Raw genomic sequence first — 71,775 nt, forward strand, 5'->3', positions numbered from 1 at the left:
GTAGTATTTTGTTTACCCTAGGTCCCTGGCCTATCTAGTCTCTGCTTCATAGTAACCCAAGTAGCATGGGCCATGGGCTCTGTCTTATGGAATGGGTCTTAAGTCAGATCAGCTGTTGGCTGCTCACTCCCACAAGCTTTGTGCCCCCATTACCCTAGCCTATCTTACATTTGTAGATCAAAGGGTTTGTGGCTGGATTGGTGTTTTCGTTTTTTCCCTTCGGCAGCACACAGAGTATCTTCCTGTATCTAAGACTCTGGAACACAGGGGTGAAGGCTCCCTGTAGATACCTGCTCCATGTCTCTATGTTCCATGAGCTGTATAGATGTTGCCTTTAGCCACGTGGTCTTGCTGTGTCAGTCTGTGGAGAGCAACTTATCATCGTGACAACAGCTTGGTCTGTCTGGAGATTCCCATAGGGTCCCTTTGGCCAACAACTCAATTAGATGTAACCCAATTCTAGTACTGGAAGCTTCCTTTGGTCAAGAGATGGCCGGTTGGGACTCTATCTTCCCCATTATTTTGGCAATTCACTTAGATTGCCTTCATATATGTGTATATTTTAGGAGATCTCTACTGTACTACAATTCATGCTAACCCTGAAAGGCCCCTAACTTTAGAGGTTTCTCCTGTATTCCCTCTCACAGTGTTCTTCCCTCCCCCTCCCTGCTTGATCCTCCCATGCCCCCCTCCATCCATTCACAATTATCATTCTATCTCCATTTCCTAATGAGATCTATCTGTTCCCTTTGGTCCCTTACATCATACCTACTCTCTGTGGTCCTATGGATTGTAGCTTGATTATCATTGACTTAACAGCTAATATCCACATATACACAAATACATAGTGTATTTGTCTTTGTGGCTCTGGGATACCTCACTCAGGATCTTTTTTTTTTTTTTTTTTTTTTTTTTGAGTTCCATCCATTTGCCTGCAAATTTCATGATATATCTATATCTACATATATCTATATAATCTGTATCTATCTATCTATATCTATGTCTATGTCTATGTCCATGTCCATGTCCATATCTATCTATCTATCTATCTATCTCAATGGCTGAGTTACACTTCATTGTGCAAATGTACCCTCTTTTCCTTATCCATTCTTCCAGAGACACCTAGGTTGTTTCCTTGGCTATTATGAACAGACAGCAATGAATGTTATACAAGTGCTTTGTGGGTGGATGAACTGTCTTTGAGTATACACCCAAGAGTGATATAGATGAAACTCAAGGTAGATTGATTCCCACCTTTCCGAGATTCCCATAGTGGGTACACTGATTCTCATAGTGGGTACACTGATTCCCATAGTGGGTACACTGATTCCCATAGTGGGTACACTGATTCCCATAGTGGGTACACTGATTCCCATAGTGGGTACACTGATTGCCATAGTGGGTACACTGATTCCCATAGTGGGTACACTGATTCTCATAGTGGGTACACTGATTGCCATAGTGGGTACACTGATTCTCATAGGGGGTACACTGATTCCCATAGTGGGTACACTGATTCCCATAGTGGGTACACTGATTCTCATAGTGGGTACACTTTTTTTTATTCGAAATATTTTTTATTTACATTTCAAATGATTTCCCCTTTTCTGGACCCCCAATCTCCCGAAAGTCCCATCAGCCCCCATCCCTCCCCCTGTTTTCCCACCCAACCCTTCCCACTTCCCTGTTCTGGTTTTGCCCTATACTGCTTCACTGAGTCTTTCTTGAACAAGGGGCCACTTCTCCATTCTTGTACCTCATTTGATGTGTGGATTATGTTTTGGGAATTCCAGTTTTCTAGGTTAACACCCACTTATTAGTGAGTGCATACCATGATTTATCTTTTGAGTCTGGGTTACCTCACTTAGTATGATGTTCTCCAGCTCCATCCATTTGCCTAAGAATTTCATGAATTCATTGTTTCTAATGGCTGAATAGTACTCCATTATGTATATATACCACAATTTTTGTATCCACTCTTCTGTTGAGGGATATCTGGGTTATTTCCAGCTTCTGACAATTATAAATAGGGCTGCTATGAACATAGTGGAACATGTATCCTTATAACATGCTGGGGAATCTTCTGGGTATATGCCCAGGAGTGGTATAGCAGGATCTTCTGGAAGTGAGGTGCCCAGTTTTCGGAGGAACCGCCAGATTGATTTCCAGAGTGGTTGTACCAATTTGCAACCCCACCAGCAGTGGAGGAGTGTTCCTCTTTCTCCACATCCTCGCCAACATCTGCTGTCTCCTGAATTTTTAATCTTAGCCATTCTGACTGGTGTAAGGTGAAATCTCAGGGTTGTTTTGATTTGCATTTCCCTAATGACTAATGAAGCTGAGCATTTTTTAAGATGCTTCTCCACCATCTGAAGTTCTTCAGGTGAAAATTCTTTGTTTAACTCTGTACTGCATTTCTTAATGGGGTTATTTGGTTTTCTGGAGTCTAACTTCTTGAGTTCTTTATATATATTGGATATTAGCCCTCTCTCTGATGTAGGGTTGGTGAAGATCTTTTCCCAATTTGTTGGTTGCTGATTTGCCCTTTTGATGGTGTCCTTTGCCTTACAGAAACTTTGTAATTTTATGAGGTCCCATTTGTCAATTCTTGATCTTAGAGCATAAGCTATTGGTGTTCTGTTCAGGAACTTTCCCCCTGTACCGATATCCTCAAGGGTCTTCCCCAGTTTCTTTTCTATTAGCTTCAGAGTGTCTGGCTTTATGTGGAGGTCCTTGATCCATTTGGAGTTGAGCTTAGTACAAGGAGACAAGGATAGATCAATTCCCATTCTTCTGCATGCTGACTTCCAGTTGACCCAGCACCATTTGTTGAAAAGGCTATCTTTTTTCCATTGGATGTTTTCTGCCCCTTTGTCGAGGATCAAGTAGCCATAGGTGTGTGGGTTCATTTTTGGATCTTCAATCCTGTTCCATTGATCTGCCTGCCTGTCACTGTACCAATACCATGCAGTTTTTAAAACTATTGCTCTGTAGTATTGCTTGAGGTCAGGGATACTGATACCCCCAGAATTTCTTTTATTGTTGAGAATAGTTTTAGCTATCCTGGGTTTTTTTGTTATTCCAGATGAATTTGAGGATTGCTCTTTCTAACTCTGTGAAGAATTGAGTTGGGATTTTGATGGGTATTGCGTTGAATCTGTATATTGCTTTTGGCAAAATGGCCATTTTAACTATATTAATCCTGCCGATCCATGAGCATGGGAGGTTTTTCCATTTTTTGAGGTCTTCTTCCATTTCCTTCTTCAGACTTGAAGTTCTTGTCATACAGATCTTTCACATGTTTGGTAAGAGTCACCCCAAGGTACTTTATACTGTTTGTGGCTATTGTGAAGGGGGTCATTTCCCTAATTTCTTTAGTGGGTACACTTATTCTCATAGTGGGTACACTAATTCTCATAGTGGCTGTGTGAGTGTGCACTCCACCAGCAACGGATGCGTGTTCCTCTTGTTTCACATCCTCACCAGCATGAGCTGTCAGTTTTGTTGATCTTAGCCTTGCTGACAGGTGTAAGATAAAATCTCAGAGCAATTTTGATTTGCATTTCCCTGATTCCTAGGGATGTTAAAGATCCCTTTAAGTGTTTCTCAGCCATTTGGGTTTCCTCTATTGTGAATTTAGATCTGTGTTCCATTTTTAAAAAAAAAATAAATTTGTTTTATTTGTTTTCTTGATATCTAGTTTCTTGAGTTCTTGATCTATTTTGAATGTTAGTTCTCTATCGGATGTGTAGCTGGTAAACATCTTCTCCCCATTCTGCAGGCTGCAACTTTGTCTGGTTATCCTCTGCTATGCAGAAGCTTCTCAGTTCCATGAGGTCTCATTTATTAGTTGTTGATCTTAGTGCCTGTGCTAACGGTGTTCTGTTCAGAAAGACTTTCCCGTCCCAATGAGTTCACGACTATTTGTCCTTTCTCTTAGTTTCAGGCTCGGTATATCTGGTTTTGTGTCGGGCTCTTTGATCTATTTGGGGTTGAGTTTTATGCAGATAATCGTGGATCTATTTGGATTCTTCTACATGCAGCCACCCAGTTTGACCAGCACTATTTGTTAAAGATACTGTCTTTTCCCCCCAATGTGTATTTCTGGCCTCTTCATCAAAAATCAGGGGTCCATGGATGTGAGGATTTATATCTGGATCTTCATTTTAATCCCTTTGATCAATGTATCTGTTTTTATGTCAATACCGTATGATGATACCTCAAACAGTTCTTTTATTATTTAGGATTGGTTTAGCTGTCCTGGTGTGTGTGTGTGTGTGTGTGTGTGTGTGTGTGTGTGTGTATTTCCATAAGAAGCTCAAAACTGTCCTTTCAAGATCTGTGAAGAATTGTGTTGGAATTTTGATAGGGATTGCATTGAATGTGTACATTGCTTTGGTAGGATGGCCATTTTTACTATGTTAATCCTACTGATCCATGAGCATGGGAGATCTTTCCATCTTTCCAATTTTTTTCTCAATTGCTTTCTTCAAAGACTTCATATTTTTTATTATGTAAACCTTGCTTGGTTAGAGATACCTCAGGATATTTTGTATTATTTGAGGCTATTGTGAAAGGAACTATTTCCCTTATTTCTTTCTTCACCTGTTTTTCATTTGTGTATAGGAGGGCTACTTATTTTTGTGAATTAATTTTATATCCAGTATTTTGCTGAAAGTTTTTTTTATCAGCTGTAGGAGTTTCCTGGTGGATTTTTTTGGGCTGCTTGTATATGCTATCATATCATCTACAGATAAAGATGCTTTGAGTTCTTCCTTTCCAGTTCATTTCCCTTTGACCTTTTTCAGTCTTATTGCCCTAGCTAGAACTTCAAGTACTATGTCAGACAGATATGAAGAGAGTGGACAGCCTTGTCTCATTCCTAATTTTAGTGGAAATGCTTTGAATTTCTTTCCATTGAAGTTGATGTTGGCTGTGGGCTTGCTGTAAATCATCTTTATCACGTTGAGGAATGTCCATTGTATCTCTAGTCTCGTGTAGACTTTTATCATGAAAGGTTGTTGTTGGATTTTGTCAAGGCCCTTTCTGCATCTAATGAGATTATCTTGTGGGTTTTTTCTCCCCTTCAGTTTATTTATATGGTTTTGATTTCCATATGTTGAACCACTCCTGGGTCTCTGGGATGAAGCCTACTGGATCATGGTGGATGATCTTTTTGATGTGTGTTTGAATTCGGTTTGCAAGTATGTTATTAAGAGCTTTTTTGCATCTATGTTCATGAGAGAAATTTGTCTGTAATTGTCTTTCTTTGTTGGATCTTTATATGGTTTTGGTGTCAAGAGTAACTGTTGCCTTAGAAAATAAATTAGGCAATGTTCCTTCTTTTCTATTTTTTTTTTTGGAATAATTTGAAGAGTATTGGCATTAACTCTTCTTTGAAAGTCTGGTAGGATTCTGTGCTAAAACTCTCTGTCCCTGGGTTTTCATCCAGTAAAGAGTTGTTCAGTTTTCATGAGTTTATAAATTTTCTATTGTTTTTATTGTTGTTAATATCCAGCTTTAATCTGTGGTGGTCAGATAGAATGCAGGGTATTATTTTGATTTTCTTGTACCTGTTGAGATTTCCTTTGTGTCTGAGTATGCAGTTAGTTTGGAGAAAGTTCCTTGAGCTGTTGAGCGATTAAATTCTTTTGTGTTTGGATAAAATATTCTGTAAACATCTCTTAGGCCCATTTGGTTTGTAACATCAGTTAGCAACAGCATTTCTGTTTAGTTTTTGTTTTGATGACCTGTCTATTGGCAAGGGTAGGGTACTGAAGTCTCCCACTATCAATGTATGAGAATCAATATATGATTTTAGCTGTAGTAGTGTTTCTTTTAAAAAGTGTGTGCCCTTGTGTTTGGGGCATAGATGTTAAGAGTTGAAATGTCCTCTCAGTGTATTTTTCTTCTGATGAGTTTGCAGTGTTTCTTCTGACTGGTTTTGGTTTAAAGTTTATTTTGTCAGATATTGGCTTATTTATAAGATAAATGGCTACACCGGCTTGTTTTTTAGGTCCTTTGCTTGAAATATCTTTTTATAACCCTTTACACTGAGGTGATATTTATCATTGTTATTAAGGTATGTTTCTTGGATACAGCAGAAGGATGGATCCTGTTTTCCCATTCATTTTGTTAGTCTGTATTTTTTATTGGGGAATTGAGACCCTTGATGTTGAGAGACACCAATGACCAAAGATTGTTGATTCCTGTTATTTCACAGTTGTTGTTGGTGGTGGTGGTGGTGCTGTGTGTGGTGTGTGTGTGTGTGTGTGTGTGTGTGTGTGTCCTTTTTTCTTTTTACTTTGCTAGCCTGGGATTATTTTTTTTTCCTGAGTTTTCTCTGATGTAGTAAACCTCTTTAGGTTAGAGTTTACCTTTTAGCACCTTCTGTAGAGATGGATTTGTAGACAGATAAAGCTTAATTTTACTATTTTTATTATTGAATGTTTTATTTCCTCCATCTATGGTTATTCAAAGTCTGGACTGGCATCTGTGGTCTCTTAGAGTCTGCATCACATATGCCTGGTCTTTAGAGTCTCCATTTGGAAGGCAAGTGTAATTCTAATACGTTTGTCTCTATGTTACTTGGTATTTCCCCCTTACCGTTTATATTGAGGTATCCCTTGTATTCCTGGTCTCTCTGCAATTTATATCATAAAGGGGGAGGTGGATTTTTCAAAGGATTTTTTTTTGTGTGTGTCTAATGAGATGATCATGTGGTTTTTGTCATTCAACCTGCCTATATGGTGGTTTATACACTTATAATATGTTTATACGGTAATTACATTTATGGATTTTCATATGTTGAACCATCCTGGATGAAGCCTACTTAATCATGGTAGATGATCTTTTTGATGTGTTCTTGGATTCAGCTAGCAAGTATTTGTCTATAATTTTCTTTCTTTGTTGAATATGTGGTTTAGGCATCAGAGTAATTGTAGCTTGTAAAAAAAGTATCAGGCAATGTTTCTTTTGTTTCTTATTTTGTGCAATAATTTGGGAGTATTAGTTAACTTTTCTGTGACGATCTGGTAGAATTCTGTGCTGAATCCATGGTCCTGGGATGTTTTTGGTTGGGAGACTTTTAATTACTGCTTTATTTCACGTGGTGTTATGGATCTCTTTATATTTTTTATCTGGCCTTTGAAACTGTAAGCAAGCCCCAATTAAATGTGTTTTTAAAAAAAATTTTATTGTTTGCATGGATATGTTTGCTTGAATGTGTCTGTATACCTGATATCCACAGAAGCCAGAGATCCCCTGAGATTGGAGGGGAGCCTCCACATGGGTGCTAGGAATTGATCCTTGGTCCTCTGGTTCTCTGGGAGAGCAATCAGTGCTCTTAACCACTGAGCCATCTCTCCAAGTAAATGCTTTCTTTTTATAAGAGTTGCCTTGGCCATGGTGTTTTTTCCATGAGATCCATGGACAGTGAGTAGGATAGGCATTGGTACCAGGGACTATAGTATTCACTGTGACAGACCTGTTCCTGAGGTTTTTTTGAAGGAATAAGGAAGACTTTGAGACTACAAAAGCAATTGGACACTGAGCAGGGCTTAATGGGCCATTGAAGTAGGCACTTGGAAGACAGTGAAGAGGGTGATTTGAACTGTGGGGACCCAGCTTACGAGTCAAAAACACAGAGGTGCGGCAGGATATTTGATCACACTGTGAACCCCAAGATTGTGTTATTTACTGTAAGAAAAAAGGCATTTCTAGTTGTGGTGTGGCTCACCCTTAAAACATACCTTTAATCTCTCTAGCTGGAACATGGACCTATCCTTAGTATACACCTTTAATCCTAAAGTTAGTTTGCAGAAGGAAGCACCCAAACTGACAGATCAGAGAAAGGTTTGTCAGAATAGGATATGCCCAACTTTCATGATAAGAGAGAGGAAAAAGAAGCTACTTAAGAGAGAGCAGCACAGAGGGGGGGAAAAGAGGAAGAAGGAGGCAGTTTTACCAGGAGAGTTTTACAGAGGCGGGTTGGAGAGAACGAGCTAGACACACGTGAGGACAGACAATGAGAAGGACCCAGAAAAATACAACAGATTGCCAGAGTTAGTTTGAGGCCAAGGAGAACAATGAGAGAGAGAGAGAGAGAGAGAGAGAGAGAGAGAGAGAGAGAGAGAGAGAGAGAGAGAGAGAGAGAAAGTGAGAGAGAGAAAGTGAGAGAGAGAAAGTGAGAGAGAGAAAGTGAGAGAATCAGTTAGTGCAGAAAGGAGTTTGATTCAGAACAGCTGAGCTGAACCAGCCAGAGCTCAGAAAGAACAAGAAAGGGTGAACTTTTCCAGAAATAAGTCTCAGAGGCTAAAAACGTTCTAGGCCTACATAAGATTGTATGGAAGCTAGAAGCTTCCAGGACTAGGCCGAGGGCAGCAGACAGGCAGAGGGCAGCAGACAGGCAGTAAGCCTCAGAGGTGACAATTACATCAGGCGAATAAAAGTTACTATTACACAGAGGTAAACCCCATCAACCTGGAAGACACTGAGTGGAGAATTTCAGGTGCTGAAGACAAGGCAGAAGAAATGGATGCCTTGGTCAAAGAAAATGTTAAACAAACAAACAAACAAAAAATAAAGAAAGAAAAGAAAAAGAAAAAAATTGTCACAGGAAATTCAAGAAATCAGGGACATCATGAAAAGATCGAATTTATGACTAATAGGTGTCTTATTTACAGACAAGAATCTGTGGCTTAGAGAGATTGGATGCTGTTGCTATTTGAGACTTGGAGTTGCTGACTTCTGACATTCCCAAATCTATTAGCTCACCTGGCCTGGGGCCCAGGCATTTTCCAGACACAGGAGCTAAAATGAGGAAAGTCCTGTCAAACCAGGAAGTTTGTCACCTCACACGCCTTGCACGCCACTTACACCACACACGTTTCACACACTACACACACCTCACACACCACACACACCTCACATAGCACACACACCACACATACCTCACACATACCTCACACATATCTCATACACACCTCACACACCACACACACCTCACATACCACACACACCTCACACCCCACACACCCCACACATACCACATATACCTCATACACCTCACACAACACACACACCTCACATACCTCACATACCACACACACCACACACCTCACGCATACCTCATACATACCTTACACACCACACACACCTCACACACCTCACATACCATACACACCTCACACACCTCACACACCACACACACCACACACACCTCACACACCTCATATACCACACACACCACACACACCACACACCTCACCCATACCTCACACATACCTTACACACCACACACATACCTCACATATACCTCACACACCACACACACCTCACAAATTTCACACACCTCACACACCACACACACCACACACATACACCTGTTTGGCCCAGAGAATGAACTCTGCCGCTCTAGCTACAGATGACTTGAACTGTGGCATGTTGTACCCCAGGGGCATTCCTAGTTACCGCCCAGAGCTACATACCTATAGGTTACAGTATTCAGAGGGATTCTCTTTCTGTGAGTTTGGGAGTTTTCTTTGTGAAGTCTCACATCCTGTGTAGAGCCTCATGCGAAAACAAACTCCTTTGCTCTGTACAGCTTCCAGGCTAATGTGTTACACACACACACACACACACACACACACACACACACACACACAGCAACCACGACTCATGAGCATTGTAAGTTAGCTTTTCTTGAGTCTAGGCTGTAAAAGAACATTTCAAAGTGTCATAAACTCACTGACAACGGATGCATCCGCAGACTTCCCTGGCACTACAGTTGATCCCTTGATAGGCTCAGCGAGTCCCACCTCAAATGTTTCTTTCATATCTGGACAAAGAAGGTAGGGCATTTTGTGGGCCACAGAATCATTTGGGGTGAGGGGTGTTGTGTGTTTGGAAAACCAGCTTTCTCCTCCCATAGATCCTGAAAATTGCTACAAATTCAGGGGTGAAGAACTTCAGAGGTGAAGAGATTCAAACCCCACAGAGAAAGTTCAAAGAACTTTTCAGAAGGAAACAAGAAAGTTGACCCACTAGTAACAGCTATTCTGGGGTCAGAAGTACTGATGTCAAAACAATTCGGCAGCAGGGAACAGTGGGCCTACCTTTCGTCCCAGCACTCAGAAGGGAGCTTGAGATTGGAGGGTCTAGAATTCGTACCTGGGGCCATTTGGTGAGATTTTAGTCTCAAAACAAAATCAAATAAAATAATTAAGCAATCCATCCAACCCCTCTCCTATTCTTCCAAAACAGGAACAAAGCCCCCACAACTTAGTTTACTTTAACAAAAAAGTCTCTTATATCAGTAGCAAAGCCAGAAAAATTGCTTTAAAATAGTCTACCAATATTTAAAAACAATGGAGAGAGAGAGAGAGAGAGAGAGAGAGAGAGACAGAGAGAGAGAGAGAGAGACAGAGAGAGAGAAACGGATCCATTCACTGTCTTGCAGCTACTTTACAAATGAACATGAAAACGTTTCTCCGGTTCTGAGAATGTATGTCAATAATAGAAAACTTGGAAATGACTCAGAATTTCATCACCTGGGGGTGGACGTTTATCAGGAAAACACAGGGACCAGAGTGTAGTGTGCTTCATTTTGAATTTGATTTAAGCTCACCTCATGCGTAGTTGTGAGGGCCACAGCTGGGCCTTTTGTTTTGTTAAAGACATAATTGTTTTACCTTATGTGTTTGAATGTTTTTTCCACATGTATGAATCACAACATTGTGTGTGCCTGACACCCACGGAGAGAAGATGTTAGGTCTCCTGGAACTGGAGTTACAGACAGTGGTGAGCGGCCGTGTGGCGCTGGGAACCAAACCCAGGTTTCCTAGGAGAACAACAACTATTTTTAACTGCAGAGCCATGCCAGTTAGAGCTTGCTTCATTTACTATAAGGCTCTGCCAGTCTACATAACCAAACTCTTAGTGTTGGGACATTGACTGTTGTACTGGCTGCTTTTGGGTCAACTTGACACAAGCTGGAGTTATCACAGAGAAAGGAGCCTCCCTTAAGGAAATGCCTCCATGAGATCTAGCTGTGGAGCATTTTCTCAATTAGAGATCAAGTGGGGAGGGCCCAGCCCACTGTGGGTGGTGCCATCTCTGGGCTGGTAGTCTTTGGTTCTATAAGAGAGCAGGCTGAGCAAGCCAGGGGAAGCAAGCCAGTAAGAAACATCCCTCCATGGCCTCTGCATCAGCTCCTGCTTCCTGACCTGCTTGAGTTCCTGTCCTGACTTCCTTTGGTGATGAACTGCAACATGGAAGTGTAAGCTCAATAAACCCTTTCCTCCCCAACTTGCTTCTTGGTCATGATGTTTGTGCAGGAATAGAAACCCTGACGAAGACAACTGTGTTTCTAGTTTTGCTTTGTAAATGGTACTGCACTTAACCTCAAGGTAGATATACCCAGTACATGTCTCTCGGGATATTCTCTGGATGACTTGGGACTTTGCTTGTGACAGTCAAAGGCTTCATGTGTCACCCACAGGACAGCAAGATTTGTAAGGAATTTGGAACTAAGAGGTCATAGAGCCAGGACATGTAAAGACTTCCTGGTTTTGGCCCCAGTAGAACCCTTCAGACTCATTTGGAGTGTGTGTGTGTATGTGTGTGTGTTGGGTGGTGGGGCACACTGACCTATGTTCTTGTAGGGTGGGGGAGAGGTGATGGTGTAAAAAGCGTTATGGCGTTCCTGTGATACTCATAAACTCAAGGACATTGAGGCGCCGGAAGCTGCAAGTAGCCTTGCTCTAGGCAGCGTGTGGTAGTAGGTCCCGGCCTTTCCAAATAAGAACCTATGGAGGTTGTTCTGCTAGACCTGGAGTTCATTCTTTTCAATGCAACTGTCTCTATCAAATCAAGGAATTCCCAGGGCTTGCCATCAGCTCCAGGGTGACAGAAATTGGGATAGTCGGTAGGACCGAGCATTTGTAAATGCAGCGCGCCCCCTAGTGGGAGTTTTCTGATTTTCCAATGGCCTGAGTGTGGCGGCGATCCCGGGTAGGAAAGAAGTCGGAGGCCCACACATATCTTTCTGGGAACCCAGAGGCAGGTTCTAGCCCTCCCAAACTGCCCCTTATTGTACGCCTCTGACCCCATCGCACCGTGCTCTAGGTCTCGCCTTGATCTTCTGTGAAATGAAGGTCATGAGGCCATCGTGATTGGGTCCTGGAGAGTAGCGGGGCTGAAATAGTGCTCCCCTCTCTACTCAGCCCGGGAGCTCAGGGCCGCTGGAGTAGGCAGTCAGATCCCAGAGAGCATTGGGTTCTTACCCTGCCATGGCGTTCAGTAAAGTCTGGGGACTCAAAGTGGGCCTTCAACCTTTATGACAGACACTTGTCACTCAGGGTGACTAGGACCCCAGCAGAGAGGGCCAGAATGGCCAAAGAAGTCAGACCCTGGAGGAGGGTCGGGGATTGGGGAGCCAGGGGATTGGAGGGAGAGTGCTCTTTGGAAAAGAAGGTAGAGAAAGACCTTACAGAAGACAGATTTAGAGCAGAGGCCTCATCCAAACAGGTAGGAACACTGAGTTGGAAGAGATGACATCCACAGGAACAGCAAAATGCAGGCTACCTCCCCTATTGTCAATTCTGGAAATAGATGCCAACCTTCATGCGGGTCCCCTAACAACTGGGTCAAGGACTGTCCCTGAGCCTGCCTGCCTGCCTGCCTGCCTGTGGATCCTACGTCCCTAAATGGAAGACCTTGTCTGGCCTCAGTGGAAGAGGACCCGTCTAGTTCCACAATGACTTGATGTGCTGGGGCTGGGGATTGGGGACGTTGTGTTAATGGGGAAGGGGGGTTGACACCCAGAAGGGGACTTCCCCTTCTCAAAAGAAAGGGGGAAGGTGGGATGGGGGAGGGGTACTGTGAGGAGAAGTGAGCTGATATTGGGTTGTAAAGTGAATAAATGAATTTTTAAAACTGCCAACCTCACAACTACCACGGGGAGTTATCTAGTCAAGTAAAACCAATAAAAAAAAAGGGTAAATTTCACTAAGGATGGTGAGCGCTGTGGCGTTGTAACTTACTTGGTCGTAGTTCTATCTCCTGCTCCCTGCACCTTGGAGCCCTGCATCTAAGAGCATCACTATTGGGAACAGCACCCTCAGCCATGGGAAGAGTAGCCCAGAAGCCGTGGATCTCCACAGCCTGTTCCCAGGTGACTTGCTGAGCTATCTGGTGGGTTCTCCAGACAACTTCTGGCCTTGTTCATTTGACTTGACTTGGAAAAACTGGAGAACAGTCTCTCCCCTTCTGGGCTTGTTAGAAACCACCCCCACCAGCTGTTTAACAGGAAAGGTGTCTTCACCAGAGCTAGGGAAGTGCTGACCAAACCTTCAGAAAGGGCAAATGGAGAGAGCATTTCTGCAGAGGGGTTTGAAAAGCACCGGCATAGTCTTTGGAACTGAGATGCCCCTGTGTGCGGAGGGCTGTGTGTCTTATCTGCCCAGGAAAAGAACCTGCCTCCTTGCTCATTACAAATGGTGTTGCAGCTCCCCTTCCCAAAACAGCAGCCCGACTGCTGCGTGTACTGGAGATGTGGCCTAAGGCATGCACAGAGCATTGTGGGGGTGGGGAGGATGAGCGGACAGAAGGCTGAATTGGATCTCGCTCACTCTCTGTCACTATTAGACGATTTCTTTTGGAAAGACTAGACCTTTTGGTTCTGTGTGCACAGGCACACTGAATGCAGGTGCCCTCCAAGGCCAGAAGAGGGCGTTGGATGCCCTACCGCTGGAGATGCAGATAAGCTGTCCAACGGGGATCCTGGGAACTGACCTCAGGTCTTCTGCTTAACCAATGAGCCGTTTATCTAGCCCCACAATCCACTTTCATGGTGACTCACCAGTTCCCTTGCTCTCTGAGTTCCTCTAATGAGGAACGGTAGCAGTTGTAGACATGTATGCACGTCTGTGTGTGCGACTGTGTGTGCATTTGCATGCATGCAGGCGTATGTTTCATAGGAGCTCTTTCAGCTCTAGAAAAGGAAGAATTTCAAGATGTCTTTATTTAGATATATTAAAAAAAAAACCAGGTCCAGTACATCTCATGCACCAGAATGACTAACAGATAGCCATTATCCTTACAGCAATGACTACAAAAGGAAATAAAGACTTACAGGAATTGTTCATCTAACTAAGAAACCTGAATTAAAAAAAACATTGTTAGCCTAAATAGCAAACTGCTTATTACGCAACAAACCTTATTCTATGTTTGTGAGAATTAGAGACTTATAAGTATCATTAGTAAAAAAAAAATTAAGAGAAACTAATTATTGATTAGACACACGTCAGTGCTATCTACAGTCCCCTTCAGAGAGGCCTTGTTGGGGGAGGGGGTCCACAAAGGAGGGTGAGCTGAAGGCACGGTTCTGCCTCGCCTGGACCACTTTGTGTCCATATGCCCCTTCCTCCAGCTGTCGATGGAAAGTTACTCAACTCCCTCCAAGGGAGAGAGATGCAGAGATGCCCCTGCTCCTGGAAAGGGTGGGGGTCTTGCATTCTGCAAGGTGTGACTGGGATGGGGTTCATTCCCTGAGATGTGACAACTAGGCAAAAGGCAAGTTTTGTGGTGGCTCTGCGAGGTTGTTACATTTGCTTTGGGACGCTGGCCGGGCTGGCAGAGCCTCCGAGAGATAAGCAGACAGCAAGAGAAAGGGAAGGGAGAGTGACCAGGCGAGGCAGTTGCCTCCCACAGGCAACCCGGGCAGGGCTGAGTGTCAGAGGAGCTTCTTAGCTCTTCTGGGATCTTTCTGGTGAGTGGGTTGGAGGCTATCCTTGCTCTGTGACCTGTCACCTATGGTCTCCACACTCCTTCCTGCGTGAATTCACAGTTGCTTCAAATGCGACAAGCCATTTCCCTGAAGGCGATGGAATGGGGCATTGCTCAGTGAAGCCGTAAATGGGGCTGCAGGCCTGCTGGGTCACCTTAGGACCCAAGGTCAGGAGCTACTGATGGTCTCCTTCCTTCCTGGACAGGCCTGGGGAGGGGCTGGGGAGGAGCTGGGCATGGGGTAGGTGTGAGAGAGGCCCAGCAGTGCTGGATCTCCTGAGAGCAGGCATAATGGGTCAGTTACAGCCTCCCTCTGGACTGGGCTTGAGAGTCCTGTCCCACAGCACAAGCTATTCAGTCCTCTGCCTTCAGACAGACAGCCTTACCAGGGGCTCAGGGGCCCTTGGGGAAGACTAGAAGTTCAGCATAGTCAGTTTGCTTGGCAGTTTTGAAGGGACAGGAGGTCTGGAATAGATTGGGAGTGTGTATGTGTGTACATGAGGGGGTGGTCTGGGGCGGGGAGCCCAGAATAGCCTCACTTTTCCAGTTTTTGGAGTGGCCATCAATAAGATGTGTCTCTGACCCTGGATATTTAAGGGACCTGGAATTTGCTACCTTGGGAATGGAAGGGTCTTTGGTACCCACAGGCACAGGGGTGCTGGGCCAAAGAGTCTGTGTCACTCCTTGGAAACCAGGGAAGGCAGTGTCAGGTGTCTGATCCAGGTTGCAATGGGATTGGGTCCCTAGGCTCAAAGACCGGAAATCCTAAATAATGAGCTCCCCCTGGGGGTCTGAGCCATACAGCTCAGCCAGCATCTTGAACCTGGGTCCCCAGTCGTTGAGGAAGTCGTAGTCGATGTCAGAGTCGGAGGAATTGGTGCTCAGGGAGCTGAGGGACTCTGCGATGGACTCTGCGCCCTCGTAGCCGTAGATGTGCAGTGTGTCGTAGGGGGGGCCACCGCCGTCATTGTCTGCCTCTTCTTTCTTCACCTCGATCATGGTGGCCATCTCCCTGGGCCCTCCGTGTACTCCAGGCGCCAGCCGCGGTGGCTTCTGCACCTGCGTGTACACCGCTGGCCGGGCGTCCATCGTGGACCGCAGGGGCTTGGTGGAGCCACTGCGCACAGAATTAAGCACGGACACGTCGTAGCTGGTGGTGTCCATCTCGCCACCACCCTCCTCGTCGTAGGTGACCAACTGCTCGTGAATCTCAAGCGCGCTCTTGCTATGCGCATGCGCCTGCTTCCGGAGCCGCCGCCGCAGGAAGATCAGCAAGGTGATCACTGCCAGTCAAGAAGTCAGAGCAACAGATGCGGGTCAGACAGGTTCGTGGGGCCAGCCCAGACTCCCAGGGCCACTGCTATGACTGGGCAAACAGATTTGGTTTGGCTCAAACTGTAAGTCAGTGGCATAGTACTGACCCTCCTGAAGAATGGGTGGGAATGGGTGTGGGAAGGTCCCCGGATCCTTGAACTGTGGTAGAGAGCTCCCTCAATGAGGCTCAAGCCATTTCCTCTGCATTTCTAGCCTTGAGTTAGTTACTAATCTGTTAAAGACAAAGAGTGAACGTGGCCTCCCCAAGCCGTAGCTTTCCTGTCTTCAGAGTGGATACATTGATTGCTCTGTGACACTGTTTGGGGAAGGTGTCGATGAGATTCTATGTTTTGGGAGGCATCAATGTTTTTATCATCGTTATTACTTATGAAAGGGAAGTCGGTCTCTAATGTCTCTGGCACAGAGGTCCAGGAAACGAACGCACACACTGGGAAGCTCAGAGGCTGGGAGCAAAGGTCGCCTGTGTCTCAGGGCATCCTGGCCTCTCAGTGAGCCCCAGCGGGCTGGTACAGCATAGAGAAAGTACTTTCTAGAAGGGATGTCAGCTGTCAGCCCTCAACTGGAGAAGCCAGACTCTGCAGGGTGCTAATGCTAAAGGGAAACTTCTGGGGGTGGTGGTGGTGGAGGCGGGGTGGAAGGTGGGGGGCTGGGGGGAGGGGGAATGAGGCTGGCTAACACAGGTAAGATACCTTTCCTGGCTGCTTGCCCTTCACACATCCTTGTCTGAAGTCTGTATCTTGGGAAATGCCAGACCTAGGTGAAGCCTAAAGTGCCCTTGAAAGTGACAAGGCTCAAAAAACAAAAAAACAAAACAAAAAACACAAAAAACAAAACCAACCCCCCCCAAAACAAAAACAAAAACAAAAACAAAAACAAAAAAACAACAAAAGCAAAAAACAAAACAAATAAAAAATGCAAAACAAAACAAAAATTAAGGCTGGAGGAATTCTATAAAAGCAAAAGAAGTCCCCCCCTCCCCCTGTGACGGTCCAAGCTGGAAGTCTCAAAACATCCAAAAGGAATTTAAGAAACAATTAAAGCCAGGAGTGGTGGCGCACAACTTTAATCCCAGCACTCCAAGGGCAAAGGCAAGGGAATCTGAGGCCTGAGCACTCTAAAGAGTGAGTTCGAAGCCAGCCAAGGGCTATACAGTGAGATCTTGTCTCAAAATAAATGAATAATATAAATAACCGTTTTAATGTACACCAGTGCCCAAACAACACCCAGAATATAGTATACACTAAAAAATATATTTAGCAAATGAATGAATGTCAGTTATGGATTCTTTTTCTTTTTTGTTTTGAAATGGCGATATTGAACCTGGTGCCTGACACATTCTGACCTGCTCTGCCACTGAGATACACTGGGCCTCGGGTTATTTTGGAAATGGAGTTAGCTTGAAGAATGACCTTAGGGTTGGCTCCTCCCTCCTTCCCGTTGCCCCATTAAGCACTGGGCTGGTGAGGTTCTACATCTATATCTCTGTAACCTCTACCAGGACTGTGAACTCGAGAGTGGGGCAGGATAGGACCAGAACCCTGTCTCTTCTGCGAAGCCCTCTTGGTGTCTCCTCCCTGTCCCATGGGACTGACCTGTGATCGTGAGGATGCAGAGAAAGATGGCCACCAGCGCCTGGATGCTGACGCCCGCCTGGGCAGCCAGCTCCTCACAGAAGGTGAATTCGCCCTGCTCATTACACTTGCACACGGCCACTGTTAGCGTGCTGGTTCCAGTCAGGCTGGGCATCCCATTGTCTGAGATGAGCACCGGCAGGTAGTGGAACTTGGCGTGCTCCCGGTTAAACTGCCCGTACTTGACCGTGATGTTGGCAGTGTTGTCTGCAAGCAGCAAGACCACAGAGTGAGGCTCGGCCAGGAGCATCTGCTCTCTCGCTCCACGGCGGGAAGCTGCCTCCTCCTGGGTGATTTCACTGCCCTCTTTGTTCCCTGCCTCATGTTTGAGCCCCTTGAGCACAGGCTTGTCCCTTTGCAGAGGATGTTGCCTTGGGAAGTTGCCTTGACCCAGCCTGAAAGATTGGCTCAGTCAGCATATAAGACCCCAATTTTCTGTTTCTGTGCTCAGTGGGTACACATCACCTTCTCTGGTAGCATCCAAACGGGGGCCTTTGCTGGGCTCATTGTGGTATTGTTTCAAACACACACACACACACACACACACACACACTCAGGGAAAATAATGCTTTTTTTTTTTTTTTGTTTTGTTTTTTTGGTTCTTGTACCCAGTGCCACCTCTGAATCATTACAAAGGGGGTTTACAAGCCTGGTTCCCCAGTGGTACTCCCATTTGTCATTGGAAAGGATGTCCCAGAGCATTTTACAGCTGAGAATCAGTTTCTATACCAATATCCCCCATCCTGAGTGCTAACTACTGGTTTACTGCACAGAAGGGTCCTCCAGGAAGCTTTATAAACAACCTGATTGTCAGACCCTACCTTTTCATCTCTCTCTCCCTCTCTCTCTCTCTCTCTCTCTCTCTCTCTCTCTCTCTCACACACACACACACACACACACACACACACACACACACAGGCTGCTGCTGCTGCTCTTCAGTGGCTATGGACAAAGGAGAGCAGATCTGCTTTTTGTCCCAGGTTCCTGGGAGGTTGGAACACCAATGGTCAGAGGACTTCCTTAGCCACACAGCCAAAAGCAAATTGGGAAAAATGAGAGACTCCCGTAGGCAGAACATTCGTGTGCAAACGACTCTGAGGCCAACAGACTTGCTTACTGTTGCACATGGGACAGCGTTTGGGGTAGCTCCTAAGCTTTCCATAATGGATCCCAGTCCTTAGTTCATTCAAGGTACACAGTGGGAATGGGATGACAGGTATTGTTGCTGAGTATTGAGTTGTGTCATTAACTGCCAGCACAGCATGGCTATCTTCCTCATGCTCTGGGCCATGGTGTACATCTTGCTTGATGGGTCTGTGACTGATGAGTGCAGGCCCCCCACGCCCAGGATCCCTCTTCCCTAGTCTTCCCCAAAGACGACAATGGGCTGTTTCGGTACAAAGCCTTCATTGCATCATCAGTAAGGGACAGGGATTTCCTCCCATGTTCGGGTGAACAGTTGCTATAGTCCTACCTAAGGGTATATATTTTTCTTAGAAAGCTGCAGAGGCTGTGGAAGCCTGGTCACTTTCAGACGGAATTAAATCAGCTTCGGGTCATCACTCTAACAAGTGGATCTTCACCAGACCTCTGACTGGCCACGACAGACCTCACAGGGCTCTCTGGGCTTTGATTGGCTGAATAGATGATATGCTGTGATTGGCAGGCCAGATCCTGTTCAGGGAACACTTTATGGGAGACAGTCATTCCAACTGAACTGCAACAAAGCTCATGCCATTCCTGGGGTTCACAACTTCCGAGTTCCAGGTTGGACTCTTTGGAATGATCCCAGTATTCTAAGGAGCCTTTGGATAGTTTGGACTGAGCTGACTGCCTGCATCCCTGTATCCATTCTGTGTCCCTCTTCAATGAAACCTCTTCAGGGTAATGGTGACCCTCTGGACCATGTCCTATGGACCACAAAGCCTGACCAGGTGACTTCAACTACCACATAGACCAGCTGTACAATCTATATGGTGAAAGTTATATAAAACACCCCATTTACTTGAAAGACCCTCTGGAGACCTGTCACCCCTTGTTGGTCTCGTGCTTGATCTTAGAGTGTCAAGACTCTTAACTGACGCCTCCGACCTTCTAAGAGCCAGCCGCCTGCTCTGAGGCTTACCGCGGTTGTTGATGAGTGTGAAGTTGCTGTCCTCCGTCTTCAGGGCAAACTTGAACCTTGGGTTTACTGGCACCACGTCCTTGTCTGTGGCAGAGATCTGTACCACCAGCTGGAATGTGAGAGACGGGGGACGATCAGTGTGGTTTTGTGGGTCAAGGGTGGGTGTAGACAGGACCGTGGCTGCTTGTCACCTGTGGCACTATAGTCTCCCAAAGCCACTTTATCTATTACCATCCTGCACTCACTTATCCCTGACCTATTCTTCAGACACTCCCAGAGCCTCCATTTCTCCTCCTGTAAAATGGGAACAGCATTTTATTCAGGGCTATTATGTAGTTACTTTAAGCTTAGGGAACTCTAGGTGGACAGGAAGGGTTTCTCCCATGCCATCTACTTGAAAACACACTGCCCCGCCCCCCTCACCTCCCCCACTCATCCCACTCCCCCATCTCCCCCACTTTAGGCCAACTCACCTTGCCCTGGGCAGCATTCTCACAGACTTTAGGTTCATAGGGCTGGGCAAATTCCGGGGGGTTGTCATTCTCATCCAAAACTTCAATGTAAACCTGCACAATGGACTCTTTACCTACAGGGTTACCTGCAGGGGAGACAGCTTGTCATCCTCCTGGGCCCAGCTGATGCTGGACTCTGAAGATGTTTGGGTGAAGAGTCATGGAGCAATGTGTGGAGGAGGCCATTTTTGTTTTTTAGGAGGAAAGACCAAAGGATGGTGTTGCTGATGGAAGGAGTGTGTAGGGAGACAATGTATGTGTGTGTGTGTGTAGGGGGGGGCAGGTAGGACCTTCATATGGGATCAAACTTGCTAATAAGAATTCAAGAGCTAACCATCCTCAGTGCATCTTAAGAGGTTGTAAAAAAATTAATAAGTAAATCAAGCAAACAGAAACAATTGATTAAAATAATGCAATTGGACATATAGTCATACACTTATTGAAGTAATGCCGTCCCCTCTCAGGAACCCCCAAGGGCCCTGGTTGCTGTGGGAAAGCGAACATTATTTTGCTGAGTGATTGTTACAAGTCCCCTTGCCTCTGTCAGAATTTACACCAATTGTTGCAGAACCTTACAATCTCTACAGTGGAGAGCTGTTTCTTGGCTCTTTTGCTGGTACACCCCATAGCTAACTCTCTGTGCACAAAGGATTGCTTGCTAAGTGCACTTAACATTAAGAACCATGCAGCATTTGGGCCACGCACAGCCTTCGAGTTTCTTTGTGTTCTCTGGACCAAATCCTCGGAAAGTCTGTGTGTGGTGTGTGCCTTCGCTGAGGCTCATCACAGAGATGCCTGAACAGTCTATTTCATTACAGAGTGTCTTAAACTGTGATGCATTCAGTCTAGGGTGGTACTCTATTATTCTGTACTCCCAACAAGGTTGCGGGTGCTCTATAAAATAGTGGTCTAAGGAACACATTCAGAAATGGAAGGTCAATATATCCCAGTAGAGTATGCTTCCCCAGAGCCTTAGAATACATTTAGAGGTCCAAAGTGATGCATCATAATGACTTTGAAAGAATGTGGGAAAAAGAAGAGCCCAGACAGTCTGGGAAGTAGAGGCACTCACCCCTAGAATCCAGTTCATTGGCCTCCACAGTCAGATTATACCAGGCGTGGGTTTCTCTGTCCAGTTCTTTCTCGTTATAGATGTCCCCTTGTTTGGTTATACGGAAGAATTGGCCTCTGTCACTGGTCTTACGGATGGAGTATCTGTCCAGGAGAAAGAGGTTCATGGCTTTCTTCATCCTTTGCTGTTTCCACAGTCCTCAGCATGACAGAGAAGGTGCTTCAGGATTTGACCCCTGTATCCTTCCCCACACTCCTTTATAATGTTCTCTACACTTACCACTCGGAGTGAGTAGACCTACACACGTCCACATGAGCAGGGTGGTGCTCGGCCTAAAGGATGCGGTTATCTTACGATTGGATGAGGTACCCGAGACTCCACCCAGCTGCATCTCAAACTAAGTAAGTAGCTTTAAAATCACCTATACCATAGCTGGAATTGTGTGTGTGTGTGTGTGATTGTTGCTACTACTGAAAAGACAAAAAAGAAGATGTAGTACAAGATATACATTTTTTGATAGGTAGAAGGCCTGAGTCTACAGGTTAAGCAATATTTGGATGTAACTATAAAAATATAGCAATAGTTAGGTGTATGCTGATCGTCCTTTTAATGTCCCAGAAGTGTGAGGCAACTGGAGGGTTTGGACTCTCATAAACAAAAAGCAGATTCCCAGCGAAGAAAGGGAAATTAGACCCATTCCAGATGTTCCCACAAAGGTGAACACCAGAACACAGAGGAGGAACTTTTGAAGAGAAGTCTCTATGACCTGAAGACTGTATAAGTACAGCTAAGAGTCATTAAATTTAAAAGACAAAGACAAAGGATGACTTTATATGTGTGTGTGTTTGCTTGCTTGTAAATGTGTCTTTATTTAGGAAATACATCATTCACAAAGTTGGATTCTGATTATGCAAAGAAAGAATTGTTTGGAAGCTTTAAGAGACGTCCTAATCAAAAGTAGAAACTTGGTTTGGGAGGAACTGAAATGAAGCTGTTGGTCCGTGTGTGACTGATGCTTTTAACCAGAAAACATTTAAGATTTTGTAGACAGAAGTAAATCTGCGGTCAAATGTCTATGAGGAAAACAAAAGGGAGGGGGTTCTAGCAAAGCTGAGGAGCAGAGGAAGCCTGTCCCACAGAGAAACAGGAAATACAGAACAAGACAAGAGAGATCAAGCCCCGCACAGATGATGAAAACAGCGAGCAGGCTGAGCACAAACCATCTCTGTGGAGATTAAAAGCCAGCCCGACTGCGTGCTCCTTTCAAGAGACAGCTTAAAGTCACGTAGTCTCGGAAAGTCTGAGGTAAAAGTTGGAGAGTTTATCAAACAGAAACAACATGCAAACAGGACGGGCAAGCTGGCACTGAGGGTCGAAAGCATAAGAAGAAGAAACTAGCTGATTTCATAGGGTTGCAAAAGGGCAGGTCTTGAGCTCAGCCGTGGAGTCCTGGCTTTGCGTGCACAGACCCTGGCTTCTATCCTCTGCACTGGAAAAAGAAGTTATAGGACATTAACGAAGGTAAAACAGTGGTAAATCTTAGTTAACTGGACAGAAAAATTAAAAATACATAAAACAGAAGTATTGATATTTCAGTAAAAAATGGACTTGATGCAACTGTATTATATCACAGAACATATTAGACCACCACCCCCAATCCCCACAGCACTAGTACAAGAAAACCTAACCAAAACCAAACCAAACAATCCCAAGTCAATAAAGGCTCCAACCAAAGAAACAGCCAAGATTATAATTATAAATCCCAAGGAATAGAGGACAGTCAAATCGGGTCCCCAGATGTGTGAGATGGACCCAAATAGGAAGGGACTGCTTTGTTCTCCACGAGAAGACCTAATGCTGCCAGGCCTAGTGATACAGGCCTGCAATTCCAGGAAGTGGAGGCAGAATATCAGGCTCTGCCTGGGCTATAGAGTGAGTTCATGGGCCTCTTGTTGAGACCCTGTCTGAAAATGGGGGTTGGGGAGGGGAAGGTAACAGAAGTCTGGAGATGTGGCCCGAAAGGTAGGGTGCTTGGGAGGCTCTTGACCAATGTCAGTATTGTAAATAAACAAAGATTTTCCAAAATTGATATATAAAATCAGTTCTTAGGCCATCAAAATGGTTCGGCAGGCAAAGGTACCTATGGCCAAGCCTGATAACCTGAGTTCTAATCCCTGGGTCTTCCATGGTCCAATGAGAGAACTGACTCCCATAAGTGACCTCTGACCTCCATGTTTGTGCTGTGGCGTGCACCACCCCTCACACACAGAATAAATAAAGAAATAAAAGAGTAATCGAATAAAAATACTTCATTAGGATATAAATATTTTTTAAAACTATATTAAAATTATTCTTATGGAAGCCAAGTGTGGTGGAATACACCCTGTAGTTTCAGTACTAAAGGGGCAGAGATAGGATTACAGCAGTTCAAGGCCAGTCAGGGCTACATAGACACAATCTTTAAAAAAGAAACAAAAAAAAATACTCATTTGTAAGAATGGTCATTTCAGATTAGATAAAACCAGAGAGAGAGAGAGAGAGAGAGAGAGAGAGAGAGAGAGAGAGAGAGAGAGAGAGAGAGAGAGAAGGGTTCCTGTTAGACAGATTAAGACTCAGCAGAATGATCTTCCATTAAAGCAGAGTTTCACAGAGGAACAGGCAGAGTGGGGAATTCACAGGTAGGGTCAAGTGTATGTAAGAAGTTAAATATATAACAGCAGTGAGGTAATGATGATGTTTACTCAGTAGGCCTGACACAGCTGGCTTCACGTGTGGGATCAAACAGATTGGATTGAATTCATGCTTACTACCAACTATTATGTGACTCCAGGAAGTCTGAGCATTCCCTTTGTCCCAGAGGGTCAAGGAAGGACATCTAGTTAAAACAGAGGAACAAGGACAGAGGGCTGAATGTCTCCTTCCACACCCTCCAAGGCCCATGTTTTAGAAACTGTATCCACAGATGCATGTATTTGTGGTATTCGGAGATTAAGCTTTTGGAGGTAATTACAATTAGGGTTGAGATTAGGTCACGAGGGTGGAGCCCCCACAGTGGATTAGTGGCTTTATAATAAGACGACGAAGAAAGACCTACACTGGCAAACTCATTAGGTCTCCCCAAGTTGCAGTAAGACCTCATTAGATAGCAATCAGGTGCTGGCACCACGCCCTTTGGATTTCCAAGCCTTTAGACCCTTAAGATAAATAGAGCTCTGCGGCTCATAAATTATCCAGCCCACACTATAAAGTTGTAGCAATGGAAAACGAGCTAGGAGCAAGTATTGATGAACTGTGCAGAACACGAGCCAAAGCAAATGACAGCAAAAACACAATTGTAACAACGAACGCAGCAGCTGTGCATTGGTCTGCTCCTGTTACCATGAAGAAAAGGACACTCAGCCCACCCGAGAACCCGCTGGGAGCGGGAACTACCACGGATCTCTTTATAGAAGTGTGTAGTTTCACAAGCGAAAGCAACACTCTGGCTTTGTGTCTTGGGAGACACATCTCTAAGCTATTCTTGGTAACTGGGCTTCAGATAAGCCATTCCTGCACGATGGCCTCATTAAACAGGAACGGTGTGAGTCAAGGTCCTAAGTCCTTTAAAGAACAGAGGATGGCCTGGACCGGACAAGACAGACAAGACAGGAGCTAACGGGAGAAGGGTGTTAGTGGAAAGAGCCAGGGTCTAGCCTCAGCATCTTTCCATGGAGGTTTTGCTAGACAGTGCCCTTCTCTCAGACCATCAGACAGAAGAACATCCACGCCAGGGTCATCACGGCATTCTCACCACGCATGCGCCATTTCCTTACCCGATGCTGCGCTGAGCCTTGTCAGGGTCTTTGGCCACCACAGTGCCGATGCGTGGTTTCTTCTGGTTTTCCGGCAGCTGGAAGTGGTAGAAGCGGCGCTGGAAGACTGGGGGCTCATCCACGTCCTGGACATTGATGGTGATCTTGGCTTTGTTTTTGCCTGCAGTACTGCTCAGGTATTCGAATCTGATAGTGGGGTCCGTGGCCTCAATGTAGAACGTGTACTGCTGGATGAGTTCATAGTCCAGGGGCTGCACGGGCGGGAAGTACGGTCACTGACATTAGCGCTTTTCATTTTACCAGCCCCACCTCTGTACCTGGTCCCGTTCTATGGATCAAGGACACACCCGGCCCCAGTCCTCCTCTCAAGGGGACAATAACCTAGTGGTTCTATTCGAAGGTAGTACCTTTCCTGGTTTTGAGAAATCAAGAGACTTCTGTGTTTGTCTGCCTAGCAAATTTCTTCCTGTTCATCTTGAGGAAGGAGTAGCAGTTTGCTATCAAGCAGGTAGTAAGAGGCCCTCTCAGAAAGTACTCCAGACAGAGGCAACACCTTCCTCTCTGGCATTATTGTGAAGCCTTGAATATACCAGTATTTTTTGTTGTTGTTTGAATGTCTAGCTTCCCTACTGTCTGAAAGTTTTGTGGACTCTGGTGGCTGTCTGTGTGTTCCCAGCCCTCTATCTGAAAATTCTGGAAGCATGAAAGCTCCTCTCCCTCTTCTGGATTCAGTCAGTCAGACTGCCTGCTGTTAGCAGCAGCCACTGTCCATGGCTACTTGTACCCTCAGGTAGACATTCTTTCCATACATGCTGATAGATTTCTGCTGTGGGGACACAGGAGCTAATGTTGGGGGCATGGTACTGGTGAGGTTTTTCTTTTTCTTTCTTTCTTTCTTTTTTTTCTTTTTTTTGTTTTTTTTTTTTTTTTGTTTTTGGATTTGTTTTTTTCAAGACAGGGTTTCTCTGTATAGCCCTGGCTGTCCTGGACCTCACTCTGTAGCCCAGGGTGGCCTCGAACTCAGAAATCCACCTGCCTCTGCCCCCAGAGTACTGGGATTACAGGTGTGCACCACCACCATCCAGCTGCTGGTGAGTTTTTAAATGTCAACTTGCTCCATGATCTGAAATCACCCGAGAAGGGAACCTCAACTGGGGAATTGTCTAGATCGGTTACGTATGGGCTTGTCTGTAGGGGATTCTCTTGATTGTTAACTAGTGTAGGAAGACCCAGCCCATTGTGGGCAGCACCATTCCCTAGGCCGGGTCCTGAACTGTATGAGAGGAGAAAGCTAGCTGATAGCCAGGGCCACAGACAGAAAGTCTGAGTGCATTCATTTCCTTCGCTTTTGACTGTGGGTGTGATGTGACCAGCTGTCTCAAGTTCCCGCCACTGTGACTTTTCCTTAACAATGGACTCAACTTGGAACTGTAAATCAAATACACCCCTTCTTCTCCAAAGTTGCTTCTGGTCAAGGTTCTTTTATCACAACATGAGAAATGACACTAGAACGAGTGTTGTCTGTCAGTCCCTCGGGGTTTGCGGCTGCTTAGCCCAGAGTCCGCTCTTCCTGATGCAATTCTGAGACAAGTTCTATATAGCCTCCATGGGTCTGCGCCCCACTTGTACCTGTTCATCAGTGATTGCCACCTATCCTTGTTCCTGAGGCTTCTAGGAATTAATGCCCAAATAAACATCTCACGCCCAAAGTATTGCCTCTATCTCTGGAGCAACTCAGGCCGAGAGTGTGGCTTATAGTCTCCAGGAGCTTGTGGCCAGCTCTGAACTGTACAAGAACGCTCTCCTTCAATGGCCTGTGGCCCAGAAGTGATCCCTGAGCATGTACTTTGGATACTGCAACCCCCACAGCCCACGAATGGGTTCAGTTCTGCAGGTCTACATACCTTGGTGGGTTTGATGATACCCTCATTACGGTTGGGGTCTGTCTCAATGGTGAAGGTGTCCCTGTACTCGCCCTGCATGATGCTGTACTTGGTCATCCGGTTCTGAGGCTCGTCTGGGTCCACAACAGACAGAAAGCCCAAGGGCTTGCCCACACGGATGTCTTCAGGCACCGAAAATGTGTATGTGGCTGATATACATAGGGTACCACAAAGAGTTAATGAGATAGATGAGACAATTGTTCCTGCATATTAACACACACACACACACACACATTGTCCCTTAATATTATCACACACGCATGCATGCACACACAAACAAACAATAGAGATTGACCAAGGATCTTACCCAGGCTAGGCAAGTACTCTATCAGTGAACTACATCCCTAACCTTTGGAATTTTGAGATAGAGATTTGTTCTGTAGCCCAGGCTGGGTTTGAACTTGCAAATCTCCTGTCTCAGTCTCTTGAATGCTAGGGTCACGGGCATGTGCTGCCTTATTTGGGGCAAGGAACTTAGGCTTGTGTGATTCTGGGTTCCAAGGTAAGGAGGCCTGTCTTGCCATTTGTCCATGTCAAGCTAGCAGGGAGTTAGCTCATTCGGAAAACTGGAACATCAATAGACAAGAGAGACAAATCTTGCTTTCAGAAAGCGATAGATGTACTTCAGAACTAGATAATTTGGGTTCAGCTGAGGCCTGAATGTCCACATAACTAGTAGGTTCCATGAATATACCAACTCATTTTTCTGCCCACACTCACTCAAAGGCCCAGGAAAAGCTCTTGACAGTTTCTTTTCTTTTCTTTTCTTTTCTTTTCTTTCTTTCTTTCTTTTTTTTTTTTTTTTTTTTTTTTTTTTTTTTTTTTTTTTTTTTTGCTTTTAGTTTTTTTGAGACAGGGTTTCTCTGTATAGCTCTGGCTGTCCTGGAACTTACTCTGTAGACCAGGCTGGCCTCGAACTCAGAAATCTGCCTGCCTCTGCCTCCCAGAGTGCTGGGATTACAGGCATGCGCCACCACAGCCCGGTGACAGACAATTTCTAAAGGGAAGTTCAATTTGTGGGTATGTTTATATCAGGCTTTGGTTGTACCCTATTCTCTGGGATTTTATAGCTGGGGCCTCATTATCAGAGGTTCGGGGTGAAATTGCTTCTGTCTCACAGTGGCAACTGTGAAGTGGAACTTGAAGGAAGCATTGCAGTGCCATCAGCAGGGCTGTATTTCTTTTTTTTTTTTTTTTTTTAATGTGGTCTGTGAAGGGACTTATCAGGAGACAGCTGGGTGACCTTGAGAGTAAGGCATTAGGATGCATCAGGGTCTCCATACTCTGGCTTCAGAAGCGCCCTGGGATATAGCAAGAAGTAGGGAGATTTGGGGCACTCTCTGAGAGCTCCTAAATCACTGAGTCTGGATCATCCCCGCCCCTGTCTATTTAAAGGCCTATGGGAGGGGCTTACGCTGGGTAAAGATGGGGAAGTTGTCATTGATGTCCTCCAGTCTGATCACCACAGTGGCTGTGCCTGACTCTCCCCGCAGACCCTGGGCATCCTGTGTCTCCACCACGACCGTGTATTCATCCCGCTTCTCTCTGTCCAAGTTTTTGTCCTTTGTGAAAATGAGTCCTGAAAAAGAGAGTGTCCCAACAGGAATTGTGTTATCTGAGGAGCCTTGAGAAAACCTGAACATATTCTTTCAGAAATACACAGGTGACTCCACTCTATATTTAAGATTGAGAACCCCAGAACTATTATAGCCCACTAACTCCATACTTTGCCCTGTATGGCTAAAAGCTGGCCAAATGTATGGTCCAATATTGTTCCTAGCCAGAGAGAATGTTATGTTGAGAAAGACCATACTGCCAATTCCAGGCTCAGAGTGAGATGGATTAGTAATGTCTGCCTTGGTACATATAAACATGATTGGCTGTGCCATCTTAGTGAGAGTGCTGTACTTGATTAGTGATGTCTGTATTGACATACATAGAAATGACTGCCCTTTTTAGTGCCAAGAGTGCTGTGATAGGTTAGGGATGTATACTTGGTGCACAGAAGCACCAGTTGCTATGTATTTGCTCATCTTCTAGAAGACAAGTGTGTCTGGCTTGACTAACTGGCCTTCTTTCTTGCTTCCAAGGTTCAGTACTTACAGTTTTTAAAATCTGTTAAACACCAGATTTGGCCTGAGAAGCCTTCTATACTTGCAGACTTGAATCCTGTGAAGAACTGCAACCTAGTAGCATGTAAATAAACTAAAGCCCTAACTTAGGGGTATGCTCAGCCAATCACAGCAGCTGTGCCTCAGTTAATCACAGGCTGCCACCTGTTCAAAGCTATTCAAATAAGGCAGACATCCCAGCTGGAACCGACCGAGCTGTTTCTAGACTGCAGGTTTTTTTTTTTTTTTCCTACACTATAAATATCGCCCAACTCTGTGACAGCCCTGGGGTTTCTCTGAACTTGTTTGGCTTCTGGGATGTCCCAATTTGTGAACTGTTCTTTGCAAAAATTAAACTTGATAAAATTTAATTGGTCTAAAGTTTTTCTCTTAACGAGGCATGAAAACATTATGTGGCACGGCTGTGCCTGTGCAAACTCTAATTCCAACTTCACAGCTTCTGCACAAGGGAGTGTGAGCGTTTCCTATTTTCTGGACAAAGGAAGGAAGGCTCTTAGGTGGTAGTTAACTTGCCCAAGGGCTGTAGAGCTGAGTAGCAGTTCTGGGTTCAAATCAGACGTCTCTGGACATGTACAAAGCCCTTCCAACCAGTATGTTCTGTTGAGTCCTGGTCTATGCTTGGGCGAAAAAGGCCTGATTTTTCTTTCTGGACTTGAGGACATGCTGTGGGCACTTGTCTGCTTCCTTCTCCCCTAACCCACTCCAACATGTCTTTATTTGTATTATGCATTCCTTCTCTGGATCAGTGGCTGGTGACACCTATCAGGTTAGTGTTCTCTCTACATTGGCACCTGCAATATTCATGTCCCTCCCCCATCGCTCCAGCTAGGTACCCGCCCAAAAGCTTCAGTCATACAGACCAGAATTATCAATGGCGAAGTGCTCATTTCCTTTCACGATTTGATACAAGACAGTGGCGTGGCCGGCCACAGTGGGGTCATCTGCATCCACCGCTGTCACACGGATGACAGAGGTCCCTGTGGAGAGAGAGTTCTGGTGTATGTGCTCATGGCTGCGGCCCTCACCCCATTTCCTGGTGGGAGTAGATGGGGTTCTGTTCTTCCTACCACCCAAGCTGAGGGAATGAAGGCTGCTTTGTGCCAGAGGGGCCATCACGAGGACAAAATGTCCACCAGAGTCAGCCCAGACAGAGCAGTCATGAAGCGGGCAGAGGACATGTGGTTTGTGGGTTTGCGGGAGAAATGAAGAAGGGAAAATGTTTGGGTTTGAGAGAGGAACTTAGGTGATGTCTGGGTAGATTTTCATTTTCTGAAAGTGTGGGAATGTGGGAATGGGAAGGGTGTTGCAAAGCCTCCCAGAGGGGTGGGGATCCCATTTCTCATCCTTTGGAATTTGAGGTTCCCTCAGGGAGGTCTGGCTCCGCGGCCTTGAGCACAGATCCCAGACAGAGGAGTAGAGAGACGCACTCTTTGCCTAGGCCTTCTGGAAGCAGGATGAGAGGGTAGTGCCTCCTAAGCCATATCTAGGGTGACGACACACTCTGGGGCTGGGATCAAGGTCCAGGCTATCATGAGAGTCAGTGCTCAGCACAATATGAGGATTAAAACCCATCTATGATTAGGGTCAGGGTTTAGTTTGGGACCAGATCAGAGGTTAGCCTTTAGGGACACATTTTGACATCATGTAAGGGCACAAGACAGCATTGCAATTACTTCCTTGAGCTTACTGGAGCCTGACCCTAAGCACTGAGGTGGCTGATGTGAGGGTGTCCTCAGGCTGGTGCTGAGGAGGGGAGGGGAGAGAGAGAGGGAAGACTAGGCACGTACCTATAGCTGACCTCTCCGGCACAGAGGCGTTGAACACCTGGCGTGTAAACACAGGCCAGTTGTCATTTATATCATGCACCTTGATAGTGAAGCTGGAAGGCTGTTCCAGGTTTGCGTTGGTGTTCTTGTCCACAATGAGGGCAGTAAGGAAGTACTCAGGGACCTTTTCCCGGTCTAACCTCTCAAAGGCAAGCACATCGCCTGTGTTAGCATCGACCCCGAAGATCTTGCCAGCAAACTCTCCTTGGAGCACATACTTTGCATTCTTACGGTTCACGTTGGACTTGATCTGGGGAAAGAACAGGCAACATGAGCTGGGAATGGGCACTATGTGTGCACACATGAGTGTGTGTGCTTTTGTGTGGCATGCATGTATGTGTGCACACATGAGTGTGTGTGCTTGTGTGCATGCATGCATGTATGTGTGCACACGAGTGTGTGCTTGTGTGCATGCATGCATGAATGTGTGCACACATGAGTGTGTGTGCTTGTGTGTGGCATGCATGTATGTGTTACACATGAGTGTGTGTGTGCTTGTGTGTGTGCATGCATGTATGTGTGCACACATGAGTGTGTGCTTGTGTGCATACATGCATGTATGTGTGCACACATGAGTGTGTGCTTGTGTGCATGCATGCATGAATGTGTGCACACATGAGTGTGTGTGCTCGTGTGCATGCATGCATGTATGTGTGCACACATGAGTGTGTGTGTGTGCTTGTGTGTGTACCTGCGATGCAACGATGCTGACCATACATACATGCGAGTAGTGCTGATTAGGGATGCTAACTGTGACACTGACATTCTAAACAACTTCACTAGCAAGCTCGTCTTCACTAGGTCACTGCAAGCATGGAAGTGATGGACCTTTCTTAGCTGTGCCCTATGCCTAGAATGGAGCCTAGTAACACACTTGCCATCAGAGAATAAAGAGTGTCTTTCTCCCTAAGAAGACATGCGTTGTTACTATCTCATCTTTAAAATGGACCTAATTGGATTCCTAAGGTCGATTTGCACCAATGGGTACATCTTCCCACGCAGAAATGAGTGGCAGGAAACTTTGGCTTCTCTTGTTGTCCCTTGCAAAAAACGGGACATGTGCCAGTGATGTACTGGAGTTGGTTTATATCAATATGACTTTGAAGACTTGGCTAGAATTGGGGAAATATTTGTGATCTGGCTGTTAAGCGTGGCCATATTAAAAATGAAAATATCTCAGTGTACAGTGAGACAAATCATTGTAACAGATGGTTTGTCGACCCAGGATTTGAGCATTTGGAACCAGTCTAGGAAACATACCTCTGGAGAGGGTGTGTCTGTCGTGTTTTTTCTAGAGAGCGTTGACAGGAATGAGCAGGTCCGAACTGAATGCGGGCGTCACCACCCTATGCACTGGCTTAGTGAAGCAGCTGTGCCATCTCCCTCTGATTTCCGACTATAGATGCTCGTGCCGCTATGTCTTCCCCGCCAAGATGGACTGCACCTTTGAACTGTGAGCGCAGTTAAGCTCTTCCTTCCTGAACTTTTGTTAAGAATTTTGCCACAGCAACAGAAATGTGACTCATACAGATATATGAGAAGCAAAGATTTACAGATACTCAGAATTCATGTTTCTAACCATGTCCCGGCACTTGACCACGTTTTTTGAGGTTACCGTGTCTTTTATGTGAGTATAACGGTAACATTCAATGGGGTAGGGCCATGTATACCTTGTACTAACTCTGCCTTCAGGGATGTCACAGCATCCGCTTGAAGACAGAGTATTTACACTGTGGGAATTGGCAAGTTCTGCACACTCCCTGCAAGACCAGATGTCAGACATTTATCAGCACAGTAAGTATTGGTCCCAGTAAATTTGCTTTTGGAATGATGCATAAAATACTCTCTTCTTGGTGATCTACAGTGTCTAACTTGCAGAACAAACTCCCGTGAGCTCTGTTTAACTCAGGATGTCCTGTACCTCTTAGACCACTGAGCCTTTTCTCTTTTATAACACATACTATTAATACCTTAAGGGTAAACTATGTATGCCTAGCACCTTGCACTGAATATTAATGAGGTAGATGAGAGTAATTGCTAATGACAGACCCACAAGTCAAAAGGTAATAGAAAGTTCGAGTGCTGAGTATTTTTTTTTTTTTTTTTTTTACAACCAGAGGATATTCGGTCTATATGTTTATAGTATTTCATGAGTTCAAAATAGTACTTTTTTAGAAGGCTAGAATGACCCAAACAGAATTCCATTTGAAAAAAAAAGCAAACAAACAGAAATTGGATGCCTACCAGGTGTCAGGCACACTATTGAACCCATAGATACTCAAGGCCCATTCTGGTGCTCAGAGCTGAGGCTGACAGCTCAGGGGCAGAGCCTCAGATCAGATGAAGCAATAGTCTTGTGTGCAGGGGTGCAGTAAGAACTAGTTAAGAAAGTGGGAGAAGAGAGAGGGTGGCCACGGTCAAGGACAGTAGTCTCTGGGGAAGAAGAAGATTCCAGAAGCGTGTGGACCAATCCTGGGAGCTCTAGAACTGTCCCTAGAGTGTAACAGTTGTTCAATAATTGGAGCCTCTATGAGGGTGCTGTCAGCTGGGTGGAAGGTCAAGAAACCAGATGGCAGAGTCAGAGAGGATTCTGGAAGGTGAAAGACGAGAGGAGGGAAGACCCTTTCCCTCAAGTGGGTACTGGGAGGCAGCAGCAGCTGGGACTAGCTGAGATCCTAGAGCAGGAATTGTGGTACTGCAAGAAGCCATGTTCCAGCTCTGTAACCTGTGGCGTGCAGGGTGGTAGGGGATGAAGAAAAGCAGTAGCCTGAAACCCCCCCTTACAAGACCCAAATTAACATGAGATACTAACCAGTCTTAACCAGGAACTGTGAACTGCATGAAGGCAGAGTGGACAGAACAGTGCAGATGTCACGAGTGTCCTTCTCCCCATAGACCTTCTTTTATTCCTTCCCCTCCCTGAATCTTCTCTTTCCTTCCCCTCCCCCACACCTCCCTCCCTCCCTTCCCTTTCTTTTTTCTTCCCTCCTTCCCTCCTTCTCTCTCCCCCTCCCTTCCTCCTTATTTTCTTCCTTTGACAAGGTATGTCTTTGTAACCCAGGCTGGCCTTGAACTCGACATCTTCTTGTCTTAGGCTACAGAGTGCCAGGGTTGGAGCACGCACTGCCATGATTGACCCAGTATTATTTAAACAGATGATAGTTTTTTTACAGCTTAGATTTAAAGAAATCTTGAGACATCAGTGCACAGAGCTCCTTAACTTACACAGATTTCCTTGTTTCCCACCTTGTATCTATGTCCCACTCACCACCCAAGATGCCATTTCGTTATGGTTTCATTTTGGTGGTGACAGTTTCTGAGAGTCTATTTTTTGATGACCTTGACGGTTTGGAGGCATGATGGTTAGGACTCCCACTGGATGCTCTTCCATTTAAATTTCTCTGTTTTTCTCACCACTGAACTGGAGTATAGATTTGGCCCCGCCCCCTTCTAATATCATTGTGTTTGGGTGAAATATCGCAATGCCAGCAGCTGTCCTGCCCTGGCAGACTACTCCCAGTTCCCATTGTCCATCCAGGTTTATAAACAAAAGCTCCAGACTTTGACCTTGATAAACACTCGCTTCCTTCAGATTGTGTCCTCAGAGCTGGGAGGGGACCTTGGAGTCCTGTGTTTGTGTCTTGTACATACTCTTCTTTTAGCCAGGATGGGGATCACGTGCGGTTCCTTTAGTCCTCTGACCCCATGTTAGGTACCAAATAGGTTCAGTCATCATAAGACACAGAGCGCCTGCTACCCTTCCAAAGCATGTCCTGTTTGGCTCTGCCCTCCACTTTCTGATAGCTCTTCATGACTCATTCTTCAGACCTCCCTCACGGCTGACCATTCTCCTCAGAGGATGATTCACGGCCAGCTACCCATTGGGAAAGCAGTAACTGGACTAATGCTATTTCCCTCTATGACACAGAGCTCTCTGTGTAATTCTACATGTGCGTCTTTCCTTTTGACTGGTCAGGGGGCAGGATTTACATCCACCAGAAAAAAAATCCATTTTTGGAAGCCAGACTAGCCCATGTGCCCAGTCATGGGGGTGTGGGTGGGGCTGTTAGTAGACACTTCCCAGACCACCCCACCTGCTTCCTTTAGCAGGAATTGGGGAGTCCATTCTGGTGCCCTGCCCAGACTTGTGTCATCCCCTCAAAGGTCCTCTTCTACCTGTTTCTGTATCTTCACAACACTCCTCTCCACACAGCTTGTGGGGTTCTTTGATATATGTGGTTTCTCTAGATGTCAGGTTCTCAAACTGTAATCATTGACCCATGCCCTGTCACCTGCCCAGACGTAGGAGTTGTGAAAAATTTGGCAACACTGAATCATTTCTTCATGCACCATGATCAAAAACATAATTCATAATCCAACTTGTGATAGTGTCTGTGACATTGTTTGCCTAAGTTGTATCACAAAACTTTGCTGCTGCCTTGGTTCTCCACACAGAACATGTGCACTAGGAGGCATTGTGTGTGCAGTAGGCATTGTGTGTGCACTAGGCATTGTGTGTACACTAGGCATTGTGTGTGCACTAGGAGGCATTGTGTGTGCACTAGGCATTGTGTGAGCACTAGGAGGCATTGTGTGTGCACTAGGCATTGTGTGAGCACTAGGAGGCATTGTGTGTACACTAGGCATTGTGTATGCACTAGGCATTGTGTGTACACTAGGCATTGTGTGTGCTCTAGGCATTGGGTGTACACTAGGCATTGTGTGTGTTCTAGGCATTGTGTGTGCAGTAGGCATTGTGTGTGCACTAGGAGGCATTGTATGTGCACTAGGAGGCATTGTGTGTGCACTAGGCATTGTGTGAACACAAGAAAACATTGTGTGAGCACTAGAAAGCATTGTGCATTCACTAGGCATTGTGCGTGCACTAGGCATTGTGTGTACTGTTGAACTACATAACACCAATGAGTGACACCTGAGACACTTGGCTCAGATTTGACACTACTGCATGGAGTACAGTGACTTTACTAGGTATACAAAGTTTTCTGTTCTTTTTTTTTTTATTTGATACATTCTTTATTTATATTCAAGTGATTTACGCTTTCCTGGATTCCCCCCTCCCCAAAAGTCCCATAAGCCCTCTTCCTTCCTCCTGTTCCCCAATCCACCCCTTCCCACTTTCCTGTTTTGGTATTCCCCTACACTGCTATACTGAGCCTTTCCAGGACCAAGGGCCACTCCTTCTTTCTTCTTGGACATCATTTGATATGTGAATTGTGTCTTGGGTATTCCAAGCTTCTAGGCTAATATCCGTTTATCAGTGAGTGCATACCATGAGTGTTCTTTTGAGACTGGGTTACCTCACTTAGGATGATGTTCTCCAGTTCCATCCATTTGTCTAAGAATTTCATGAATTCATTGTTTCTAATGACTGAATAGTACTCCATTGTGTATATATACCACATTTTCTGTATCCATTCCTCTTTTGAGGGATATCTGGGTTCTTTCCAGCTTCTGGCTATCATAAATAGGGCTGCTAGGAACATATGTATCCTTATTACATGCTAGGGAATCCTCTGGGTATATGCCCAGGAGTGGTATAGTGGGGGTCCTCTGGAAGTATCATTCCCAGTTTTCTAAGGAACCGCCAGACTGCTTTCCAGAGTGGTAGTACCAGCTTGCAATTCTAAACTCAAGTCCAAGTGGATCAAGAACCTCCACATAAAACCAGACACACTGAAACTAATAGAAAAGAAACTGGGGAAGATCCGTAAGGACATGGGCACAGGGGAAAATTTCCTCAACAGAACACCAATATCTTTTGCTCTAAGATCAAGAATTGACAAATGGGACCTCATAAAACTACAAAGTTTCTATAAGGCAAAGGACATTATCAAAAGGGCAAAACAGCAACCAACAAATTGGGAAAAGATCTTTACCAACACTACATCCGACAGAGGGCTTATATCCAAGATATACAAAGAACTCAAGAAGGTAGCCTCCAGAGAGCCAAATATCCCCCTTAAAAAATGTGGTACAGAGCTAAACAAAGAACTTTCACCTGAGAAATATCGAATGGCTGAGAAGCACCTAAAGAAATGTTCAACATCCTTAGTCATCAGGGAAATTCAAATCAAAACAACCCTGAGATTTCACCTCACACCAGTCAGAATGGCTAGATCAAAAACTCAGGAGAAAACAGGTGCTGGGGGAAGTTTTCTGTTCTATAGAAACAATGATATGATTGAAAAAGACCTTTAAGGATTACATACACACACACATATCACATATATGTATATATTTATAGGTGATAAGCTTTAAATGTATATTTATATTTAATATATTTATATCCTTATATATTTATATTTATATATTCTTATAGGATATATATGTATTCATTTATATAGTATTATTATTTTTCTTGAGACATGGTCTAACTGTATCCTTGGCTGTCCTGGAACTTGTTACATAGACCAGATTGGCCCCAGACTCACAGAGATTCCCCTGCTTCTGCCTGCCAAGCACCCGGATTAAAGATATATGCAACCATGCTTTATAAAATAGACACTCCCCTGCCACAATTCCTCGACAAATAAGAGTCAACATTAGTGTGTGTTTGAATTGGATTGTGTCAGGTTAGTTGATTTTTTTTTAAATTCTGTTTGAGTTGTTGGCTTGAGTTTCATTAAAAAAATAGTTAAATGAATGTTATCTTTGAAGAAAAGAATTTATAAAATAGTTCTAAACATGCTTCTGCCATTGTGTGCTATGTTTTTATGCAAAGCAGTGTTCTTACACTGAGTATCACAGAATTGAAATATTGAGCCAGGGTGCCTCACCTTCAATACTAGCTCCTAGGAGACAAAGGCAGGCAGATTTTTGTGAGCCTGAGATGAGCCTGATCAATAGTGAGTTCCAGGCCAGCCAGGGCTAAAATCAAGACTCTGTTCAAACAGATAGACAGAAATAGAAAAAAAAAACATCTATTGTTGAATACACTGAATCCATGCCAGGCAGTGTTGGTGCATGCCTTTAATCCCAGCACTTGGGAGGCAGAGGCAGGCAGACTTCTGAGTTTGAGGCCAGCCTGGTCTACAGAGTGAGTTACAGGACAGCCAGGGCTACACAGAGAAACCCTGTCTCGAAAAATCAACCAAGCAACTAAGCAACCAACCAACCAAACCAAACCAAACCAAACAAACAAACAAACAAAACACTGAATCCAACATTCCAACATGCTTTATGCCTATAATATCAAATGCTTAGCCAAATTTTTTTGAAATGTTTGTGTGTGTGTATGTGTGTGTGTGTGTGTGTGTGTGTGTGTGTATTAGGGGGAGGCAGTGTATATACACATATAGGTGCATACATGTGGTAGCCAGAGGACAACCTTGGTTGTGTTTCTGAGCATTGTCCACCTTTCAGGGGGGTACAATATGGTCTCTTACTAGCCTGAGACTTGCTAAGTAGGCTGGACTGGCTGTTTTCCAACCCCAGGGATCTACCTGTCTCTACCTTCTCAGTGCTGGTGTTGTAAGCAAGTACCTCCATGCCTGGCTTAACAATTATTTATACAAAAATAAGTATCAATTTCACTATGGTGCAACTCTGCTTTCATTTTAATACATGATAGTTACATGTATACCAAAGAATTGTCTAAAATTAACATTTCTTCATAGTTTATTATCAGTCAATGTTGACCTGCATATCTATTTTATATGTCTATATAACCTGTTACATAAAAATTCCTTGGGCACATAGAGGTTTGTAAATGGAAGAAGCTTGAGAAGGCACACTCTAGGCCCAGGCAGAGGGTAGTAAATGATTTATGTAATGAGCCAGATAGAAAACAATTTTGTCTTTTTGGATCATAGAGTCTTGGTCACAGCACACTCAGTGCTGCCATTATAACATGAAAGCAGTCATGGGCAATCAGTAAAATAATTAATGTGGCTGTGTGCCAATAAAACTTTATCTATAAGACCAGGCAGAGGGCCATATTGGTCTCTGGGAAGAAGTTTCTACGTCCCTACTATCCAAGAGAGTGGTGAGCACAGTTTTGCCCAGTGCTGTCTTCCTAGCGCTCAGTCCAAAGCTTAGAACTGCTTATTCTTTCTCTAGTGCTCTGATCTGTCCTTGTTATAGCTGGAGTGTGGATTCAAAGACCCTGGTGAGACTTCAACGCTGGCAGCTTTCTTCCTCAGGGCTTAAAATGCTTAATCCATCACTCCATGACTGCATGTAAAATCCACTATGTAGCCATTCCCTTGAATTAGAGTGGGTGATTTTGATGTCCATGGCCATTTGACATGGCGAGAAGATTCATGGCTTGTTTAGATAGTCTCCAAGCTCTTGGGAGATGGAATTCTGTTGGTTATATTTTAGAGTTAGACAATGAATTCACAGACACTGACACTGCTTCTCTGGAGGTCAGGCCTGGGTCAAACACCTCATGTGTAGGGGGTCTTAATATTTGGGGAGCTGTGTGGAATCATGGGGAGTCTAGCAAGTATAATAAGATAATCTGTGCAAAGAAGCCCCTCTCCCCATTTTATTTTATTAATGGTGGTAGGTATTAATTCAGGCTAGCCTTGAACTCTTGATCTTTCTGCTTTGGTCTCTTATGGCTGGGATTTCAGGTTTACACCACTATACTTGATGAAAAAGTTTTTTTGAGAAGGCTCAGGGCCCAACCAAAGTTGGCAGGCCATGCCCTGGGTAATTGGCGTTGTTACCCATGTGACTTTGTAGAAGGCTGCTAAGATCTTTCCTGACCTCTAAAGCAGGAACATCGAATGTGGTGGCCTTAGCTGATTCTTCCCTCAACTCTGAGCCTTGAGGCCAGGCTGGTCTCTTTAGCTTTAGCACAGGGTAGCCTTGTTAATGATTGCTGCTCTGCAGATCAAAGCATGGGAGAAAAATGAACCATGATGCTCACAGCTGCTTCTACCACAGTTACAGCCCTCATCACAACCATTCTCTTCTACTGTCCATCACCAGGACCGTTCACCACCATTGGCACCACATTTCCATAATTACTGCCTTCTCTGTCCTCTTTACCTTCACCATCACCACTTCCACCACCTACTCCTTCACTCTCGGTCATGTCCACCACCACTGCTGAACCACCATGACCACCAGTAGCTCTGTAACAGCCTCCACTCTTGTGGTAGTTTGAATAGGAATGGCCCACATAGGCTCATATATTTGGATACTTAAGGAATAGTATTAGGAGGAGGTGTGGCTTTGTTGAAGTGGGTGTTGCCTTCTTGAAGGAAGTGTGTCACTGGGGGTGGGCTTTCGAGTTTCAAATGCTCAAGCCACACCCCCTCTCTCCCTGCCCCTGTAGATTCAGATATAGAACTCTCAGCTACATTTCCAGCGCCATGTCTGCCTGCATGCCGCTGTACTTCCCGCCATGGTAATGATGGACTAAACCTCTGAACTGTAAGATAATCTCCAATTAAATGTCTTCCTTTATGAGTTACCTTGGTTACTGTGTCTCTTCACAGCAATAGGATATTGACTAGGACAACTGTCATCTCTCATTATCTACTCCACTAATATTACGGCTTGAAAGTGAAATGACTCCCAGAGACTTGTGTGTTTGAACACTTGATTCGCAGCTGGTAGCACTGTTTTTAGAGGCTGTACAAACTCTAGGAGGTAGATCCTTGCTGGAGGAAGTAGGTCATTAGGGCGGGCCTTGAGGTTTTACCTCATGGTCCTACTTCCTGTCCATTCTCTGCTTCCTGACTGAAGATCACAACATAACCCTCTTCCTCTCACTTGACCCATCCTGCCTTCCCTGACATAATAGACTGCATCCCTTCTTATCCTGTGAGCCAAAGTAAACCTTTCCTCCTTTGAATTGCTCCTTGTGAGGTGTGTTAAATAAAAGATAATAACACTATAATCCAAAGACCCAGAGAAGTTAGGTAATAAGGAAAGGTCTAGTGGGGGACACACGGATCTTCCTGGGAATAGGAAGCAGAATAGATTTTGTGGAAGGACTGGGGGCAAGTGGGGATAGGAACAGGAGGGATTGGGTGGGAGAGGGAGGAATGGAGGGAGAAGGTACAGGGAGAGACTACTGGTCTATAAAAGGGGGTGATATGGAAACCTAGTGCAGTGGAAACTTCACTGGAAATGATGAAAATACACGAACAAAAAAAGTCAATGAAGTGACACCTAATGATACTTTTCTATACTCTAGATCTTCGAGTATCCCAGTCATCACCAGAGAGGCTTCCTACAGCAGCTGATGGGAGGTGATGCAGATAATGGAGAATGTGGAGCCTGAACCAGCCCTCTTCCTTAACCAGGCTAGTTGCCCAGTGGTGGGACATCACACCAACCCAGCTTCAAAACCTGACCTGCCTGTGAGATGTACTGGGACAGTGGTGACTCCAAGCTTGTGGGGGTGGCCAACCAATGGCTGGTCGAAGCCTGTGTCTGACACTGCCTGATGACCAGGAACCAGACACTGGATGGGTCGGAGGTCTAGGCTAGAACCAAACACAACTGACAAAAGCAAAGTAAAAAGTCAATGAAGTGATACCTAATGGTATTTTGTTATACTCGAGTTCTGAGAGTCGCCCTATCACCACCAGAGAGGCCTCCTCCATAGCTGATGGGAGCAGATATGCAGAGACCCACAGTCAAACATCAAGTGGAGCTTGGGGGTCCCCATAGAAGAAAGGGAAGGAAGGATGGTAGGAGTCAGAGGGGTCAAGGACGCCAGGACACAGCCCACAGAATCAACTAAACAGGGCTCATATGTACTCAGAGACTGAATTAGCCATCACGGAGCCTGCCTGGGTCTGCACTAGGTCCTCTGCACACGTGCTTTGGTGTTCTGGTGGGACTCCTCGCAGTGGGTGTGGGGTTGTCGCCGACTCTTCTGTCTGCTTATGCGGCCTTTTCTCTCCCACCGGGTTGCCTCATCCAGGCTTGATAGTAGGGTTTGTGTCTTATTTCATCTTCTTAGGCCATGTTAAGCTGATACCATTGGGAGGCTTGCTCTTTTCTGAAGGGAAATGGAGGAGCAGTGGATAGAGGAAGGGAGAGGTGGTGGGTGTGGGGAGGACAAGAGAGGGGGAGGCTGCTGTTGGGATGCATTGTTTGAGAGAAGAATAAAAACAAAGGAAAAAAGAAAGAAATATGAAAGTGACTAATACAACTGTCACCATCACTGCCACAGCCATCCCTACCACCAGCCATGGTCCCTTAGGCTCAATGCCTTGGCCTGTGGAGAGACAGTATATCTTGGTAGAAGTATGTGGCAGAGGAGACTGGTTCACTAATGACATCCAGGAAGCAAAGGGAGAGAGGTGGGTCCAGAGGTCTCATATCTCCATCTGGGGAACATCCCTAATGACCTAACTTCCTTCTCCTAGACTTCGCTCCTCAAGATTCCGTCATCCTCACTGGGGCCATGATCTTTAGCACATGCTCTTTAGGGGACACTGAAGACCTAAATATAAAATTCTGTTTCAATTGATTAATTAATTAGTGTGTGTACGTGTATGTATGTGTGTGTGTATATGTGTGTGTGTGTGTATGTGTGTGTACCTCTGAGGACAACTTGTGGGAGTTGTTTGTTTCTTTCCTACCAAGTGGGTCCTGGCAATGAGTCATGAGACTGGACACAATGCCTCTGCCCACTGAGTCATCTCTCTGGCTCATAAACAAGCAAATGAAACAAACAAATTTTGTGTTTGTGTGTGTGTGTGTGTGTGTGTGTGTGAAGGCAGGTGTGCATCTGTCACAGCACATAATCAGAGGTCAGAGGACCACTCTCAGGATTCTCTATTCTCCTGCGTTTCAGTCACCAGTGAACTTGAGTCACTGGTAACTGCATAACAGGACTCTTATCTGTTGCAACATCTCCAATGTGATGTCAACACGGCCCTGAGTGATGACATCCTGGCTCTGATGACCAAGGCCTCCTTGGTCATCTCATAACACCAAATGAATAAGAGTCCCATCTGTAAGAGGTCCGTGCGGTATCTACAGTTCCTGCATTGCTCGGAAGAAGTTTCTTCTGAGAGTGAGGGAAAGGTTCTGAGCCTTTAAGAATAAAAGCTGAGCTGGAGTAAAAGCCAGGTGTTGCAAGATGCAATGATACAGGGCACACATTCCTGTTTTATAAGGGAGAAAGTGTGATGGTTAGTGTTAATTACCAGCTTGACTGGATCTCAAGTCACTCATGAGACAAAACTCTGGGCTCACCTGTGATTATCTATATGAGGATGGTCTTTGGACATTCCTTTGAGGGGTTTTCTTGCTTCTGTTAATTGAGGTGGGACCACCCGCCCTGTTTCGAGAGGGACCATTCCCTGGGCAGAGGTCAAGGACTAAATGCGGTTGAGAAAGTGAGTCGCGTAAGCATTCATCGCTTTGTTCTTGGTGGTGGATGTAATATACCCAGCTGCTCTAACCCCCTGCTGCCTTGGCTTCCTCGTGATGACGGAGCGGACCCTTGAACTGTGAGCCAAAGCAAACACTTTCTCCCCAAAGTTGCTTTTGTTGGATTTAAAAAAAAAATATCACAGCAAATAGAAAAGAAACTAAAACAGAAAGGAAGAGTTGGACTCACTTAAGATAGAATCCCAGCGTGGAAAACATCAAATCTCATAAGTTCCGTGTCTAGCGTCCAGGGCACAAGGCAGAAGGATGTGAGATCCAAAGGGCTTAGGTAGCCTGTCCCCCCGCGGCTTGTCTGAGTGTAGTCTCTATGGTGTCTCCCTTGATCTGGCTCTATATCTGCATTTCTGGCGTATCTAACTTCTGGGAATCCCCATTAGAGATTCACCTTCATTCTCCCAGATTCGTAGACCTTCTCAGGGGATGCCTTCACAGACTCCAAACCTACCATGCTATGTAACTTTCCAGGTTTTCCTTTGAAATTTTGGTAGAAGCCTGTGACCTTGCAATTGTTGTATCTGCATACCTGAAATCCAACCTCATGTGAATGACACGGAGGAATAAGGCTGGCTTCAGAAACAGCCAGACTCCCTTAGATCGTGTGCTCAGTGGCCTCTGGGTACCTGACTGGTCAAACACAGGGAAGGGGAATCCCAATCCTATGGAATGAGTCCATAGTCAGTCCTTTGACAGTAGGGTGTTCTGGTGTTCTCTTCTCAAACAAGACAGATGGGTAGTGTCCTGCTGATTTCTGAGATGGTCTAAAGGCATCTTTCTTATCGTCTCTTATACTGTTGTAAAGTATTTGGCTTATTTTTAATGCACCAACTTAAAGGCTCACAACTAAGACCTTGCCTTGAGTCTTAAAAGGCTGTATTACTTTGAGCCCGTGTAAAGAAGAACAACATGGAAAACCCACAGCAAAGCTAGTTTGTTCAGCTCATGGTATATGGGAAGCAGTGTGTGTGTGCGTGTGTGTGTGTGTAGGGGGATTGGAGTCCCAGTATCACCTTCAACTTTACACTTCTAATGATCTTCCACTGCGCCTGACTCCCTATAGAACCACAGGATGATACAAAATTTAGTGTGTGACCTTTGGGAGACATCTTAAGGTCTAAATTATAAACTCTCTCACCAGCTCGTTCAGAGCACTATCACCATAGCCACCACTGTTACTCCCATTGCCACCTTCTTTTCTATCAGTATCGAGATTATTGTTATCACTATCCCCACCGCCATTAGCCTACTCACCTTCCCCTTTACCATCCTCACTATTGGCACCATCACTACTATCATCAAGGTCAACATTGCCAAGAGTGTCGCTATTACAATGATCCTCACCACCTTAACCACCCTCATCTTCTCACTTATTATAACCATGATGGTCATCATTAACATTCCCATCACCACCTTCAGTCACTGTCATCATTGCTACCACCTTCACCATCACCACCATCACCATCACCACCATCAACAATACCACTACCACCACTACTACTACCATCACCAGCACCACCAGCACCACCAGGACCACCACCACTAGCACCAGTATCAGCACCACCACCACCAACATCACCACCAGAAGCAGCAGCACCACCACCACCACCACCACCACCACCACCACCACCATCAGTAGTACATTAACTCCCTTACTTTCCCGTCACGATCGTAATGATACTTAACATTACTATCTCACCATCATTGTCTTTATTATCTTTCCTTTATTTTCACTGGCATTACCATCATCACTATTACCATTACTATAAAAACACCTTTACCACTATCACCCCCACCATCATCTCATCTCTCATCTCAACTGTCATCACTGTTGCCAACCCAACCACTAACTCTCTCACCTTCTTTACTATCGCTACTATTTCCTGTATGTCTACCACCTTCACCACCATCACTACCATCATCATCATTACTAGCACCACCACCATCATAACCACCACCACCATCACAACTACCATCCTCCTCCTCCTCGCCATCATCACTTTTCTCTTCCCTATCACGACTATCAGCATACATGCCACCTTCTCCATTATCACCACCCTGTTCAGGGACAACCACTCCTATATTCATCACCATCTTGGCTACATGGCCATGACTATGGTCCAGTGTTGATAACGACCATCACCCTGGAGCCCAAGGCTTACCTTTCCCACATAGTGGGGCAGCGACTCATTTTTCTCTTCATCTATATGCATTTGGTTCCAAATCCAGTCTCTCTTTTGGCGGTGGTGGGCAGGCAGCATGTAGGGGGTGTCTCTCTGGGGGACGTTAGGGTCTGCCATTGCTGCCACTGTCAGCAGGCCCAAGAAGGTGCCCAAAGCAGTGGCCAGCTCTGCGAGCCTCTGCATCCTTCCTGGAGGAGCTGATCTATGGAAAGAGGACAGACACCATCAGGACACAGTAGCCACTGTTCTCTGGAGCAAGTAGTTAGCTCTAGGAACCGAAGTGTTTTTGTCTCTCTCCTTTATCTGTCAGTCAGCTGACACTAGCAGACTGATACAGTGGTCTATGCAGGGAAGGCAAGCCCTTGTACCCACAGAGGATGACGTGAAAGCAGATGTGGGGGCATGAGATCCCCAGGAACCCGGGAAGGATACCGGGAATACTGACGTTCAAACTCACAAAGCATCATGGAGGCACTCAGAATATCACCATTTTACCAGTGAGGGTACTAAGGCACAGAGAGGTTAACTTCAGCTGAGAATGAAGCCCCAGCCAGCATCTGACCACAGCCGGTCACCTCCAGAGAGTGCTCACTATTTGCCTGACTCTGTTCTGGGTGCTTTAGACACATGGTTCTCATTTACTTTGCTTTCCAGCCTCCAAGGTTGGTATAACCAGGACCTTCATTTTACAAATGAACGGAGACACAGAGACACTTAGAAACACCCCCAAATCACCCACACCAACCAAGACTTGGGCTAAGTCTGTGTGCCTCAAAATCCCAGCTCTTTCCCGATGCCTTCCGCACCCCGGTAGCTTCACAACTTCTCTGAGGTAGATTTGGTGGCTCCTCTAAACATCTCCAGCTCATTACAGCCTGAGAGCTCCTCTGGCATTGTTGTTGCCTATGAAACTTCAAATATCTTTTTTTTAAAAGTCATTTATGTGTACTTGTCCCACAAAGCCTGGAAGGGGGCACTGGATCCTCTGAAGCTGGTATTACAGATATTACAGACAGCTATGAGCCGCCATGTTGGTGTTAGGACTTTAACCCAGAGCTCTGAAGCCTTGAGCCACTTCTCCAGCCCCAATCCCAAATACTTAAATCCAGAGGTTAGCTCCTCACTCTAGAACCCTTAGGTGATGGCCAAGCAGTGGGGTTGTATTGGGAGAAAGTTGGGAGGAGACTGGCGTACACAGGGCTGGCTTCATAATTTGTGGGTCCAGTATAAAACAGAGTATGGGTTTCCATTTTTTTTTTAATTAGAAAAGTTGAAATAGAAATGAAAGAATTTTAAACAACACAGGGATTCCCCTCCCCCCCCCTTGAAGCATGGGCTCTGTGCAGCTGTAACAGGTCATGCACTCTGGAAGGCAACCTGTGGGCTTGGAATGGGTGTCGCTCAGAGATCAAGTTCTACCTCTGGTCTAAGTTTCAGGCATGGAAAATTTCCAGTGCCCAGTGGTGATAGAGGCCTCAATGTCGTCATCTCTATGGCTTCTCGTCCCTGACCTCTCCTGCCCCCCACCCAGGGTCCCTGTTTCACTGACCTGCAGTTCCTGGGATGGTTTGGGGAATCAGTACGGGTGCCTGGATAGAGATGAGGGCCTTCTAGGAGCTGGAAGGGGTGGCCTCTTACCCTGCTATGGAGGGAAGGGGTGGGCCCTGTGTATCACAGGACTTTCCTAAACTCTAGTAACATTGTCTCTAGACCACTGGTGCCAGACTGGCCTCAGTGAGGGCTGGGCTGTCTGTGCAGATCTTAGCACCCATGGTTCCTGCCCTTCAGCTCCTCCAAGACTATCGTAGAAGGAAGTGGACCCTAGCATCCTAGAATGGGGGCCCTGAATAAAGGTGCTATGTGCCTAAGCGGCTCTGTATCCCCAGGCAACCATTAACAAAGGGGTCTGCCTAGAACATGCCAGGAGCTCTAGGAGTAAGAAGCCAGGCAGGAGGAGGCAGTGAACAAACAGTGGGGGAGCGTAGTAGACGCCGAAGGCCCTGCTAGCAATCCGGTCCTCACTCAGGGAAGTGGCCCGTGCCTCCACCTTGCAGGCGTGGCTACGTGAGTGAGTCATTTCCTGATTTGCCCGGAGAAGAACTGCCAGACTTGGATTTTTCTGTTCCCCCTTTGAGTAAGAAGTGACTAGGAAATAGAAACACGATACAGTAGGAAGTGAAACAGAGAAGGAGGGAGAGAGTTCTCAGGCCTGGGGTAAGCAGAGGACAGGAACCTAAATGCTATGCTAGTAAGACAAGCACCTCCTGGATGTGGGATTCTGCTAGGCGGTGGGGCACAGCTCTGAGTCACGAAGACCTGTCCTGGAGCCCTTCCCCACACTGGGATCAACTGGAAGATAAGAAAGTGGAAATCTCATTAGGAGAAGTAGCTGTGAGGAGGAAGTGGACCACGGAGACTGGGAGGCCATGGGTGGTTTTTCTGAGATGGTTTGATTGTATCCTGTAGCACTGGGGATCCCCTGGGGATGTGACCGAGGGCCTCATGTGTGGTAGGCTAGTTCTCTACCACTGAGCGACACCCCCAGCCCTTTCAAGAAAACTCCTTTGGACCTGAGTGTAAGAAGGCCAGAAGGAGGAGGAGAGTCTCAGCATGAAGCACCAGGAGGAACGAAGCCCCAATGCGGAAGAGCAGTTCCCAGGTCTGAGGAAATAACGAAGTCTCCTGGGCCAGATAGAAATGAGTCAAGGGGCCAAGGCACTGGAGAGAGGTTACGTCAGTGTGACAGGTGAATGATGTCCTCTGTGTCCTATATACTAGAAGCTGAATGGTCACCTTACAAAGGGACTCTTGGTGGACACACTTAAAGGGGGTATGGTGCTTGAGATGGGGAGTTGGTCCTGGACTACCCAGGGTAATCCCCGGGTCTTTTGAAGACAGAGGGAGAAGGATTCAAAAATAAGATGTAGTTTACTGGTGGGGCAGGCCGATAATCCCAGCTACGGAGGTGACTGTGGTAGGAGCCGTCCCAAGATCAAGGCCTTCCTTGGGCTACAGGCTGAGTTCAAGACCAGCCTAGGCAATCTGAGGGACCCTGTGTCACAAATAAGGATGTCGCTCTGTTGGTAGACTGCTTGCCCAGTATGCACAAAGCCCGAGTTTAATCTCCAGCACCATGTAAATGGATGCTGGCACATGCCCACAATCCCAGCATTTGGAAGGTGGAGGACCAGAAGTTCAAAGGTCAGTCTCAGCCAGATAGGAAGCTAGATGCCAGCCTAGGACCCTTGGCTCAAAAAAGAAAAAAAAAAAGTTGAAATAACAGAAAATGTAATGAGAGGGCTCCGGATACGGTTCTCTAGTAGGGCGCTTGTCTTGAATTTGTGAAGGCCTGGATCCCATCACCACAGAAAGAGGTAGTGAGACGGAGGCTGGGGTGTGCTGAGAGACTCCTAGCTAAGAGATGTAATGGCTGCTGGAGCTGGAAGAGGGTCTGGCCCACGAGTTCCTTCTGAGGCCTCGAAGGAGGGGTTACAGCTCTGACTTTAGCCCTTTAAAGACCATTCCAGACTCCTGGCTTTCAGAACTGTAAAGCTAGACATAAATCAACACATGCGGCTTTAAGTCCTCAGATCTGCGGTAGCTGGGCACCTTCATTGGAGGATCATGGCCTGCTTATTGTGTTTGCTTCTGAACACACAACCCTTCAGTAGTGTCTGCCTATAATCCTAGGACTTGGGAGGCACAGGTGGAAGAATGGCGAGAAACTCGGGGCCGGTGCGAGCTATATCACAAGATCTGCTCTCCAAGGAGCAGTGACCATAATACCTAGCAGAATCGTTTTCAGACAGTTTGTGTAGGTCAGTTTTTCTCATAGGCACCCCTCTTTGCCATCATCAACCTCTGCACTGGGCCACAGAGCTTCTTCTAGGACTCTTAGCCTTGGCCTCTGGCTAGGTTTAGCCAAGAGCTGTCGAGCAGGTGCTCTGGTAATGGGAGGAGAGGAGTGGGCCACTCCTTTCCCATTCCTCTGGTCTGTCTTTCCCTTTGTGTGACAGCCTACAACATACCAGCTCCTAATGGGCAACCTCTATGGGATTTTGGCTCTGGGCTCTGGGCTCTGGGCTCTGGGCTCTGGGCTCTGAGCTCTGGGCCTTGTAAATGTTTTCCTTTTGCTCCTTCAGTCCTAGAGTGATAATAGCTCTCCACCCCCACTTGCTAGTCTCTGAATGCCTCCATGTGTAGCTTGGTCCCTGCCCTACCGCTCCTAGCCCTCATTGGAAGTCCCTTCGAATAACCCATGTTGGACATTGAATTCCCTCAGGGGACTCTGTATGACACACTGAGCAAACACAATTTCTTTATGGGACCTGTTGGAATGAGAGAAGGGTTCTGAGGGCTGACCACAGCCACCAGCTATATAAGGAAATTACTATTATGTCAGACTTCAATGAAGCAGAGTTCACTAGCTCACAGGGGACAATGGCCTGTCGGTGGGCTTTGGCTGGTTGCATAGAGTTATCAGAGATGTAGAGCTGGCCTTCTGCTCTGTGTCCAGCAGAGGTCTTGCTGTGAGCCCTGAAAAGAAAGCCTCTGGCCCACGAGGTCACCTGCAGCTTCCCAACCTCTAATAGGAACGGCTTTTGCTGTCACAGTGTGCAGTGTCCGTCACAGCACGGCTGGGGGAGGTCTGTTCACTCTGACTTCTTCTCAGTCAGCTGTTGCTGAGGAGGGAAGGGCACTAGAGTGCGGGCCTGTGGGAGATGGGAATCTTGTGAGGCTGGACCCTAGGGTGTAGAGTAGGCTGGCCTCCCCGAGCGTGTTATCTGATTTAAACCTTGCCACACCTTTGAGGCAATCACCTATGGTCTCCTTCTGCAGATGAAGAATGAAAGGCTGTGTGGACGCTCAGATTGAAACAGCCCTGTCTTGTGTCACCTCTCTCTCCAGCAATGCTTGTCATAATGACAGTTCTCCCTGCTTGGCTTTCGGAGGCACCCCTTCATTTAAATTTCACACTCTCCCCAGCACATTTAAGATGTGGAAATTCTCATCCCCATTTTGCAGATGAGATTGCCTGGCACACAATCTGCCCTCTTCTAAATTTTGACTGTCTGCATCCAGTCTCAGAGGGACCTGGGCAGGGATTGGGGGGAGGACTTTCCATTCCAATAGCCACACTTCGTATTACTTTCAGTGTTAGAAACTTAGTAGAGAGAAAAAGTTTTGTAGGACAGTCATCTTCCTTTTTTCCTGTCCAAGAATGGAAGCTAGGATGACTGTGGTCTCTCTGGAAACTGAATTTCCTGAAGGTTTAGCCACTGCCCAGGTGATGCTTTCTCTATCCCCTTGCTTTCCCTGGCAGAGTCTCATCTTTCTTGGGCCTTCTTACTAGCTTTGGAGAGGCTTAGAATGTCTCTGGCTGGAATGAGGGCACCAAAGACGTCTGAAAGACCTGAGGACCCGGATGCGATTCTGATCTGAGCAGCCCAGCTGAATAGTTGGGAACTTGTGTGAACACGGAAGCCAGGGCACAGGAAGGGCCTAGTGGCTCAGCTGTGGGTGTGGGACACTCAGGGGTTGCCTGTATCCCTTGCTACCTAGGAGCTGTGACGATGCCCTAGCTCTGGGGGCATGCTCATGCTTTGAGAGAAAAATTCCAAATGGGTGACAGGGCCTGCTGTGGCCTCAGTCAGTCAAAAAGAATGCCAAGTAGATTTTAATTTTGAAGACAAGGAATGCCCTAATGTTGAGCATACACAGATCTCAGGACAGTGGGTACTTACGTCTCTGAGAACCTAAATATGGCTGAACTCAACTGTGCCCTGGAAGGTAAGGATCTTGGAGGCTCTTGGAGGCTGTATCTAGAGTGGTCATGAGCCAAGGTGCCAGAAATGAGAAACCTAGGCCAGAATCTGGGGACTGAATTGGACAGGGCAGGGCCCCGCATCTCCATCTCCTGCTCTCTGGGTTCCCTTTGAGGCTCCACGCATAGTCCTAGCTATGAGACCTTAATTCTAGGACTTTCTATTCCCACTGGGCTTGGTCACACTATACCACTTCCCTGAAGGAAGCCAGGAGAGGGCAAGGTTACACGGTCGCTTGCACACCAGCACCTATCTTATATAGATAGGCCTTTGTGTCTATGGACCCAGGATGCAAACCACACCATATAAAAAATTTCAGTGTGTGCTGGGAGGAAAGGGTTTGAGAAGCTCTGAGAGGGAGTGTGTGTGTGTGTGTGTGTGTGTGTGTGCGCGCGCGCGCAGAACTGGCATGCAGCCTGAATCCCAGGAGGGAACTCGGTTTTTGTTTTTGTTTTTCTCATTCACCCACTGGGGGACATCAAGCAAAGTCCCCCTTTCCCTTTGTCTTTATAGCCCATCTGTCCCTAGCACTTGACCTCAAAGAGGCTGTGAGATGGGTTCATCCTCGAGTTCTACAGATTACTGCCTTCGGGTCCAGCTGAAGCAGGGAGGGCTGGGGAGGGGCTGGGGTGTCTCTGGGGCTCCCTGGGACTAGGTTCTGGCTTTGTAGCTGAACAGATGTAGGAAATTTGGCTCTGGCGAGAGCCCCTCAGCAGGACATAAGGCCAGTATTTTGGGTTTGTCCGCCCCTGACCACAGGCAGGGCCTCAGTTAAGCCTTAGATTCTAGCTGCCAGGTTCTGCCAGTTTGAGGAGGTTATTCACTATTCTGGAGGGCTCCAGGGTGAGGTAGACTACCTGTTTATCTGTCTGTCTATCTATCTATCTATCTATCTATCTATCTATCTATCTATCTATCTATCTATCTATCTATCTATCTCTATCTATTTATCTATCTATGTATCTATGCATCTGTCTGTCTGTCTGTCTGTCTGTCTGTCTCTCTTCCTGGAGCCTTATATCTTTCTAGAAGCTTACCAGTATGAGTCCCCAGTGGCCCTGTATATATCATGTTCCCACAGCAGTTGTGCAGAGCTGACTCCCACACCTCCTGTACAGGGCCCTCTCCTCTATCCACCCTATGGCCTTCAGTGAGGACTTGGGGGCTGGATCTAGCAGTTGAGTGGAGCCCCTGGGAGGGCCTCTGAGGATGGAATGCTCAGCCCTACCCCAGCTCCCCTGCAGACTGTGGACTCCAGCCTGGAGGTCTGGGTCAGGGATGAGGGGCAGGGCGATGGGCGGAGATGGCTCAGAACACATAGGGGGTGTGCCTGTGCTCAGTGGTGTTGGAGCCTGAGCTCTGTGTGTGGCCCTGGGCAGCTCTCAGCCTGCCTACCCCACACTTTGAGCCTCAGCTAGGACAGGACTGGTGTCTAAAGGTACACGCACCCCACACTCCTCTAGTGATTCCTACCCCCTTCTTCTTGAGCGCCCCCCACCCCAAAGTTCACAACTGGGTTTTGTCAGTGTGGACGTTGGACATCAGCTATGGGCTGGCCCCTGGGGGCTTTCTCCTTTCTCATTGCTCAGTTTAGTACCGAGACCTGTTCCTAGGGGTTCCAGACCTGTTCCTTCCCTGGGACTGTCTCCCAGTTTGGCTTGTGGCTGTGCTCCCTTCTGAATCTCCCTTGCCTAAGCTCTTCACGTAGCTTTTCACCTCTCCAGCATGAAGCCAAGCTCCTGAGCTGGCCAGCAGAGTGTCAGCCCCTCCAGCTCATCTATCTTCTATCTTCTACCCCTCTCCAGCCACGAGGCATCCTTACGGTTTCTAGAATGCACAATGCTCGTCCTATACCCAGCATGCTGGAGTGTCCCTTCTAGTTTTGCTCTTCGAGTGAGTGCAGCCGCAGGCCACCTCCTCCATGAAGTCTTCCAATTGCCATCAGCTCCCAGCCCAGCCTCTGCTTCCTAGCCTGAACATCCTCTTCCCTGAAACACTCAGGCTCCGACTCTGTACTGCATCCTGGTGTCCGGGTACATAAGCTCAAGATAGGTCTGGAGTCTGGCAGTGTGGAATCCCCCTGTGGCTCAAGTCTCCTCTTCTGAAACTGCTTCTGGGTCTTTTCACTCACAGGAGTTAAAAACCATATATATTTGCAGACATCACCTTGAGTGGTCAGAGAAAATGCAGCCTGTGGTTTAACTGAACAACAACAAAAAGCTCTTGCTTATTCCCAAATAACCCCTCTAACAGCCATCAGATTGCTAGATCCCACTAAAAACCTGATCCTTTAGGGCAACGAAATAATTTTCAGGTCTTCAGAGAGAAAACACACATCCCTGAGCTGTGAGCCTCTTAAGGCAAGGCTGCCAAATTAGAATTCATAGGCCGTTGCTACTCACCCCTTCCCATACCCATGGCAGACATCACTAATCAATCGCACTGTTCATTCCTCTGTAATACAACTTTTGAGAGAGAGAGAGACTTCCAATAGAACCAAATCTTGTCTGCAATTTGAAACTGATTTATGGTGAGTCTTTGAGTGCTAGGTCATTTAAACTAGCTCTCTGTCTCCTATGGGGAGGCCCAAGCCTCAGACAGAGGACCCCCACTCTAGGGAGTCTTTCAGCCTCCTCTGAGCATCCTGACTTGGGCTGGGTTGGTGGAGCAATTGTGGGGCGTCAGAACAAGGTCCATATGTTTGTCCATTTGAACCTGACCTATGTCATGTGATCTGTGGTCTTGGGTCTGTGTTTTGCCCTATCTGGGCTTCAGTGGCTCCGTCTTTAATAAAGGTGACAAACACCGAGTCCCTGGACTAGAATATACACAGTGAACCCCGATATACACAGACAGCGCTCCCAAGTACGCGGCATCTTGACCTCTACCTTCTGTCTTCTCTGGTCTAGAGCTGTGCCTTCCACCGGTTGCCTCACATCTGACCTAATTTCCTGCTCTGGCCTTAGGTTCACCTCCCATTTCCCTGTTCTTGTCCAGGAGTAAATGTTATTCACCACTACCTATCCACCCCTGAGCCCCATTTTTTCCTCCTAGCCTGTGCCTCTGCCAGGTCGTCCCTGAGTGGATTTAAGAACCATCCTCTGACACACAGATGGGAGACAAGGCTGAGTTTGTAGGAGCTGTATGTGTCTCCCCAGAATCTCAGGTTCCTACTCTTCCTTCAACAAGTTCTCTGTAGTTTCTCCTCTCAATGCCAACTTAGAGCAGGGTTATGATGGACATTTTGTATTTCCCCAACAACAGTAGGGGAAACAGTCTCTTAGGGTGGTTCCTGGCTTATCCTAATACTGACTGATGTGGTCAAGTTATATATGATTGCCTCTTCTCTAAACTCCAATATAGAGTATGGCTATCCCCTCCCCTCTTTCTACTACTATGTGACCTCATGTCTGGCTTCTCTGGATCCCAGAGGTCCCATCAGTCACATGGGAATTATTCATGTTAACTAAAGAGGGGTGCCAACAAGGTGAAGGAAGGAACCAGAAATGGTCCGCTCACCCAGGGCTTGAGATTTTTGTTGGGATGGTGGCTAGTGTCTGCTGTCTCTGAGGTTCCCGTGCAACTGTGACTCATCTAACTTTGGGAGAAAAAAGTGTGGCCCTTTGGGCTTCCTGCTCCATGTCCGGTTCTTGTTTAGCTGCACAATGGTCAGGCTGAGACTACAGGGTGGACAGGTTAACCCCTTCAAGGTACTGGGAACTTCTTCCAGCTCCTAGCTCTGAGAGTTAGAATTTGAAGGGCTGCCCTGAGGATCAGCTGCTCTGGGCCTCTTGGGATCACCTGGTTCTCTGCAGTCCACAGATTGCTGGGCTCAGCCCAGATGCAGGGGAGTTTTGTGACTTTCTTGCCCACCTGACAACAGCTAATTGTTCTGGTCTGTCAATATCCTCCCTTCTACACAGCATTCAGCACCGTTCTGAAGAACCCAGATCCCACCAGCCTCCCAGATCCTTCAGTCTTCCTACCTTGACGTTACCACCTGTTATTAGAATCTTGCTTGCCTGCCAATTCCTCCAGGGGTAGCTAACAAACACCGATACCCAGAGGAGCTTGCAGCAGGGGTAGCTAAGTATATGGCCTCTCGCTTCAGCCCTCCTTTCATATGCTGGGTGCTACCCCCTAACAGGAGGTGAGGTGGGGGACTTGTGTCTGTGCTTTGGGGTTCCAAATCTTTGTGGTACTCACAGCCACCTATTTCTCTGGGGCAGTGGGTAAATCCATTCAGGATTCCTTGGGTATCTATCTGCCTCTCATTATGAGTTAAGCCCAGAGTCAAGGGTGTATAGCACAAAGGACTAAAGATGTTTCCTCAGCTTTATGGTCCAGAAGCCAGAGCCCCCGTGTAACCACAGGTTCCGGGATGAGCCTGTGCTATGGAGGGCTAGATCTAAGTCCCCATCGTCATCCTGACTCAGGATGATGCATCCTCCTGATGATGATCTCGGTTGTTCTCTGTGAGTACAGAGAGACCCTGTCTACCTCCTCGGGACTGGATAGTAAATCCAGGAGCCATTGTTTTGTCGGAATATTCTTTCTGCATGAACCATCTCCACCGCTCACCACAGATCGTGAATAGAATTGCACCCGAAAATGTTCTCTCCTAATGAAGGTTTGGAGACCTTAGGTTACTGTCCCAAGGCCACACGGAAATGAGTGGGCTGGGCTTAGTGCTAAGGGTCATCATCTCTAAGCCGGGCTTTTGTCTCCAGGGCCTTCCAGAGACTGTGCTGAGCTGCACGGCCACAGGAATTCTTGAGCCCTAGGCCCTGAGTATCTGGTGTTGGGGCAGAGACTACAGGCTGCCTTCCTGCCTGCCTGCAGCCGCCAAAACACAAAGCAGGCCCTTGTGAGTCTAGAGGGTGTGAGGGAAGGGGGTTCATAAACGGGACCCCAAGCTCCCAGAGCTGAACCTCAGAATGCCCATCTTGAAAGTGGGAGACATTGACAGAGCTCCCCAAATCCCACTCTGGCCCCTTGAGGAGTTGTGGGTAGGGATAATGGGGGGTGGACAATAAGTCAGACCTTGTTAAATTTTTATCCCTTTAGCTCTGGACCAGCCTGTCCTTTGGGCAGAAGGCAGAGCTAATCCTGGCAGATAGGGAAGGGAATCACAGAGCCGTTATTTGCCCATCCCACACAGAGCAGATCCTACTCAAACCCAAGGTCTCGACTCCAGTCCACTGCCCTAGCATTGCTGAGTGACAGTGGAAATCCTCTCCTCTCTGAGCTCGTATCCATAGCAGCCTCGGGTCACTGGAGTTTCACTGAGTAAGACAGTCTACTTATAAGGCTGCTGAGTCTTTCTCGAATGTTGGCTCTGAGATAACCATTCGGGTCCTTGCACACTAAGAGATATACATTCTTTAGCCCTATTCTGGCCCCAGCAGAGATTCAGGCTCTGGAGAGGCCGTTTGCCCCTTGGGGGAGTCTTGCAATGCCCACCCCGTATGGGTGAGCCAGGATCCTCCCAGTTTTAGCTCCATGGAACAGGAGCAGAGAGAGGTTTGGGAGTCTCACTTACCTTATCCGTGAGCTGAAGGCTCTCCACTGCTGTCTGTCCAGGGCCGAGCTTTGTGTAGAGCTCCGTTGATTGCCTCAGGAGGGGAGAGGGGAGCCACACCCAGGCTGGGAGGGAGGCAGGTTTTCCAACTGGCCCTGGCCCACTTCCCCTCGGGATGGTTTCCTGTTATTGTTCCTTTGTAAGCTGCCTGCAGATAGGCAAGCCCTATGGTGGGCGGCCTCAGCCTGCTTAGAAGGCTGGTCCCCGTGGAAGCCTTGGACCTGCCTGGGATATTCAACTCATACCTCAATTCCAGCTTTCATGAGAGGAGCTGTGAGCCTAGGGCTGGCTGTGGGGGGGGGGGGGGTTCCTGGGCTTTTTCCAGAACCTTTTTCCAGTCATACCTGGAAGGCAGGTGTCGTACCCCCACCCTCCCACCTTACAGTTCAGAAAGCAGAGGCGTAGTGGGTCTGAGGTACTCATTTCCTCGCTGGACAGAGTAACCAAGACAGAAATCCAGCTACCTCAGGTTCTCCACAGATCTGACTTTCCAGGCGACTCTGGTATGGTGGAATGAGAGGGACAGAGCATCACTTTCAGCACCAGAGTGCCTGTCAGCCTCTTCCGGGCAGAGTAGTGTGAGTTTCAGTTCCAAGGTACCAGCCTGGAGCAGATGGCGGGCACATCTTATTTTGCAAATACGGGGTGATGGGGCTTTACTTCTGATGTGACCGTGGACCAGCCGGGGATCCGTGCCTCAGTCTCCTCATCTGTATAATGGACATAGTCATAGGCTTGAATCGGCAAAAAAGTAAGAAGAACTAAGAAGACAGTGAAGCAGAAGGTAGACCAGAGTCCTTCAGAATCAAGAGGCTGGGGAGATGAAGTCAAGATTCTCTTTATTCATTATGTGACGGGCTAGTAAACATTTCAGGGTGCTGGCTCAGGTGACACAACTTGGAAAATACAGACTCCCAGAGTGTGCCCTTTGGCAAACTTCCTGTGTTTCATCGTGTGTAAAAGTTTGGGAAGTCCCCAACTTGTCCTGCTTTTCAGTGAGGGAATGAGGGACCACAAGAGAGCAGGTCTTTCCAGGCATGGAGAAAATACTGCAGGGGTGGAGGTAGGTGGGGAAGAAAGAGTTTTCTGTCTGGGGAAGCCGGAATTGGAGATGCCCATTTACACACCCAAGTAGAGACATGGGCTTGGTAAGCGGAGATGGGCTTCTCATCCAGGGGAGACATGTTGGTCCGTAGCAGTAAACCGAGCTTGCAGGGAGAGGGGGCTTGTCGTCTGAAGTTTGTGTGTCCCTTACGGGAGGGTTCTGTAATAAAGCGGTTGTAGAAGCTAGTGAGGTCAGGCGGGTGGCCAACTGGGTCACCCTGGGTAAGGGTGTGACTAGGTAGGAGAGCTCCAGCCACTGATCATAGCAGGTTAAACCAAACTGGGAGGAGACAGTCAGGGTGGGGATGGGGGAGCAACAAGGAAGCAGAGTCCATGGAGCCAAACACTCCCGCTAGGTCCTCTGAGAACTGAATGGGAACAGAAGCCCATGGGATGGGGGGGGGGGATGGGGACAGGGGATGGGGGATGGGGGACAGGGGATGGGGACGGGGGGATGGGGATGGGGGATGGAGGATGGAGGATGGAGGATGGGGACAGGGGATGGGGGATGGGGGATGGGGGTGGGGACAGGGAACAGGGGATGGGGACTGAGTCTAAATTCTGATGGAATGTTAGCCATCTGAGACAGATGATGACATCGGAGTAAGAAGAGGCCTGCTGCCAGGGAACCGTCGCTGGGGCTGTTCTGAGCTCTGAGTGGGGTTCATAAGATTCAACGACTGCGTGTGTGTGTGTGTGTGTGTGTGTGTGTGTGTGTGTGTGTGCAAACAATAGTTCCACATTCTCCTCTCTGCCAGGGTCTGTACTGTTCCTTGCCGTCAAGGTAGGCTGGCCCAGCATAGACTGCCTCCCTGTGAGAGCTGCTTTCCTGGTGGTCTGTGTACTCAACAGAAGGACGGATGGACGGTCGGACAGTCTGCCAGGGTAGCACTTTCCGCTGGGTCTCAAACTGAGGAGCCCTGGCAGGCTGCCAGGGACAGGCCTGTCCTGCCGTCAATGTCAACGCAAACTCCTTTTGTACTCTCTCTAGCCCTGGTGGATATTTCTGCCCTGCAAACAGTCATCACTGTCATCTGTAAACAATAAACAATGGACAGGCAGGCCTTGAGTGTGCCCTGGACTCCAGGGATGGCAGTGGAGGTCTACCTAGCAGAAGAAGTTCGGCTAGTGCTCCTCTGACCCCCTGTGGGTCCAATGCCTGATTTCACCCACTTCCTGATCCCTCCTCCTTCCCCCAACTCCAAGCCCACTGGAGGCAAAGAAGGTACTGGGGGGGGGGAGGGCGCATGTGGAGGGAGTGGCACTGAGCTTGCGGGAGGCTGCCAGGAAGACAGGAAGCATGGGGGTCTGCAAGAGCAGATTAGATGCAAACTGGGGGAGGAAATGGTTCAAGGGGCCAGGGCACGCTCTCCTAGCCTGACCAGGGAGGGAGTCCTGCGTGAGGAGCTGCAGGCCATGAGGCTGGCAGACCCGGGGGCTAGATCCTGTCTGCGTGTGCTAGACCAGCCTCCGAGTGGCCTCTCTGAGCCTCTCTCCTCCCTCCGCTGTGAAATGACCTTCAGGCCACACTTTGCAGGAAGAGGAGGAAATCAAAGGGACACTGGAAATCATTACCACAAGCAAGGCGTACTGAACAGTGCTTCCTTCACAGGCGGTCGTCTCTGGGGCAGGAAGGGTGCCTCGGTGCCTAAGAGCATCTTCCCTCTTCCAGAGGACCTTGTCTCTGCTCCTAGTATCCTTGGGTCACAAGAGCTGTCTGTAACTCTCCGTCCAGAGATCTACTGCCATCTTCTGGCTTCCTCCTGCACTGCATGCCCACGGCTGCACAGATGTATGGAGAGGCAAAACAATACCCATATGCATACAGTAAAAATAAATAAATCCTTTTTTAAAAAGTGAGCCTGCTCCTCAAGCCTCAGAATCACTACGGTGCGGAGAGGAGTTAGAAATGTCGATTCCTTGCCCTCACCCGAGGTGGGGAGACAGAACGTCTGGAGATGAACCCCAATAGCTACAGTCTGGCAGCCCCTAGGCCTTGTGGCTGAGCAGCCACATCGAGGACCACAGCTCCCCCCACAGATATACACACACACACACACACAACCACACACACAACCACACACACACAGATACACAGACACACACAGACACACAGATACACACACACATACACACACACAAATACACAGACACACACAGACACACACATACACACACACATAGACACACACAGACATGCAGAGACTCACACATACGTAGACAGACACACAAACAGATACACAGTCACAGACACACAGACACACACACATAGACACACAGAGACACATACACAGATACACAGATACACAGACAACACATAGACACACAGATACAGACACAGATACACACACACACACAGATGCACACAGACACAGACACACACACAGACATACATAGACACACACATAGACACACAGATACAGGCATAGCCACACACACTGACACACACACACACACAGATACATACACACACATAGATACACACACATATACACACACATAGATAGATACACACACAGACACACACAGACACACAGAGACTCACACATACGTAGACATACATATACACAGACACACAAACAGATACACAGACACACAGACACATATACACAGACACACAGACACACAGACACACACACACAGACACACACATAGACACACACATACGCAGACACAGATACACAGATACACAGACACACATAGACACAGATACAGACACAGACACATACACAGACACACACATATGTAGACACACACAGACACATACACAGACACACAGATACACAGACACACACACAGACACACAGACATACACACATAGATACACACAAACACACAGATACACATAGACACACACACAGATACATACACACACACACAGACACATACACAGACACACAAACAGATACACAGACACACACACAGACACACAGACACACACACAGATACAGACACAGACACACACACACAGATACAGACACACACACACAGATACAGACACAGACACACACACACACAGATACAGACACAGACACACACACACAGACACAGACACACATAGACACACATACACAGACACACAGACACACAGAGACACACAGACACAGACATACTCACACACACACACACACACACACACACACACACACGTGCTGCTGGTTCCTAGAGCTCCTAGTCTAGCCCCGAGACAAGCCTGGGGTTAGTTGTTGTTAGCCTTGCTACACAGATGGGGAAACCGTGCCGGAGAATAAGGTGCTGCCTGAGGTTTGAATGCTTGCTGGCACAATAGCAATCCTGAAGCAGGCCTTCCTCGCCGCAGGGAAGCTCTTTACCCACCAGGCTTTCCTGCCCTTTGACAGTGTGTCAATAGAACTCTTCCGGGTCACAGTAATTTTCTGTCAATAAGAGTTTCCCACCGTAAGGGGCATTCGGCTTCAGGGCAGGGAGGTGGTGCCTTTGGCCTCGTCCGCGCGCGGTGGTGCTGGGTGAGGCTCGTGAGCTCCACCTTCCGGGGACCTGCCTGTGCTTTTCCATTTCCTGCCTTCAGCTCTTTCTCCTTTTGCAGAGTCCCTCGATCTCTGATCTCACCTCCTCTGGACCAGCTTCGGGATTCAGGAGCTCACCCACTGGTTCATCTTCTCCTCGCCAGCTGTGTCTCACTGACGTGCTTGTCCTGGTGTGGAGCACAGACGGAGTTCTCCCTCGATGAGAACAGCATCGGAATCAGGGGTGGGACAGGCGGGTGGATCTACAGCGTCCCCGCGGACTGTATGCCCCACAGCTTCCCCAGGAGAGGGTCCCACGGGCTCCACTCTGCCTCTGTGAACTCAGCAGTGGGGCTCCCCGCATTCCTCCCCTCCCAGTCCACTGCTGCTTTGCCTGGGAGTCAAGTGGCAGCCATATCTTGTATGACCAGCACTGCTGCTAGTGTCTCCTCCCTTCTTGCTTTTTGTTTTGTTTTGTTTTTTGGATTTGTTTTTTTCAAGACAGGGTTTCTCTGTATAGCCCTGGCTGTCCTGGAACTCACTCTGCAGACCAGGGTGGCCTCAAACTCAGAAATCCGCCTGCCTCTGCCTCCCAGAGTGCTGGGATTACAGGTGTGCGCCACTACCCGCCCGGCTCCCTTCTTGCTGTTCTTTTCTTTTTTCTTTTCTTTTCTTTTCTTTTCTTTTTTTCTCTCTTTTCTTTTCTTTTCTTTCTTTTCTTTTTTCTTTTCTTTTCTTTTCTTCTTCCTTCCTTCCTCCCTCCTCTTTCTTCTTCCTCTTCCTCCTCCTCTTCTTCCTCCTCCTTCTCTTCCCCTTCCACCCCCTCCTCCTCTTCCCCCAGATAGCCCAGGCTGGGCACAAACTCATGCTCTTACTGCCTCAGACGCTCAGATACTGAGCTCACAGGTTTGCACTAGTCATGCCTGGCTCTTGACACCTCTTCGTTTTGTCTTGGGTTTTGCCAGTGTGCTCTGGCTACTTGGTACTCCTGCCTGAGCGCAGTGTTGCAGAAGAACAGGGAGTAAATCCCCTTTGGAGAAGATGCCTGGAGGCAGCAGCCTTCCCCACAGTTTGTCTGCAGTCCCATTTGGTTGCTTCAAGATTTTCCATGTCTTCAAATAGATTGCTTCTGATACCAGAAGCTATTTCTCTGGCTCCTAGTATGTGTCCTACTGTGTGTCCTAAGCTTTATAGCTTCTCTCAGATATGATGGCCTTGACGACAGGGGTTGGGTCTAATCTGTTTACAGCACTGAGCGACTGCCCCAAGTCCTTGTGCCTAACTCCAACTAAGCTCCTTCCTGTATACGTCTGCTCGGCCTTGCTGATCACTGTAGATCAGCCCAGGACGGCCACACGCGCTTCCTGCCTCTGAGCCTTTGCGCAAGCTGTCCTCCTCTTCTGGGATGATTTTCTTTCCTCATTGTCCCAACCCTTCGATGCCCAGCCCACACGTACCACCTTTCACCTAGCCTATCTGATTCTCCTTCCCCACTGGAAAGACCCCCCTTCCCACCTCCACCACACTCTAGACGCCACTCCATCTGTTCAGTGGCAATGCCTGTCCCCAGAGCTCCGTGATGGTGACTCTTCACCGGCAACTTGACTAGATTTGGAGTGGAGACACCTAGAAGACAAACCTCCGGACATGACTGTGAGAGGGTTTCCAGAGAGCTCTTGCTGAGGAGAAAGGTCCACCTTGCCTACGGGCAGCACCAGCCTATGGACTGGCGTCTCTTCATCAGAGTTTATGGAGTCCTTAGAGAGCGGTTACTCATTGAGTAGCCTGTGAGATTTGGAGTCAGTCATTCCAACAGTGGACGGAGGTGGACTGTGCCACCGAGGGAAGATCCTGAAATAAGGAAGCTCTGGCTCTGCTGCTCCTGTCCTCTGAGCGCTTCTGCTCTGGAGAAGTCCACTTGTTAGCTTATTCCAAGTTCATGGAAACCAGGTCCACAGTGTAGCGTAATAGAAACTATTTCTGCTTTCTGTGTTTGGATCTCAGTCCCCTCTGTGAAGTGCCACTGATCTCAGTTCTGTGGCACTGTTTGTCAATGTCCTCATGCCATCAAACAAAAACAAACAAACAAACAAACAAACAAACAAGCCAGCATCCACCCAATGATGCCCAGGCTTTTCCTAGTTCTGTGCCAGGTTCACTATCTAGTAGGAGATGGTCAGATGCGCTTGAGCCATTTGGAAGGGACCCAGACTGGAGACTGCTTTCATGCTAGGTATTGTCAGAGAGGTGACCTGATGTCCCCCCAAGTGGGTTTGAAACCATGGGCTCAACCCAAGAGGTTCTGTTTTAGGAAGATTGACCTGTGTAAGTTTAAGATCCCCATGGGGTGGTCAAGTGTGTGTGTGTGTGTGTGTGTGTGTGTGTGTGTGTGAGAGAGAGAGAGAGAGAGAGAGAGAGAGGATGCACATTTGTGGGTGAGCATGGTGGGGGATGGGGACATGGTTCGAATGAATCTTCCTTGATCACAGAAGAGGCCAGAGGCTAAGGCAGTTAAAGCTGCGGCCTCAGGAGCCTGAGGAGGAAGAGGGGTGTTGGGCAGCCTGTCCCAGGCCAGGAAGGAGCAGAGCAAGGGACTGCATTCCTGGTGGCGAGAACAATGGCCTAGAGAGCTGATGGGGGCGGAGGGGGACTAGCTCCTGGAGAGCACTTTCCCAGCTGTCTTGCTTTCTCTCAGACATCCTTTCAGTGTTGTTGAGGAAGTGGTGCCACAGGACCAAGGACCCTGAAGCTGGAACATCCAGGCTGAGAGGGCTCAGCACGGAGCCTCACAAGGACTGGCTGGGATTGTCTTTCTCAACCTTCCGAACGCCATGGCCCTTTAGTGTCTCACGTTGTGGTGGCCCTAACCTTGGAAATATTTTGTTGCTCCTTCCTAGCTGTCATTTTTGCTGTTATGAATCATAATGTAAATATCTGGGTTTTCTGATGATCGTAGGCCACCTCTGTGACTATGTTGTTCAAGACCCAAACAGGTCAAGAACCAGAGGTTGCGAACCACCCATCTAACCGCCCCAGACCAACCCTGTAACATTTGCTGTCTTATTTTCCCTTTCTATATCATGGGCGTGATCGTGTGCCTTCCTCAAAGGTTGTTGGGAGAAGTTACTGAGAATATTTATGCAACGTATACAGTAGTGACTCAGTAAATTGGGAATGAGACAGCAGAGGTGTTAAGGAGACAGTTGCGAGTATACATGGAGCTAAGAGTGTGTACATGGCGTTTGTCTGATAATGTGAACGTGTGAGACCGGGCACAGAGCATAAACCGCAGTTCTGTGGATGTGTCCTGTGTGCAGTCTTTGGAGTGTAATGGGACACTGAATGGTATAGCTGGGCCCAGGGAGGCCCAAATCTTGAGCATTGCTCTCCTCTGAAATTCTTCTGGAATTCGCTGCCCGGGTCAGCACACAGACAAAGCCTCCTCTATGCCGTCTCCTACAAGGACCCAGAAAGGGTAAAACATTGATTGGGGGTGGCCCAGCAGCTGGGCAGGACAGAATGGGACCAAGGACTAGCCTTCCTGTCTGGAGGGCAGGCGTGAGTCTAGCAGACCTTGGTGTCCGGAAGCTGAGCCTTCCGGTCTCCAGGCCCCACATTGCCTTCCCTCTCTGTCAAAGCATCCGGCAGAACAATGGGCAGCAGCCTTCCCATCTGCGGGGCAGGAAGGTGGGTCTGGCCTGGCCAGCTTGATGGGGCCAACAGACTCGGGTCCTACGCCAGTTTCTCATCCAAGCCAGTCTTCCAGTTCTGCTTGCAAAGCAGTGCACAAAGCCTCCCGTGCCCTGAGGCCAGTCGTTTGAGCACAGTGTGGCCAGAGAGGCAGTGTGAGCAGCTGCTAGGGAGAGCCTAGCTTCGACAGAACCAAATCCTCAGGCTGGTTTAGGTCCTGAGTGCGCTCACCTTCCATGTCACTGAGACCGATGAGAAAGCAGAAATAGTTTCTGTGTCGCTACACTGTGGACCTGGTTTCCATGAACTTAGAATAAGCTAACAAGTGGGTTTCTCCAGGGTAGAAGCACTCAGTGGATGAGAGCAGCAGGGCCAGAGCTTCCTTGATTTCAGGATCTTCCCTCGGTGGCACAGCCTACCCCTGTCTACTCTTGGAATGACTGACTCCAGATCTCACAGGAAGCTCAATGAGCAACTGCTCTCTAAGAACTCCATAAACTCTGATGGAGGAAGCTCTCTCCTCCTTACTCTGGTTTTCCGGCAACTGTCACCAAGCCCGGAGGAGACCACAGGTGACATAAAAGGTGGCCAGGACTTGACGTAGCACTAACAGAGACAAGGTGAAAGGGCAGGAATGCTATGGGGACCTGACTTCCTTGAGGATATTCAGGTCAACTGAGAAGGAAGCAGGGGTCTCTGGTCTGGGCAGATGCTCCACAGGATAGAATTATTTCTGCACCCCTTCCTCCACTCCCTATCTGAGATCCTGGCTTCCTCTGGGATTCCCCAGCCTGGGTCAGAGACATCATTTCTCAGATTACAGTTTTCCCAACCAGTACACTGCTGTTAGGTGACAGGGCATTTGCAAAGGCCACCTCTGATGCCTGCTACCTGCTGCTTGGAATTCCACTCCCAATTCCTCCAAACGTGTGTGTGTGTGTGTGTGTGTGTGTGTGTGTTGTGGGTACATGTTGGAGGTTGACATTGGGTGTTATATTCAATTTCTTTCCATTTTTGTTTCTTTTTTTTGTTTTGTTTTTTGTTTGTTTGTTTGTTTGTTTTTTTAAGACAGAGTTTCTCTGTATAGCCCTGGCTGTCCTGGAACTCACTCTGTAGACCAGGCTATCCTCGATCTGCCTGCCTCTGCCTCCCAAGTGCTGGGATTAAAGGCGTGTGCCACCACTGCCTGGTCCATTTTTTTGTTCCTTTTTGACATAGGGTCTCGCACTAAGCCTGGAGCCCACTGACTGGGCTTGGTTATCTGAGCAGAGTGAGCCTCGAGGATCCACCTCTCTCTACTCCTCGTTGGGATTATGTGGGTGCTGGGATCTGAACTCATGTCCTTACACTTGCACAATAAGCATTTCATTGACGGAGCAACTCCTTAGTCACAGACTCCTTTAAATTCAGTCTAAACATCCTTCTGTGACAAACAGCAATAATGTATTACCTTGTTAAAAACATAACAGCTTTATTGAACTGGATGTCATATATGAACTTCATCCTTTATATCAGTATAGGATTCAGTGTGTGTGTGTGTGTGTGTGTGTGTCTGGGTCATGCCTTCCCTTTCACCATCATAAATAAGGCTGCTCTGAACATGAGTGGGCAGTGTTTTGTGTGAACATTTTTAATTCTTCCAGGATTATAGATCTATCAATGGACTCACCGAATCACATTTTGAATGCGAATCACATTCACAACTCCATTTTGAATCTTTACAGGATTTGTCAAACCATTTTGTCAAGCAGAGGCGACAACGATGGTTCACTATTTCTCTGTCTCGTCTCGAATGCATGCTGCTATCTGTCTTTTTATTGGACTGCTCCTGGTGGGCACGAAGTCTCATTTCATTGTGATTTTGATTTGCATCTCTCCAGGGACTTTTCACATTCATATGAATATGCATAGCTTCTCTGGGAAAATAGCTACTCACATCATCTGCCTTTTAATGTTTTAATTGGGTCGTTTGCCCTCTTGTTGCTGGGTGTTAAGAGTTTGCAGGGACTGGGAAGGTAGCTCAGAGGACAAGTGTCTAGCATGTGAGAAGCCTTCATTCAATTTCTAGCACTGGAAAAAAAAAGCCTCCTCCTCCTTGTTTTTAAGTGTCCTGGGTATAAGTCTATCATTAAATTCATTAAATATGTAATTATAAATATTTTCAACTGAACTCCAAGCCTTTTAATTTTATGGATAGTGTCACTTGAAATACAAATGCTTTTACTTTTAAGGAAGTCTAATTTATCTACTTTTGCTGTATTTTTATATTCAGGGGGAAAATAAATAGTTTTCTTCCCATTTTAGGTCCTACAACAGCCTATCTAGGCTGAGGTCCGATAACAGCGACAACAAGAAGGTGAAGGCAAACATTTACTTACTCTAAGTTTTACATTGTGACAGACATGAAGAACCAAAGACGGAGGGGAACCTCAGTATCCTATGTGGACATTTGCCAGAGTGTGGAGAGTTGTAGGAACTGTGACGGACGTGTAAGCCAACGGTCATTAACTGAGAGAGTCTTGCTGGGCCTGCGCGTTCAGATTCCTTTCTGAGTCCTACTTTCCTGAAATAATGGCCCTCCCTCGCTCTTCATATAAGAATACTTCTTTTCATTTATTTTAAGACAGAATGTCCCTGTGTAACCCAAGCTGGCCTTAGCTCTTGATACTTTCGTCTCTACCTCGCAGGTGTTGGGATTATAGCCTTGCCGCACCAGACTGGGCTCAGGAGGGGAGGTCTCGCTGATGGTCTTATGACCCCCTTCAGGGAGAAGCTTCGAGAGACCTTCTGCTTATCTCTCAATCACCAAGGTTTCATATTTTGAACTATAGCATCCGTCCTAAGGAGCCACAGTCCCCGGAAATGAGGGAAGGTTGTGACTGTGGTCTGTTCTCAGTGTGAATCACCCAGGCTGCCGTGAACCACTGGTTTAGAGATGGAGCTGTCTTTGTGAGACTGAGCCTGTAACTTGCCCTAAATGCCTGGTTACCGTCAGAACTTGCTTGGATTGCTGGGTGCGAAGTTGGTGCTGCAATCGGAGAGAAGGTAGACATAAAACCACTCGGCCTCCTTCGGGGCAGCCCAGCACCTTGAATTCCAGAATTTCTCCCCTCTCTAAGGCGGCTCTTAAAGGGTGGGTTGACCAGAAACATTGGCAAATCCAGAAGGCTCACCAGGCTTGGGTGCCAGGGTCCCAGGAAGTAAGTGACTCTTGCCTTGGGCTGCAGTAGAATAGTTGTGGGTGGGGTGAGGCGGGCTCTTTTCCCCAGTACTAGGAAGGGGCTGCATAGCTAGAAATTCTGACCTACTTGGCCTGGACGTCACTGGTTTTAAAGCTCCGTGCATGCGTGCGAGCGTGCATGCGTGCGAGCGTGCTTGCGTGAGTGTGTCCTAGTGTGTACCCTGAACTAGATCCCTGCTTAGGGGGACAGGCCTTCAAGGTCAGTCCCCTGGCGGAGAAACAACATTTCTGAATGAAGAAGGGCACCGAGGAGGAAGGAGGGGCAATAGTCTAAATGCTGGCTTCCCCCATCTTACTATTCCTTTATTTAATGCAAAACCCCGTGAGATACCACAGGAGTTCATGTTGGGAGATGGAAAAGATTCTTGACGTCGCCATCTAGCGGCCAGTGGTGAGACAGACGTTTCTGAGAACTGAGTCGCTTTTACGAAAGGCTTCCTTTGAGAAGGACTTTAAAGACTGGTGATAGGGATGATAGTCTCAGTTCATAGGATACTTGTTTGACATGCAGAAAGCCCTAGGTTTGATTCCCCAGCACTTCGTAAAACCTGGCCATGGTGGCGCCCTGGAAACTCTATCACTGGGGAGGTAAGAGGCAGGGGGATCGAAAGTTCATAGCCGTCTTTGGTCACCTAGTAAGTTCAACGTGTGGGCCACCGTGTCTCAGAAAAACTAAACTGAACTGGAGTTGTAGGTCCCAGGCTGCACAGAAAATGATGAAGACTCACCCGGAAGCACTGGAAGCTCTGCTACCCTCAGGACTAACTGACATTCCCCTGACAAACAGCTGGAGGAAGGCGCTGGCTTTCGGATGTCTGGGGAAGTGTATGGGTTATTAATTCCAGGTGCTTCGTGCCTCGAGGAGCAGGCAAATGTGTTCTGACCAGAAAAGGCTTCCCGGGAGTGGCGCGATGGGGCGGAGGTTGCGGGGGGGGAGGCAGGGTGGGGCGGGGCGGGGCCGGGCCGGGGAAGCAGGAGGAGCAGTGGCCTGGCCATGGAAGGAAGCACCTCCTAGACTTTGTGTTCAGGGTCTAGACACGGGCTCACAGTGATGATGGCTGATAACTCCTGCTGGGGACAGACAAGAGTCCAGAAAGGATTTCAGGACTGGGCTGCTCCAGGGTCTCACTCCAGCAGGACATGGAGGAAAAAAAAAACCTTTCAGGAGGAGAGAGGGGGTGTTGTGAGCCTGGGTGTGTGCAAAGGAAGAAATGATTTTTTCTTTTTTCCTTTTTTAATACATATTTTTTATTTTCTATGTTCTTTGTTTACATTCTAAAAGCTTTCCCGTTCCCAGGTCTCCCCTCCCCATATGTCCTATAAGTCCTCTTCTCTCCATCCATTCTCCTGTCTTTCCCCCTCCCTTTTCTCTGTCCTGGTACTCCCCTACAATGCTGAATCAAGCCTTTCCAGGATCAGGGCCCTCTTCTTCCTTCTTCATGGGAATCATTTGATATGCTAATTGTGTCTTCAGTAGTCAGAGCTTCTGGGCTAATTAATATCCACTTATCAATGATTGCATTCCATGTGTATTCTTTTGTGATTGGGTTACCTTGCTTAGGATGATATTTTCCAGTTCATATAGTTCAGTGTGGACAGAACTGATTAAAGAGCTTGTATTGCTGGAGATAAGGCCAGACATGAAGTCCCCATGAGATGTTTGTCCTTGTTTGCTAACATTATTATTATTATTATTATTATTATTATTATTATTATTATTGTCTAGGTCCTTTAGCCCCAATCACACCTGCCACTTCGAGGGAGACAAAAATTCCAAAGAATACAGTTTGGGGAACATTGACCAGTAAGAAAGTCTCCAGTTCTGTGCCACAGGAGCCTGTGAAGAGTCCTTTTAGATCAGTGACGTAGACAGTGTCCCCTGGTCCAGTCACTACACCATGTGAACCCGAGCAGGGTGGAGTTTGGGATGGGCCCAAAGGCTAAATTGGTAAAAGGTACTTTTTACCACAGGGTCAAAAGTTCAATGACGTCTGAAACATTGCAACTGGCGGTCGAAGACCCCAAACTTGGGCTTAAAAGACTCAGTGAAGCAGTATTCGGCAAAACCAGAACGGGGAAGTGGGAAGGGGTGGGTGGGAGGACAGGGGGAGAGAAGGGGGCTTACGGGACATTCGGGGAGTGGGGGGCTAGAAAAGGGGAAATCATTTGAAATGTAAATAAAAATATATCGAATAAAAAAAAATGCAAACGCAAGAGCGGACCCCGGCATTCTTTATTTCCTGTTTTCCTCCAGAACTACGGAGACTGAGTTCTGGGCCCGGCACGTGCAAGTGCTGCACGACTGAGCTACATCTCCAATCCGTAGTATTACCATCGAGCCCCGCTCAGCAGTGGGGAAAATTAAATCACCTACAGATTTCCCAGCTTGCCTAAGATCATCCAAACTAGCAGGCATCAGAGCCTGTCGGGGGCCAGACTCCTTCTGGGTCTGCTAACTCTGGCCTGGACAGAGCCTGATGAGGAGTGTGACGTTCATTCCTTTATGAGCAAGCAGCGCATGCGCGGGGCGTGGCTGCAGGCAAGTTTAACATAGGGCAGAACAGGAGGCAAGAGGGAGTGAGTCTCTCGCTGTCCGGGCTGATCAATGAGACTGGGAGCTCCTGCCTGAATTAGAGACATGGCTACTGGGGAGATGGCTGAGGTCATTTTTTTTTTCTCTGCAATTCAGCACTCCTCCCCACCGGTGTGTGCGACGTGTGTGCACAAGCTCTTGTCTGGGCGCACATGTGTGTGGAAGTTAGAGGCGAATGCTCGCTGTCTTCCCTAAACCATTGTTCCCCTTATTTTTTGAGACAGGGTTCCTCACGGAACACAGAACTCACTGGTTAGGTTAGATCGGCTAGCCGTGAGCTAGCAGTGAGCTCCAGGGAGCCGCCTGTCTCCTCCATCCCAACACGGGGCTTACAGGCACACTCCACAGACCCAGGTTTTCATGTGTGGGTCGGGGGAGCCAAAGTCAGGACCCCAGGCTTTCCTGGTAAGCCCTTAACCACCTGAGCCACTTCCTCCGTCCTTTTGGTAGTTTTCAAAGTCCTTATTAGGTGGGAGAATGATAAGTTTGATATAGGGAAAGTATACATTATTTA

The 71,775-nt window shown here is 47.1% G+C and overlaps 1 protein-coding gene across 2 annotated transcripts; it reads right to left on the minus strand.

Annotated features, from left to right (window-relative positions):
• Positions 1-14,005: 14,005 nt before the first annotated feature.
• Cdh5 (cadherin 5) lies at positions 14,006-57,224 on the minus strand. 2 transcript variants are annotated; one of them, XM_052166500.1, is made up of 12 exons: positions 57,110-57,224; positions 45,722-45,944; positions 31,137-31,425; positions 30,210-30,326; positions 28,632-28,796; positions 27,179-27,366; positions 25,275-25,525; positions 21,463-21,605; positions 20,352-20,476; positions 19,879-19,987; positions 17,715-17,960; positions 14,006-16,070 (listed from the first exon to the last, which is right to left on the minus strand). In XM_052166500.1, exons 2-12 carry the CDS (start codon positions 45,923-45,925, stop codon positions 15,553-15,555), a joined length of 2,355 nt encoding a protein of 784 aa, XP_052022460.1. In that variant the 5' UTR covers positions 45,926-45,944; positions 57,110-57,224; the 3' UTR covers positions 14,006-15,552. The 2 variants fall into 2 exon arrangements, with proteins under 2 accessions (XP_052022460.1, XP_052022461.1); XM_052166501.1 differs by lacking the exon at positions 57,110-57,224 and adding an exon at positions 47,292-47,733.
• Positions 57,225-71,775: the final 14,551 nt, after the last annotated feature.

Source organism: Apodemus sylvaticus, chromosome 21, assembly GCF_947179515.1.
Source record: "Apodemus sylvaticus chromosome 21, mApoSyl1.1, whole genome shotgun sequence".
NCBI lineage: Eukaryota > Metazoa > Chordata > Mammalia > Rodentia > Muridae > Apodemus > Apodemus sylvaticus.

Excerpts from the sequence above, each read along its gene's own strand:
- Cdh5 (XM_052166500.1), bottom strand. The coding sequence starts at position 45,925 with ATGCAGAGGCTCGCAGAGCTGGCCACTGCTTTGGGCACCTTCTTGGGC. Across the intron at positions 20,477-21,462 it reads CAATGAACTGGATTCTAGGG|GTAACCCTGTAGGTAAAGAG; the intron begins GTGAGTGCCTCT and ends TCTCCCCTGCAG. Across the intron at positions 16,071-17,714 it reads CTGCATCCTCACGATCACAG|TGATCACCTTGCTGATCTTC; the intron begins GTCAGTCCCATG and ends CTTGACTGGCAG.